The 54,939-nt window shown below is 40.2% G+C and overlaps 2 protein-coding genes across 4 annotated transcripts; one reads left to right on the top strand and one right to left on the bottom strand.

Annotated features, from left to right (window-relative positions):
• Window positions 1-8,632: 8,632 nt before the first annotated feature.
• Window positions 8,633-42,465, top strand: cnot1 (CCR4-NOT transcription complex, subunit 1). 3 transcript variants are annotated; one of them, XM_063000768.1, is made up of 49 exons: window positions 8,633-8,771; window positions 13,454-13,752; window positions 13,991-14,098; window positions 16,167-16,265; window positions 16,351-16,419; window positions 16,518-16,572; window positions 16,930-17,133; window positions 17,774-17,942; window positions 18,027-18,153; window positions 18,240-18,350; window positions 19,275-19,445; window positions 20,383-20,510; window positions 21,125-21,365; window positions 21,486-21,605; window positions 21,702-21,824; window positions 21,904-22,055; window positions 22,799-22,943; window positions 23,031-23,232; window positions 24,620-24,745; window positions 25,184-25,308; window positions 26,145-26,431; window positions 26,547-26,625; window positions 27,324-27,530; window positions 27,701-27,841; window positions 28,064-28,243; window positions 28,341-28,457; window positions 28,583-28,693; window positions 29,650-29,727; window positions 29,813-29,990; window positions 31,481-31,632; window positions 32,218-32,514; window positions 32,651-32,791; window positions 33,347-33,451; window positions 34,090-34,209; window positions 34,739-34,936; window positions 35,049-35,191; window positions 35,273-35,381; window positions 36,031-36,200; window positions 36,307-36,538; window positions 36,674-36,922; window positions 37,311-37,474; window positions 38,013-38,130; window positions 38,246-38,347; window positions 38,498-38,671; window positions 39,585-39,734; window positions 39,891-40,071; window positions 40,538-40,670; window positions 41,305-41,439; window positions 41,539-42,465. In XM_063000768.1, exons 2-49 carry the CDS (start codon window positions 13,651-13,653, stop codon window positions 41,615-41,617), a joined length of 7,107 nt encoding a protein of 2,368 aa, XP_062856838.1. In that variant the 5' UTR covers window positions 8,633-8,771; window positions 13,454-13,650; the 3' UTR covers window positions 41,618-42,465. The 3 variants fall into 3 exon arrangements, with proteins under 3 accessions (XP_062856838.1, XP_062856837.1, XP_062856839.1); XM_063000767.1 differs by having other exon boundaries at window positions 27,324-27,554; XM_063000769.1 differs by lacking the exons at window positions 36,674-36,922; window positions 37,311-37,474; window positions 38,013-38,130; ... (5 more) ...; window positions 41,305-41,439; window positions 41,539-42,465 and having other exon boundaries at window positions 27,324-27,554; window positions 36,317-36,362.
• A 3,642-nt stretch (window positions 42,466-46,107) lies between these two features.
• setd6 (SET domain containing 6, protein lysine methyltransferase) lies at window positions 46,108-54,531 on the bottom strand. Its single transcript, XM_063000100.1, has 9 exons — window positions 54,493-54,531; window positions 54,277-54,369; window positions 53,471-53,615; window positions 53,256-53,397; window positions 52,177-52,371; window positions 50,505-50,625; window positions 49,688-49,868; window positions 46,887-47,029; window positions 46,108-46,448 (listed from the first exon to the last, which is right to left on the bottom strand). Exons 1-9 carry the CDS (start codon window positions 54,517-54,519, stop codon window positions 46,113-46,115), a joined length of 1,383 nt encoding a protein of 460 aa, XP_062856170.1. The 5' UTR covers window positions 54,520-54,531; the 3' UTR covers window positions 46,108-46,112.
• Between the last annotated feature and the right edge of the window lie 408 nt (window positions 54,532-54,939).

Genomic DNA, 54,939 nt, shown 5'->3' with positions numbered 1-54,939 from the left:
TTCTCACTTTTTTCAAGACAATAAAGAAGTATTTTCTTACAATTTTCACACCCACGAACTGCAGTTTGTATCTCGAACCTCGCATTTTATTGATATCTCAGTAGAGCAAGGATGACGGTTTGTAACGCCCCCAAGTGGACAGATTTAGAATAACAGGAAAACCAGGAGATGAGTGGAAAGACTTTTTCCTCTTAATTTATTACAATTTGTATATATGGTGCTTTTCTTTTTTTACATTTTTTGTTAATAATGCTTGTTGTTAAATTGTGTATTTATTATTGCAAAGTGTGAATTGTAATTTGATTTTTATGTGATTATTTTAAAGACTTTGTTTAATTAGTTCTCATGTTATACACACTGTTTGTTTATTGTTTTTAATGTGCAGCATTTACAAATTGCGGCAACACAGCTAAAAAATGCAGGTTCATTCATTTCATTTATGTATAGCCAGCTTATTTTAACACTGCCTCTTATTTTTAGCCCAGATTATGCTTGAAGTGATAGTTTGGCCGAAAATGACACCCAAAAATCATTTCCATTTCCTATCATAATTTGTCAACCTCAAACTGACTGAGGACAGTGCTCCCTCCAACACGCTTTTTCTCTTGCCAGTTATGGGTTTTCTGCTTTCGGTTGCCTCAACCAGACAGAAGAGGTTAAGTTTTTTGCAGTTCCAATTAAACCCCTTGACCTCCGTCTCCCAGGTGCAGCCAACTGTGCCTGCCTATTGAGCGCCCATCTAGTTTGATAGTACCACTGATATTCAAATTTGAGAGCTCAGGCCCAGGTCTCGCAGCGCCATCTAGCGGGCATAATTGGCAGTGCCTGCAGCAGACACTAATTGGCCACCTTATCTGCAGGGTGGGTGCCGGACTATGTGTAGGTGGGTGGGTCTTCATACACTGTGTAAGGACAAGCAGGGGTGAGAAGAGGAGGGCTGTGCACATGTTGGATTAGGTGTGTACAGCGACATGCTCTCTTTGGGTGCAATCTGGTATCTCTCAGCAGCAGAAGACAAAAATTGAGTATGCTAAATCGGGAGGAAAATGCATTAAAAAAAATTTGAGAGCCCAAGCTTTTAAGATGCTGGGCATCAGCGCATTAATATGATAGTAATTAAGGCACCTGTTATAAAACGATACTAATTTTGTACTAGCATTTTACCAAAGCCCTGAACGAAAAGCTTAGTATGTGAAATTGTACCTGTTGTTTTACATTTTAGGTGGGATTTGCAGCAAATACATTATCCCAACATCCTAATGGTGCTTGTGCTTGGTGCTGGTGGGGGGTTACAGAGAAGAGTTTTATCCTTTCATGCTGTGTGACGACAGCATTCATGCTCTGATAAAACATCTATGTCAATTGCATGTCCAAACCAGCAACAGCAACTTTTTTTGTATTTTTTTTTTTTATTTTGGCTGAACTTTCACTTCAAGTTGGGACACAACAATCTACCTTAATGCTGCAAAAAATAGTCAACCTTACTTTATAAGCATGTATTAGTAAGTCAATGAATCTGGCATTTCAGGCTAATATGGCCTGTATGGTTTCATTATATTCACATTTTGTCTGTCAAAAGCTTCAGATTGAAATATTGGGTGTTTTTTGGTTGCAACATTGGTGCTTAGTTGCCACTGTTATATTTTATTACATTTGTGTCTTAAGTATCTAATTACCATGATGTTATTTTCTCCATCAAACCAGAATAGGATTTACTGCCTCATTAAGCTCAAACGTTTTGAAACACTGTCTGAATTGGTGCTAAGGATTGTAAAATACTTCATATCGATTGGTATAGTAATGCGGGTTGAATTTTGATGTTTTTGTGATGATTTGAATCGGGCTACTTCTAATCTTTTTACAAAGAATTTAAAGAGTATTTATTTTTCTAAGATGTCTTAATTCATGTGGGGGGGGGGGGAATGAAAAAAAATGCATCTGAAACCATCAATATTTGTGGGTCTTTGTATTATGGCTGTAGGTTGGGTGTTTGTGTGTTTGTTGATATTTTGCTCTGGTTCTGTTTAGTCTGAACAAGCTCAGGTAACTAAGGTCAGAGCTCAAGGTTTTGGTTCGTTTTGACTGGAATGCCAAATACAGTTTTGTGTTTTTATTTAAACTCCATTTGCTTTATTCTCTGTAGTCTTTTCTGAAAATGTGACAGGAACATAAACCAGTGTGTCTTTATTCCGAGGTCAGTCGATACAGTCTTCCCGTTTACATCAGCTCAGTATTGCATCTCATTTTGTTCAGAGAAATGGTTTCTATTCAGGAAACCGACATATTTCTGGCAATAAGACACTCTTCAGGCTTCCAGACATTCCAATTTAAATGTTATATAGTGACACTAACTCAATAAGGTCCAATGAAAAACCCTCAGGTTTCTTTTGTCTGTTTTAACACATGGTTTTGGTATTTGTTGTGTATGTACAGGTTTGGGTACAATGGGATTCATTGCCGAACACACTGTCCAAAAAGAATTCAATTAGTTTAATTTATTTTTCCTTAAAATACACCAATGAGGCATAACATTATGACCTTGTTTCTACACTGTGTCCATTTTATCAGCTCCACTTACCATATAGAAGCACTTTGTAGTTCTACAATTACTGACTGTAGTCCATCTATTTCTTTACATACCTTTTTAGCCTGCTTTCACCCTGTTCTTCAATGGTCAGGACCCCCACAGAACCACCACAGAGCAGGTATTATTTAGGTGGTGGATGATTCTCAGCACTGCAGTGACAATGACATGGTGGTGGTGTGTTAGTGTGTGTTGTGCTGGCATGAGTGGATCAGACACAGCAGCGCTGCTGGAGACGATCGCTCATCTGTTGGTGCTGTTTGAGTTGGTCATCTTCTAGACCTTCATCAGTGGTCACAGGACGCTGCCCACAGGGTGCTGTTGGCTGGATATTTTTGGTTGGTGGACTATTCTCAGTCCAGCAGTGACAGTGAGATGTTTTAAAAACTCCATCAGCGCTGCTGTGTCTGATCCACTCATACCAGCACAACACACACTAACACACAACCACCATGTCAGTGTCACTGTAGTGCTGAAAATGACCCACCACCTAAATAATACCTACTCTGTAGTGGTCCTGTGGGGGTCCTGACCATTGTAGAACAGGGTGAAAGCAGCCTTTAAAAGTATGTAGAGAAATAAATGGACTACAGTCAGTAACTGTAGAACTACAAAGTGCTTCTATATGTTAAGTGGAGCTGATAAAATGGACAGTGAGTGTAGAAACAAGGTGGTGGTTTTAATGTTATGCTCGATCGGTGTATATAAAAAGAGTAAAGTTTAGAACATAATAAGGAAATACAGAAACACCAATCATAAGAAATGGCTCAACAGAATTAAACAAGACAAATTACACAATTGTCATAATTATTCTTTCAGTCCGGTTTTTAAGTGGTCTCATATTATGGATTATTAAAAATAGCTATGAGAGGGGCGCTCCGGTGGCGTTACTAGGGTTGTCGGCTGGTTGAGCATCTACACAGACATGATTGGATATGTCTGAGGGCAGGGATTGCTGAACAGCCTAGCCTTTAGGAGATGCACTTTTCAGTGCGGTCTTAGTGCCAATCCCATGCCTGGATAAAATAGAATACACCCCTGATACATTCATAATCATAGTGCTCAGAATAAACTAGAGCAGTGTGAGTGGAACCTAAAAACTGGGTTATAATCTTTTTTTTTCTTTTTTTTTTTTTTTAACTGACCAATATCTTCCCAAACCCACAAAAAGTACTTAACCAAAAACTTTTTGTTGCTAACTTGCTCCTTCCAAATCATTTGGCTTTCAGGTATAGTGTCTAATTCCAACATGCTGTCGTCATCTTTAAATCTTAAATCGTAATCTATAAAAAAAAATTCCCCTTCTGACCATCCTCTTTGTTGTGTGGGTTTCCTCCGGTAGCTCCGGTTTCCTCCCACAGTCCAAAGACATGCAAGTGAGGTGAATTGGAGATACAAAATTGTCCATGACTGTGTTTGATATAACCCTGTGAATTGATGAACCTTGTGTAATGAGTAACTACCGTTCCTGTCATGAATATAACCGAAGTGTAAAACATGACGTTAATAAACAAACAACCATTTCCCCCCAATTTTCTCCCCTAATCTAGTCAAGTCCAATTAACCTGATTGCATCCTCCACTGATTCAACCCTCCACCGCTGACTGAGGACGCTTCTCAACCGACACACGCCCCCTCCGACACGTGCTCAGTACAGACTGCATTTTTCACCTGCACGAGTCGAGTTCATATATACCGATCAGCACTGTGCACGGAGAGCCACACCTTGATCAGCATTATTCCTCAGCCCTGTGCAGATGCCATCAATCAGCCAGCAGGGGTCGTAATTGCACCAGTTATGAGGACCCATGATCCGACTTGCCCCTAACCCTATGAACAACAGCCAATCATTGTTCATGCAGCTGCCCAGCCCAGCCGGGTGGCAGAGCTGAGATTTGATACGATGTATTTGAAAACCTAGCTCTGGTGTGCTTGTGTATTTTACCGCTGCGCCACCTGAGCGGCCAACTATGAGTACTTTGACACATTTAGCTCTTTTAATAACCATTGTTTGATTTATAAAGACATTGAACCTCCATTTTTATTTCATTTGTGTTTTCTCGAATCTTCCCCATGTTGATCAGTGAATAAGTGAATCTTACCTGTGTGTCACTTCATTTGTCACATATAGTGTAGTGAAATAGGAAGACATGAATGACTGTTTAAGTATTCCTAAACACTCAGTTGAACTTGAAATGATTGTTACTTTCATTTGTTTAAAACTATTGTTCAGGAATAGAGCCTAGACTTATATTATATCTATAGACTTTATTATTTGTCAGATTAGGCTAATTAGCCACATTTATTTTATCTTGACCCAGTGTGCCAATAATTCTCCACCTGATTCTAATGTGTATAAAATATTCAACCTCAACACATGCAAGACCAGCTCAGAATATCCCAATTCAACAGTAAAACATTGTACCTGGTCACACCTTTTAAAGTGCTGTAGGGAAAAGAGTCTCTTGAATTTACCACCATTTTTTTATTTACATCTACCTGCTGTGATGTGGTCATGGTCACGGTGGATCAGAGTGGAGTGCCAAACCCTTTTCAAGGCATCACACTCACCCTCAAGGGGCAACTTCACATTCTGGTCATTTTGAGAGACCAGACCACCCAAAGGAATCCCCACACAGACATCAGGAGGATATGCAAACCCACTCGTTGACTGTGATTGTAGTCGAATGCTGAACAGAGGTCCTCGAGGCCCAGCCTATGTTACCAAGTGGTTCTTGCTCTACCAGCTCCATTTCTATGCTGCCTATCATTCCATTAGTAGCTCATAAATCATCCAAAACAGTCATTCAGAACACTGGCTTTTTAAAAACACGTACAAATATTCTTGTATTTTATGTAATGTTAAGACTTTGTATTTTTTAACCAGCCAACCTGCTGGTTTCAGTCAAGTTACCTGTAATGTTTGGAAGGAATTACACTGTTTTTTTACTATTATACTGTATCTATGTGAGCTTATTAACAGACTTGTATTCACTATGGTGCAAATTTTTATGAAACAGCCAAAGTACGAATTTTATGGGTTGTTGGTGCACGTGACCTTTTTGGAAAAAAAAAAATACATTGCATTTTGTTTCATGCTTTGCAACTGTGTGCAGGTTATTTACCACAAAATTCTACAGTACCCAAACCCTACACAGCTGTTCCACACTACACTGTTCCACTGTGTGCTGTAAACCTCTTTACTTCCTGACACATCAGTAATGTTGCAGGCCTGCAGGCAGGGTTTGTTATCATTCAGTACTTGTGCGTGTACAGTATTTATTTGGCATTCTCTGTTTTGTACTCTCTGTCCGTTCTACTTGGTTTTACACATAATTGAGGTAGTGTTCGTTCTAGTCTGCACTTCCTTGTGTTTAATGCTCAACTCTTTCTCAAATTGTTTAATTTTTTTTTACTTTTTTTGTTTATTTAATTTGTCAAATGTTTGTCACACTGTAAGAAATTTGATGCAGTGTATAGAAATTTTCATTTGTACAATGTGGCCTGTACATTAAAAGATTTATGAGTGAGTAAGTTCTCTGTGGGGGTTTTTTCTGCTCGTTTGTGGAAAAAAAAGCCTTTTGTGGTGGTGCAGAGGTCAAGTACACCAGCCTGCCACCACTGAGATCCGGGTTCGAATCTCATCTATTCTGTTAGCTGGCTGAGCATCTACACAGACTTGTTATGTGTAATGGGGGGTGGTATTCATGTCCAGGGTATTCTTGCTTTGCTCCCAGTGATTACCATTTAAACCAAAACTGCTACAACCCTGAACAGGATGAAGCAGTTGATGAAAATGAAATGAAAATCTTCCATATACTTTATATATACTTCAAGGGCATATACAGCAATCAGGCATAATATTATGACTACCTTCCTAATATTGTGTTGGTCCCCCTTTTGCTGCTAGACCCCTGAAGGTGTGCTGTGGTATCTGGCACCAAGATGTAAGCAGCAGATTCTTTAACTCCTGTAAGATGCGAGGTGCAGCCTCCATGGATTGGACTTGTTTGTCCAGCTCATCCCACAGATGCTCGATTGGATTGAGATCTGGGGAATTTGGAGGCCAAGTCAACACCTCAAACTCATTGTTGTGCTCCTCAAACCATTCCTGAACCATTTTTTGCTGTGTGGGAGGGTGCATTATCCTGCTGAAAGAGGCCACAGCCATCAGGGAATACCGTTTCCATGAAAGGTTGTACATGGTCTGCAACAATGCTTAGGTAGGTGGTACGTGTCATAGTAACATCCTCATGGATGGCAGGACCCAAGGTTTCCCAGCAGAACATTGCCCAAAGCATCACATTGCCTTTGCCGGCTTGCCTTCTTCCCATAGTGCATCCTGGTGCCATGTGTTCCCCAGGTTAGTGACGCACACACACCCGGCCATCTACGTGATGTAAAAGAAAACATGATTCATCAGACCAAGCTACCTTTTTCCATTGCTCCATGGTCCAGTTTTGATGTTCATGTGATCGTTGTTGGTGCTTTTGGTGGTGGACAGGGGTCAGCATGGGCACCCTGAATGGTCTGCAGCCCCATACGCAACAAACTGTGATGCACTGTGTATTCTGACACCTTTCTATCAGAACCAGCATTAACTTCTTCAGCAATTTGAGCTACAGTAGCTCGTCTGTTTGATCGAACCACACGGGCCAGCCTTCGCTCCCCACGTACATCAATGAGCTTTGGTTGCCAATGACCCTGTCGCTGGTTTACCACTGTTCCCTCCTTGGACCACTTTTGATAGATACTGACCACTGCAGACCAGGAACACCCCACAAGTGCTGCAATTTTGGAGATGCTCTGACCCAATCGTCTAGCCATCACAATTTGGCCCCTGTCAAACAGGCTCAAATCCTTACACTCGCCCATTTTTCCTGCTTCTAACACATCAACTTTGAGGATAAATAAAATGTTCACTTGCTGTTTAATATATCCCACCTACTAACATGTGCCGTGATGAAGAGATAATCAGTGTTATTCACTTCACTTGTCAGTGGTCATAATGTTATGCCTGGTCGGTGTATATTCTTAATCTGGGAAATTCCTGCTTGTTCCAGCTCGACAATGTAAATTTCCAAATTCACACCAACCTTTGACTGGGAATACTGTTGTGTTTTTGTGAAATGTGGTATTTTCTTCCTATGTCTGTCTTTTTTCAACATTCAAGAAATATGTGAGTAGTGGGATTATCTTTTCTGTCCCTACATATGACGTTAAGGTGCTCCATGGTCCGGTCCTAGTCAAGTCAAGTCAAGTCAAATTTATTTATATAGCGCTTTTTACAATAGACATTGTCTCAAAGCAACTTTACAAAATCCAGGACCAACAGATACAAAAACCCCTGTTGAGCAAGCCGAGGGCGACTGTGGCAAGGAAAAACTCCCTTAAAATTACAGGAAGAAACCTTGAGAGGAACCAGACTCAGCAGGGCCCCATCCTTCTTGGGTGGTCGGGAGGATACTTTAAATGAATACGATTTACACAAATCATACAAACACAAAATTAAATTAAACTAAAAGTTATAACTAGCAATAATAAATAAATAAATAAATAATAATAGAGTTATTATTCAGTCCAGTCTGTAATAAAGTCTGTGGTGAGTTCTTGACAGTCTTGGTGCAAACACGCCAGGTTCCGTTTCATCCAGCAGGAGCAGCATTGTTGGCACGGCAGCTTCCTCAACCCTGGTCAGGATTATTGTTTTGTGTGTAGTTTGGTATGTTCTTTATGTTTTTGTGGGTTTCATACAAGCATGTCAGTAGCAGTATTGGCTACTCTGACTGTAAATATGAGTATAAGGTCCCCTTTGATGGACTGTTGTCCCCGGTTCAGCTCGACCCTGACCAGGATGAAGCGGTTAATGAAGAATAATGGTTGAATGAATGGATGGGTGCGTTTAGACGTTGTTTTGACTGGAATCCATATTCAGCCAGTTAACGGTTTTGAGCGTCACGAGCGGATCAGCGTGACATTTGATAGGCTGCTGGGTTTCGAGCTTCGGGCGTGCGCATAAGAACACTGCTGTTGTCGGGAGCGCGCGTCTGACACGGTCGCCATTTTATTAGAGAGAATTACACAGCGGTGCGGGGGGAGACGAGCAGCTTTTATATTCCTACACCAACATTACAGTCAAAAACAACTGCGGAACATGAGCAGCAGCACCTAGTTTTTATGAGCAGAGGTAATTCATCTCACTTGTTGGCTTAAGTCGTGTTCTGGTGCGTTTCCATGATTATTTGTTAACTCATGGCATTGCCAGTTAGCTTAGCAGCTAATGTTAAGTTAACCGTAACGTAGCGCTTAGCTTAGCGTAGGCAGCTTGCTAACATTAGGCTTCACTGACAAACAACCCGAGGTAGCATGTTTCTTTAAAAAATGTTTTTTGCTTAGAGAAGCTAGATATTGAATTACTAATGATTAGTTAATAAGTATTAAAACTATAAATAATAGAAATATTTGCTTTGGTCTTTGCCTATTTTTATAATGAAGTAACCTAGCTCGTTAGCAGCTTTCGTTAGCTCAGAGTTAGCTTAGCGTTAGCTTAGCTCATAAGTTCAGTGGGCCCAAACTCAAGCCTGTGGTCACTAACCTCGCAAGTAAACCATGGCTGCGTCTCAAATGTCCAGATTGCACTGTTATAATGCGCGCATATGGTAAAGACGCCTGTATTACCTGGCCACACTTTGGTAAATTAAGATTTATTTTCCCTTGTTAATTGGAGGGAATGGTAACTCCTGTATTTTTTATATTTATTGTTTTATTTAAATAACTTTATGGTTTTACTTAGCTTAGTAAAGTAATGTTTAATAAATGACAAAACATACATAACAAACATGCATTTAGCTAAATAACACAGTTCATACAATTATAAAAAACGTTTCTATCTATATTGATTTTATGAACCCAAGAAGGCATCACACGTTTACATGCACTTGTTAAGGACAAATGTCAGTCTTAGTGTATAAATCATTTTTTAACTGTTTTGTGTTTGGTATATACAATTTGATACAGAAATTGTACATACAGTAAACCTAATATTTGATTATTGCCCAACTCGGTTTGCCACTTTTAATAGCCACCAAGCTTCTGGCACTCCAGTTGTGTCTGGAAAATTCTAAAATTATTTAATCATCTGACATTTCAGTCCAGTTTAGGAGAGGAGAGGCATTTCCCAAGCCTCATTTTTACCTGATTTTGCCTTTCCAAAGCCAGGTTTGACCTATTTTGGTTTTTGTCCAATTTGCACTTGATGTTTAACCTTCTGGCTGAAGGTTTGAGGTTGTCCTGTTGAATTTAAAGATAAGCCACTTTCATTTGGTTTACTTTCTTCTATGCAGTAGGTCTATTAGCACAAAATCATCACAGAGCTTAATACGACCACCAGACTTGACAGTTGGTACTGTGTTGGGTGTCAAAAGCCTTACTGATCTATTCCAAAAATGCGTCTGGTCTGGTCGCTAAGGCCAACTTACTAAAACTTTGATTCGTCTGCTCACAAAATGTCTCCAGAGGGTTTTTTTCTTTGACCAAATTTCTATTCGGTGTAATTTTAAGAAGCCACTGTTTCATCTATTTATGGACAGATATGTGAAGATTATCTGGAGATCTGACATTGCTTAGAAATGGCTTTGGCTGGCATGCCTGACCGATAATCTACAGGCATTTGATGTGTGCAGTCAAAATTATTGATTTTTTAGTGTTTAAGAGTATCAGTTGTCGTCAGTTACAGTTACTAAAGGGGAATTAGGATGTGTCTTAAAGGTGAATTGTATAGCCCTTTCTTCCCCATACCAAAAATCTTAAGTTGCTGAATGTATATTTATTAGTGGGATTTTTTTTTTTTTTCGAGGACCTAATGAGTCTTTCAATTATTAAATCACAAGGAGAATTTGATTTTTATTATCCACTGTGCAGTCGGTTCTCCTGTAAAAAACACTACACACAAGGCAGGAATACCTTGAACAGGATATCAGGCTTTTCTTTCTTGTGCCCTTTGCTTTAGCAAACTGGTTTTTCTATGGGCTTTAGATTAGGGGACTAAGATGGCCATGGCAGAAGGGTGATTTTGTAAACCATTCTTTTGGTCTCTACATATTTTTATTACACACACACATATATATATATATATATATACAGTGTATCACAAAAGTGAGTACACCCCTCACATTTCTGCAGATATTTAAGTATATCTTTTCATGGGACAACACTGACAAAATGACACTTTGACACAATGAAAAGTAGTCTGTGTGCAGCTTATATAACAGTGTACATTTATTCTTCCCTCAAAATAACTCAATATACAGCCATTAATGTCTAAACCACCGGCAACAAAAGTGAGTACACCTCTAAGAGACTACACCCCTAAATGTCCAAATTGAGCACTGCTTGTAATTTTCCCTCCAAAATGTCATGTGATTTGTTAGTGTTACTAGGTCTCAGGTGTGCATAGGGAGCAGGTGTGTTCAATTTAGTAGTACAGCTCTCACACTCTCTCATACTGGTCACTGAAAGTTCCAACATGGCACCTCATGGCAAAGAACTCTCTGAGGATCTTAAAAGACGAATTGTTGCGCTACATGAAGATGGCCAAGGCTACAAGAAGATTGCCAACACCCTGAAACTGAGCTGCAGCACAGTGGCCAAGATCATCCAGCGTTTTAAAAGAGCAGGGTCCACTCAGAACAGACCTCGCGTTGGTCGTCCATAGAAACTGAGTGCACGTGCTCAGCGTCACATCCAACTGCTGTCTTTGAAAGATAGGCGCAGGAGTGCTGTCAGCATTGCTGCAGAGATTGAAAAGGTGGGGGGTCAGCCTGTCAGTGCTCAGACCATACGCCGCACACTACATCAAATTGGTCTGCATGGCTGTCACCCCAGAAGGAAGCCTCTTCTGAAGTCTCTACACAAGAAAGCCCGCAAACAGTTTGCTGAAGACATGTCAACAAAGGACATGGATTACTGGAACCATGTCCTATGGTCTGATGAGACCAAGATTAATTTGTTTGGTTCAGATGGTCTCAAGCATGTGTGGCGGCAATCAGGTGAGGAGTACAAAGATAAGTGTGTCATGCCTACAGTCAAGCATGGTGGTGGGAATGCCATGGTCTGGGGCTGCATGAGTGCAGCAGGTGTTGGGGAGTTACATTTCATTGAGGGACACATGAACTCCAATATGTACTGTGAAATACTGAAGCAGAGCATGATCCCCTCCCTCCGGAAACTGGGTCGCAGGGCAGTGTTCCAGCATGATAATGACCCCAAACACACCTCTAAGACGACCACTGCTTTATTGAAGAGGGTGAGGGTAAAGGTGATGGACTGGCCAAGCATGTCTCCAGACCTAAACCCAATAGAACATCTTTGGGGCATCCTCAAGCGGAAAGTGGAGGAGCACAAAGTCTCGAATATCCGCCAGCTCCGTGATGTCGTCATGGAGGAGTGGAAAAGCATTCCAGTGGCAACCTGTGAAGCTCTGGTAAACTCCATGCCCAGGAGAGTTAAGGCAGTTCTGGAAAATAATGGTGGCCACACAAAATATTGACACTTCAGGAACTTTCACTAAGGGGTGTACTCACTTTTGTTGCCGGTGGTTTAGACATTAATGGCTGTATATTGAGTTATTTTGAGGGAAGAATAAATTTACACTGTTATATAAGCTGCACACAGACTACTTTTCATTGTGTCAAAGAGTCATTTTGTCAGTGTTGTCCCATGAAAAGATATACTTAAATATCTGCAGAAATGTGAGGGGTGTACTCACTTTTGTGATACACTGTATATATATATATTACATACTATTGTCCTGCTGGAAGAACCAATGATAACCCATTTTTAGTTTCTTGGCAGAGGCAGACTGGGAATGTCCCAGAGTTGTCCATGATGCCATGTACCTTAACAATGTTTCCAGAGTGTTTGGAAAATAAACAGCTCCTCATCACAGACCCTCCACGACACTTAACAGTGGGAATGCAGGTTCTTTTCACACCGAACCCACTTAAGTGTTTGTTGATATAATACTCAAATTTCAGTTAATATGAACCTAGAACATGGTTCCAGTCAAAAATCTATAGTTTCACTCTGTTTTAAGCGTCTGCTGTTAAAAATGTATTTAAATCACCTTTTTAATCAACAACAATAATGGAACGATCACTTGTTTGTCGATTATCGGTTAACTTATTATCAAAATCCCTGGTTAAGTTCTTTTTGTCTAAAGCTTCAGTTTGTATTGCGTGCTGTCAAAACTTCTGGTGGTTTTGCTTTGTTGGTGTTAATAATATATGATGAGCAGCTGTTTACCTGCAGGATGTATCATTAAAAACCTCAGGTAATTTTGGACGGTTTGGAATTATACTGTTGGCTAACCAGTGTCTGCCTTTCTTGCTGCGACAGTAATTTTATATTACCTTGAATTTCTCTGATCAGACCTCTGTTAAAATGACACCCACAGAAAATATTGAGGTGCATTTTTGCTTGCTAATTACGATTATCGGTTTACAGCAGTTATATAAAAGTAGTCACGTAATTCAAAAATGCACTCATTTTAACAATACTGGTACAGAAAAGGCTAAACATTTGACCTTCACTGTAGGTACCAGTTTCAGGAGATGTTATTTAAAAATTGAGATAAATTTAGAAGGATTAGGATGGCAGCAGGGTCCTATACTATTCTAGGGTTCAATACTATCCAATACTATTTAGGCCTGAAATTCTGAATTTTATGTATTGTTTGATCTGATTTCCATCTGTTTGTTACGCTAAGACTGTTGGAACGTTAAGTGCTGACTGATCAATAGTCAAAACTTTATTTTGTTTTGATTTATGTTCTCAATACTTACACTTCTCTCCTCTTCTCCATTTGTCTAGATGTCACTCTTGAACCTGCACTGAAGGACTGCACACTGAATCACAACCCACCAAGTAGTAGCCTGTTGGAACACACAGACACTTCAACACCTGTGGGGGGGGAGGGGAGTAAAGGTAACTTTATCATCGAAGTGACTAAAGGGGAATAATGGTGATTTTGCGCCGGGCTCGGCCGCCTGCTTCCGCCCCAACCAGCAATGAATCTTGACTCGCTCTCGCTGGCTTTGTCTCAAATCAGCTACCTGGTGGACAATTTAACCAAGAAAAACTACAGAGCCAGCCAGCAAGAGATACAGCATGTGAGTTTGTGTTTTGATGCCCATGTTTTTAAGTGTTAGAATGGCTGCTTATTTAGTCAACATTTTATAGTATTGTCAAATCTGGAATGAATTGTCTGATCTCATGGACCTTGTCTTATTGCAATTTAGGTTCTATAGTGATTTTTTTTTTTTCAACCAGTCTTGAAAACTGATGCAGTTGGTGTTCATTTGTCATTGCGTCTTACGTGATCAAAATCGAACACACTCTTTCTTGTAGATTGTGAATCGTCACGGCCCTGAGGCAGACAGACATCTATTACGTTGTCTCTTTTCCCATGTGGATTTCAGTGGCGATGGTAAAAGCAGTGGCAAAGATTTCCACCAGGTAGTGTGTTCATGTGCTGTTTATATTTTCTTATTTTACTAGGGGAAGAAAAGCGTTATAGTTAATACTTCTGACTGTCTACATACGTTATGATGTTTTAGCCTGATGTATATGGTTAATTATCTCACACCGTAAATGTGAATGAATGCTATGCAGCTTGTGTGCCAAACAAAGTAGCTTGTATGCACAATTGACTAAATTGATTTATTGGACCTTATTTTGCTGATCATCATGTTTAAAAATGAATATTGTTAAAAGCGGTTACTGGAATTGGAAAACATAGACCTGAGCTAATACAGTGGCTTGCAAAAGTATTCATACCCCTTGAACTTTTCCATATTTTGTCACATTACAACCACAAACATAAATATATTTTACTGGAATTTAATGTGAAAGACCAACACAAAGTGGTATACAATTGTGAAGTGGAAGGAAAATTATACATGATTCAAAACATTTTTTACAAATAAAAAACTGAAAAGTGCGGTGTGCAAAATTATCCAGCCCCCTTTTCTCTGAGTGCAACCAATTGCATTCAGAAGTTGCCTGATGACTGCTAATGACTAAAAAGAGTCCACCTGTGTGTAATCTAATCTCAGTACAAATACAGCTGCTCCGTGACGGCCTCAGAGGTTGGTTAAGAGAATATTGGGGAGTAAACAGCATTATGAAGTCCAAAGAACACACCAGACAGGTCAGGAATAAGGTTGTGGAGAAGTTTAAAGCAGGCTTAGGCTATAAAAAGATTTCCCAAGCTTTGAACATCTCACGGAGCACTGTTCAATCCATTATCCGGAAATGGAAAGAATATGGCACAACTGTAAACCTACCAAGACAAGGCCGTCCACCTAAACTTACAGGCCGAACAAGGAGTGCACTGATCAGAGATGCAGCCAAGAGGCCCATGGTGACTCTGGAAGAAATGCAGAGATCCACAGCTCAGGTGGGGGAATCTGTCCACAGGACAACTATTAGTCATGCACTGCACAAATGTGGTCTTTATGGAAGAGTGGCAAGAAGAAAGCCATTGTTAAAAGAAAACCATAAAAAGTCCCATTTGCAGTTTGCCAGAAGCCATGTTGGGGACACAGCAAACATGTGGAACAAGGTGCTTTGGTCAGATGAGGCCAAAATTGAACTTTTTGGCCTAAATGCAAAACGCTATGTGTGGCGGAGAATTAACACTGCACATCACTCTGAACACACCATCCCCACTGTCAAATATGGTGGTGGCAGCATCATGCTCTGGGGCTGCTTCTCTTCAGCAGGGACAGGGAAGTTGGTCAAAGTTGATGGGAAGATGGATGGAGCCAAATACAGGGCAATCTTGGAAGAAAACCTGTTGGAGTCTGCAAAAGACTTGAGACTGGGGCGGAGGTTCACCTTCCAGCAGGACAACGACCCTAAACATAAAGCCAGGGCTACAATGGAATGGTTTAAAACGAAACATATTCATGTGTTAGAACGGCCCAGTCAAAGTCCAGACCTAAACCCAATCGAGAATTTGTGGCAAGATCTGAAAACTGCTGTTCACAAACGCTCTCCATCTAATCTGACTGAGCTTGAGCTGTTTTGCAAAGAAGAATGGGCAAAAATGTCAGTCACTAGATGTGCAAAGCTGGTGGAGACATACCCTAAAAGACTTGCAGCTGTAATTGCAGCAAAAGGTGGTTCCACAAAGTATTGACTCAGGGGGGGCTGGATACTTTTGCACACCGCACTTTTCAGTTTTTTATTTGTAAAAAATGTTTTGAATCATGTATAACTTTCGTTCCACTTCACAATTGTATACCACTTTGTGTTGGTCTTTCACATTAAATTCCAGTGAAATATATTTATGTTTGTGGTTGTAATGTGACAAAATATGGAAAAGTTCAAGGGGTATGAATACTTTTGCAAGCCACTGTATATGTAATTTGGCGGTTTTGTTTTAGTGATTGTTAATAGATTAGAACGCTACCTGATGTAAACATTTTCCTCTTACCTTTTTGATTGCAAACCATTAGGAAATGAGGTCAATAACTATGTTTCTAAAGCTTTGCCTCTTTGTTCCCTTGTTGCTCAAAAGACACAATTTCTGATTCAGGAGTGTGTGTCTCTCATCACAAAACCAAATTTCATTTCAACTCTCTGCTACGCTATTGACAATCCTCTGCACTATCAGAAGGTGGGTGAGCTATGGATGCTTTGAAAACAACCATAGTGATACTTTGTGGTGTGAATTACCAATATTTTCTGTTTCCATATACCAGAGTTTGAAGCCATCACAACATTTGTTTCCTCAACTAAGCAAAGTTCTAAAGCTAAGCAAGGTTCAGGAGGTATGTAAAAATACTGTCAAGGAGATGATGCTCTTTAGTGTATCTGAGAAGATTTCTAACCTTGAGTTTGTATTATACTTCTTCCTGTGTTGAACCAGGTTATCTTTGGCCTTGCTCTTTTAAACTCCGGTTACGCAGACCTTCGAGGGTTTGGTAGGTGTCCATGCTCTGTTACTTTTACCAAACTTTAATAAATACCTTTTCCAAATAATGGATTTTGGCTATTTCATCTACATGTGTTGCTAAGTTTTATCAGTATTATCAATAAGTAAACATTGAGTGTTCAGATCATTGGGCAAGTGGAATACCAGAACAGAGATTATGTGATCAAGCACTTGTCAAGCACTAATCCTGTGGCACTATGGCAGTCATTTTCTTCAATTGTTTTCCATAATTTAGTGACTGGCCATCTCAAATAAGTCTAGGCTGTTAAAACTTTATGGGTGGTCATTTGTCTTTGATGGTTTGGAACCAAAGCTGATCTCTAACCTATTTCCTGTACCCTGGCAGCTGCACAGTTTGTAAAGCAGAAGCTCCCAGATCTCCTGCGCTCATACGTGGACGCAGACCTTGGAGGGAGCCAAGAAGGTGGCTTTCAGGACATTGCCATAGAGGCTCTGCACTTGCTCCTCTCGCACCTACTGTTTGGGCAGAAGGGCTCCAGCGGAGTCGGGCAAGAACAGATCGACGCTTTCCTCAAAACACTGTGCAGAGGTACAGTGATTTTTGGTACTTGGAAGCTGATCACAAGCATGTGGGTCTGTTAAATAATAAAATTAGTTTTGTTGGATAAAGATTAATTTGCTGGTCATTTTACCAGGAGTGGCTGGCTTACAACTTTTGTTTTGGCAACAAGCTATCTCAGTCATGCAGTGAGAATATCGTTTGTTTAAAGTGATGGCAGCTGCTAAATTGTAATACACATTAATCACTTTGATTTAATGATTTGCCAACCTGGCAAGGCTAAACAGCTTATTTTCCCATTCCCCATTAAGTTTGAGGCTAGACTGTGTACATGGGCTATCAACAAACAGGATGTGCTTCAAATTGCCTAACGAAGAATGGGCTTCCTAAATCTCTTAGCTATGATGCGCATTTTAAAGGAAATGATCTACTTGTCTATTGTGTGTTTCAATTAGGCTGTCAAAATAAATTAGTTTAAATTAAATGTTTTAATAAAGAAAAGTTTATTTGTACTTGTGGTTTTGACCTCCATTTAATAAATGTTACTACTGGACTATTAAAAAAAAAAAAAGTACATGTAAGTCTTTGACCTTTTCTTGCTGTTTTGGGGTAGAAAATAATTTAGGCTCTTCTGTGCTTGAGTGATACTATTAACACTGGTATTGTGCAGATTTCCCGCAGGAGCGCTGTCCTGTGGTGCTTGCACCACTGCTTTACCCTGAGAAACGGGACATTCTTATGGACAGGATCCTGCCAGACTCTGGAGAGTTAGCCAAGACCATGATGGAGAGTTCTCTTGCAGACTTTATGCAAGAAGTTGGTTATGGCTTTTGTGCAAGGTGCTTTTTTAAATTTAAAAACATTAGTTTGTTTATATTAAACTGATGATGAACTTGGCTAAAGTTTACTGTTTGTGTGTCCAGCGTTGATGAATGTAGGAATATAATCCTGCAGTATGGGGTGCGTGAGGTGACAGCCAGCCAGGTGGCCAGAGTGTTGGGCATGATGGCTCGCACTCATTCTGGCCTTTCTGATGGAATCCCGCTACAGGTATAAGCTCTAACACTACATGTCCCTTCACTTTTCAGTGGGTTTTGTCACATTTCATTGTTACTAATATCTTTATTTTGCTTCAGTCCATCTCCGCTCCAGGCAGTGGCATCTGGAGTGATGGAAAGGACAAAAGCGATAGCTCCCAGCTCCACACCTGGAATGTAGAAGTTCTGATTGATGTTGTTAAGGAACTCGTAAGTACAACCTTTTGCATTGTGATTCCTAGTTATTATTACTAGGGATGCATCGATACCATTATTTTTTTATTTTTTTATTTTATTTTTTTTTTTTTTTTTTTTTTTAACAAAAACACACGTGAGAAGTGGCGAGAAGTTTAATGATACCACGTCCAAAAATGCACGTCAACAAGTAGCGAGTGATCAAAGTGTTTGTGCGCTGACGTGATGAAATCAAGGAGGAAAAATAAATGAATCTGAGTGGATTTGGCTCTGTAGTGAGTTGGAGGTTAATAAATATTTTTGCAATGTTGGTGTTTTGTTGTTATGTTTTGTAGAGAACGATCAGGTCAGAAATACTGTAAAACGTGTGTGTGCCGGTGTATTCTGATATAAACTATATTATCCCCCTGTCCCACCTGTTTACACTCCTCTCCTGCGTTTCCCCTCACACCGTATCCTGCGTTCTCATTGGCTGTTCGACAGGTCACTCATTCCCAGTCGCACATCTGAGATCAGATATCTGACGTGCTAGAAAACTCGAGCGCTCGGTGAGCCGGTCGGATCGAGTTGTTGGATAGTTCACACTTGGCGATCGAGAGCCGAGTTTTGATCGCCGAGCGAACGCCGAGTTGCTCCCGAGCCGGCAAATCTAGCGCCGACCAGTCGCCGAGCGAAAATCAGGGCAAAAATCGTGTAGTGTGAACTAGACATAACGCAGCAACGTGCACTAGGCACACGGTATCGGATGTTTAGTATCGGAGCCTCGTTTGCGAGTACGAGTTAATGAGCGCGGTATCGGGCAAATACCCGATACCAGTATCGGTACTCATGCATCTCTAATTATTACCATGCTATTGATGGTCAGTAGTTTAATCTGCTTTTTGTGTGTCAGCACTTTATTAATACATGTGTAATTGTGGATGCTTTACTTCCTATCAGAACCCCAATCTGAATTTTAAGGAGGTCACCTATGAGCTGGACCATTCAGGCTTTATGATCCGGGACAGTAAAGGACTGCAGATGGTGGTGTTTGGTATCCAGAGGGGGTTGGGTTTGGAGGTCTTCCCTGTGGATCTCATCTATAGACCATGGAAGCATGCTGAGGGCCAGGTAATAATTACATTTTGAGACTGAAGCCTTCAACTTCCATGTGTGTGTTAATGATGTAAACAAGAATACATAAAGTTCTTTGATTCCAGAGATGTAGTGTTCTTTTGAGTAAATATGTAAAGTCATCTGACTTATGCACTTATTATTTTTGGGGCATGGTATCGGCTGGTATTTTTTATCATGAATTGATTGAGGAAGTGCATGTGTGTAAACAGTAGATTGGTGCATTTAAAAGCATTTGAGCTAAAATGACTCTTTCCAAAAAAAATGTTATACTGTGCACTCATAACTCAGAAATCTGGCAACCTTTGGGTTATCACAGCAGAATTTCAAAATGCTGGTAGGACAGTAGATTTTTTGGTAACATGGCTGACATGTGTTGTGGGTTTGATTATTCAGCACCTACAACAGCAGGTAGGATAAAGTTCATAGTGGTTTTGGTACCATTGCTGCCACTCGGTAACACTTTGTATGAGCGGTTTCGGTTTCTGTTTGGGTGTGCCTACATGTAATTTGAGTTGTGGTGTTTCACACTTTTATATTCAGTGGGTTGAAAGTCCCCCACAAAACATCTCTGTACATGTCTAAATACAAAAGACAATTTTAACTGACAGCCTTATTCAAACAATATCTCTTACCAATTTTCTTTTACCTGTGTAATCATGAGCATTTTTTTTATTTCTGTTCCAGTAATTTTTCCCAGTGAATTTAGTGCATTTGAGCCTTAATTTTGTACCACACTTTTTAAAAATACATTTCACCAAATGTTTGTGTCCAGAATTTATATGTAACAGTTTAGTTTATGGCATCATAAACCAGCAAGTGTAAATAACATTTCTGAACATTGCCAGTTAGGAAATGCCAGTATTGTCCTTTTAAACTCTGGTATGGGCTGTTGGCTATTTCAATTCTTATCATTTCTTAATTTTTGTTTCAGCTCTCATTTATCCAGCAGTCCTTGATGAGTCCAGAGGTGTTCTGCTTTGCAGATTACCCCTGTCACACTGTTGCCATCGACATCCTTAAAGCTCCACCTGAGGATGACAACCGGGAGATAGCAACATGGTCTGTAATTCAGTTATAATCTCTACTTACACTATAAGGCTAGGAGTCATTAGATGCCACTCCAAATGTTGAAGTTCAGATGTTTTTGACACACTTGATGAAACAGTTGCAGCAAAACTCTGTGAAACGTCTTATAAACACTAAGTGCCTTAAAGACTTGCCAAGTTGAAAAAGATTGCAACGTCACTTGTGGGTCAGACATTGTCTCATTGTCTAACCCTGCAAATTCTCTTGACTAAATGGACACATTAGTAAAACCCTCTTAAAAACATTTTAAAGCCTTCCCAGAAGACCAGTAGAGGCTGTTATATGTGCAATGGGGGTAGACATGCTGTTAAAAAGCAAATAGCACCCATGGACTGACATTTGTATCTGGTTGGTCCAGGCATATTGTATGTGGATTAAACTATTTTAAGTACATACATGACACTTAAAGCCTAATGCAGCTTCACTTAATTAGATTTTAATCCGGTGCCTGCAATGCTCCTGTCTTTTTAGTTTTGTCAAAGTTCTGGTTTTAATATTTTCCTGTGGATAATGTCTATACAAAACTTGCAACTTTCACTGATAGCAAGCTGTCAGTCTGATCTCATGTGTTCTTTGGCATTTTGCAGGAAAAGCCTGGACCTTGTAGAGAGTCTTCTACGACTGTCTGAGGTGGGCCAGTACGAACAGGTCAAGCAGCTTTTCAGCTTCCCTATCAAGCACTGCCCGGATATGCTGGTGCTAGCCCTGCTACAAATCAGCACGTCCTGGCATACGCTGCGCCATGAGCTCATCTCCACATTAATGCCCATCTTTTTAGGCAACCACCCCAACTCTGCCATCATCCTGCACTATGCCTGGCATGGGCAGGTATGTGGGATGTTTTTTAATTTTATTTATTTTTTTAAGATTGTTATTACATGTTTATTGCATCTTGTATGTTTCTACAAAATACAACACACAATTAACACTCCTCTCTCTGGATTTTAGGGCCAGTCTCCATCTATTCGACAGCTCATCATGCACTCTATGGCAGAATGGTACATGAGAGGTGAACAGTATGACCAGGCCAAACTCTCGCGCATCCTGGATGTTGCTCAGGACTTGAAGGTTTGTGTAATTTTTCACAAAATCCTAGCAAGAGAGCTAATTATAATGTCAGTAATGACCTTTCTGTTTACACTGGTGTTGTTTTGTGTGTTTCAGTCTCTATCTATGCTGCTAAATGGTACTCCATTTGCCTTTGTTATTGATCTTGCTGCACTTGCCTCTCGCCGAGAATACCTCAAACTTGATAAATGGCTGACTGATAAAATCAGAGAACATGGGGTAAGTGTATGCGCATATGTCATGATTTGGTGATCGGTAATAAGACGGTGTCTAAATTTTTTTTTGGATTTTTTTTTAGGAGCCCTTTATCCAGGCGTGTGTGACTTTCCTGAAAAGACGCTGTCCCACCATCATGGGAGGCCTCGCTCCAGAAAAGGACCAGCCTAAAAGTGCACAACTGCCTCCAGAAACTCTTGCCACTATGCTGGCCTGCCTGCAGTCCTGTGCAGGGTGAGCATTACGTACTTGCTATGTATTAAAGGAAATGATTAATTGGTATTTTATTATAATTCTCATTGTGTTCTAATTCAACTCAAAATTAGAATTGTTTTTAAGCAAATGTATAAATACACATTTTCTTCAGCAGTAATAGTGTTGCAATCAGTGTTGCTATAGGGAAGTAAATGGGTAGAATAGGTTCGAATGTGCTTACCAGTCAAATGTTTCGTTAAGCTAGATTCACATGATGCGTGGCAAAACCGCTTCTGTGCTGCCTGTGCCTCCTATAGAGTGAGGTGGTCTCGCCTAGCTTGCCACTGCGCTACCTATGCTGTACCGCACCATGCAGATTTGTTGCTTTGGCATTCTGTTTAAACTTAGAACCGGTTTACTTACTGACCTTTTGAAAGTGTATTTATTGAGACAAAATGGCGTTGTGTGGGAACCCAACTCTGGTAGGTGATGATAAGCAGCCCTAGATTGGACACATGTTAGAGCGGACCTGTGGTAATCTGGCCTAGATAATCAGATTCACAATCAAGAATAGGAAATTACTAGATTAGGAGATAAAAGGGGTTTGATGCGTATCATGTAAACAGCCTTAATGCTGCTGTAAGTGGCAATATGTGCCCAGCCCCGTTGTGACCAGCTTATGTGGAATTCATCTTGGGCATTGTTTAACATTGCACAAAAATACGTTTTGATTAGGTTTTTTCAAGGTTGTGACCCATGTTCATCCTTGTTCATAAAAACAGGAGTGTTTCTCAAGAGCTGTCGGAAACCATTCTGACCATGGTGGCTAACTGTAGCAATGTAATGAACAAGGCACGCCAGCCGCCGCCAGGAGTTATGCCAAAGGGCCGTGCTCCCAGCACCAGCAGCCTGGATGCCATCTCCCCGGTAGGACCCATGCTTTTTAACATTGTAGGGCCATTTAAAAAAATGTTTGTTTGAATGACTAAATGACCTCTTGTTCCTCTTATTCAGGTGGACCCTCTTACTGCAATGGGCTCTCTAAGTCTGAGCAGCACAGCTACATCTCACACACAGAACATGCCAGGATTCCCTGCACCACTGAGTTCAGCATTTAGCAACCCTCAGTCCCCTGCCAAGGCCTTTCCCCCTCTGACCAATCCCAACCCCAGCACCGCCTTTGGTGGAATTAGCAGCCTATCTTCCCAGCTACCAGGTACCACTTAAAAGATTTTAATGGTTTAGTTTACATAACCAGCACTATGTTTAAACAGCATGTTTACATATAGCTGGCCAAACCTGCATGTTAATGAAAGTGTAGTTGTCAACTTTTGCAAGCCACTCATGATTGCTAGGAGTACATCCCATGCTTTACTTCAGCACAATCAGTCTAAATCTGTGGAATTCAAAATGGTACCAAAAAGTTTAGCATTCATGCATCAGTGAGTTCATCCTAGGATTTCAGGAACATACCTGTTTGGTATACAGTACCAGTCAAAAGTTTGGACACCTTCTCTTCAGTGGTTTTTCTTGATTATTTTTATTTTCTACATTGTAGATTAATACTGAAGACATCCAAACTATGAAGGAACACATATTGAATTATGTAGTGAACAAAAAAATGTTAAACAAACCAGAATATGTTTTATATTTTACCAACTCTACCGCTGCACAGCACAACTGATGGTCTCAAACACATTAAAAAAGCAAGAAATTCCAGAAATTAACTCTATACAAAGCACAAACATTAATTGAAAACCATTCTAGGTGGCTACCTCATGAAGCTGATTGAGAAAATGCCAAAAAGTGTGCAAAGCTGTCATCAAAGCAAAAGATGGCTACTTTAAAGAATATAAAATGTAAAACCTATTCTGGTTTGTTTAACACTTTTTTGCCTTCATTAGTCACCTTGTCTTCATTATTAATCTACAATGTTGAAAATTAAATAAAAAAATCAAGAAAAACCACAGGAATGAGTGTGTCCAAACTTTTGACTGGTACTGTAGATCCACAAATAATAGAGTTAATGTTTTCTTAAGGCTGTCAGTTCAGTGCCTGAGTTTTACATATTCTATTTGCCTGGGGGTTCCCTTCAGGTACTTAGTTTCCTTATGTTGTGTAAAAGGTAAATAAGCTCCTCTAAAATGCTTCTATGTGTAGATTGGGAATTTCGGTTGGATTGGCGTGGGTACAGGGTGTGCTTTTCGCCTTGTACTTGGTGTTGAACCCACTGCAAACCTGACTGGGATGAACTGGTCAGTTAAAATGAATAAACAAGTACGAAAGGAATTCCATCGGATGAAGACATTAACCAGTTTCTGAGACATTCAAGTATTTTTTTATTTCAAGTTTGGCACAGGCCCTTTAAGAAGTCCAAAAAAACAGACTGTGCAAAGGGTTCTTAAGTCTTGAAATGTAGTTAATTGAATTGGTTTAGGCCCTTGTAATTTATTATCTTGATCAAAAGAAGGGTGGCTTTTGATATGTACACAGTAATCGTGCAGCTGCTGATCAGCACATCTAAATGGAAATAATAATTTACAAGCTCTTGCTGTGTAGCCTGGTTGCTAAGTTTTAACACTGAAATAATTTTGTTTTGACAGGTCCGTTAACATCAGCCAGATTAAGTGGCATTGGTTCAGGAATAAGCATGCCAGCAGTGAGCAGTGATCCGTTTGGTCCGAGGAAGATGAGCTCATCAGGAATGAACCCACCCACCTTCCAGCATTGTAAGTCAAAGGTTTCTAAGTGGTGATAAGACTGAGAGCTGGGATCCTCAGCTTTTTTTCCCTCCTCCCTTAAATTTGACCTGCCTGTTCAAATCAGTCTTCTGTAAAATGCATTCACTGTTATGTGCATGGTTTAAGCTTCCAAATTACAGTTCTCTCCACTATAAGCATTTCAAATTTTGCTCCCCCTGACACACTTCAAACTGGACTTGTCTGAGGAAGAAACGTGATGTTTTACATAATTACGGCAATATTTAGCTTGGCTTAACTTCTACTGTGATCCAGCATTGAGTTTCATTTGTCTTAAATGTAACAAGCTGCTTGTCTGGAACAGTTTATTAATTTGCATGTTTTAATTTTTTGGCTTAATAAATAATATTTTAAAATAATAAATAATAATAAATTTAAATAAATTTTTTTTGCCTTGTTTTTTGCTAGCTGACCTGTCTCAGGTGTGGCCCGAGGCGAACCAGCACTTTAGTAAGGAGATCGACGATGAGGCCAACAGCTACTTTCAGCGAATCTACAACCACCCTCCTCACCCTACCATGTCTGTGGATGAGGTAAACCTGCACACAGCACCTGCAGTCAGTTGGAAAGATTTCTTGGAATATAATAGCAACAATGCTTAATAAGACCCTTGTTCTTCTCTAATCGTACATTGTGCTGTACTACAGACGTATCTAAAACCAAATGTTTTCATTTATGGTGATCCCAATTCTGAAAATATTGCAATGTTTTAGAGTGTAATGTGTGGCCCTTAGTGGGAACTTTTACCTTTTGCCAACTTGAACAGGCCTACTTGATGCCAGTTGTAGCTCACTGGATGAATCTACAGTGTTCTTGCAGCTGATTGGTTAAACTGAAATGCACTTAATTATAAATTGCAGAGTACCAATGGTGATTGCATAAAACTCAAACATATAGCCTACAAAATCTAGGAAATATCTGTCTGCCCATATAATGGGGGTTTGTATCTCCTTCTAATGATCTAATAGAGTTGAGGGGGAAAAATGGTAGCAAATTGTGTTTAATGTGCTAGATGATTACTCAGATGTTTGAGTGTTGAAGCCTTACTGTTGAACCCTAAATAGATATTTGCTGTGTTCTAAGTTTTTGAATAGATGTGTGTAACATTTTTATATGTACATTAAAAGTGCTAAAGTAAAGTGATGCCTGTAAAAGCTCAAGGTTAAAAGCATTCCTTTTTTCTGTTCAGATTGACTCGTCACTAGGTTTTGTGAGCCTGTGCATATAGAATAGCTGTTTGCCTTTAGGCTTGTTCACATGCATTATCTTCCATAAGCAACTGTTTACATGTATTTGAGGAAGTATATACGAATACCTCTTACAAATTGGTAGCTATTGTGCAATCAGTATTTTTTCCCTTCTGTTTAAGGTGCTGGAAATGCTACAGAGGTTTAAGGACTCGAACATAAAGCGGGAGCGGGAGGTTTTTAACTGCATGCTGAGGAACCTGTTTGAGGAGTACCGCTTCTTCCCTCAGTACCCGGATAAAGAGCTGCACATTACAGCCTGTCTGTTTGGAGGCATCATAGAGAAGGGCTTGGTCACCTACATGGCACTTGGGCTCGCCTTGCGATACGTCCTGGAGGCCTTGCGCAAGCCTTATGACACTAAAATGTATTACTTTGGTATTGCTGCACTGGATCGGTTTAAAAACAGGTAATATTTTGTTCTTTGATTAAAGCAACTGGACTCATCTTTCTCTGTGTAGGGAGGAATGAGATTCTCCTAAAGATTATAGTTATTAATGTACATCTAATTCCTTTCTTTGTAGATTGAAGGATTATCCGCAGTATTGTCAGCACTTGGCATCCATTGGCCATTTTCTGCAGTTTCCCCACCATCTGCAGGAGGTAAATTATTCGATTATTCTGAATTTACTCTTGCATTCATCTTTACTTAAACCAAAAAAGGACCATACATTGACTTACGGTACACAAAAAGAGGGTTTTGGTTGAATTTATAAGCTAAGGATTGTTTTTCATTAGATTTAAGTTTTAGAACTTGCTATGCTGAACCAGTTTTTTTTTTTATAATTTGAGGGCAGTGGTAGTTCAGTGGTTAAGGTACTGGACTTATTATCAGAGTTGTTCATTCAAGCTCAGTTGCCACTTTTGGGCAGCTGATCAAGGTCCTTAATCCACAATTATGACTGAATATAATTCAAGCAATTAAACGTCACCTTGGATAAAGTTGTCTGCTAAATGCCATAATTGTGAATGAAGGTTGTTCAAACCCCGCCGCCACCAAGTTGCTGCTGTTAGGCCCCTAAGGAAGGCGCTTAACCAAATCTGCCTGCATTGTTCTCAGTCACTATTGTATGTCTACTAAATGCCTTAAATGTAAACATTTCAACTTTAGTCATGGAGGCTGACTACCCTGCAGTGTTGTTTTTTTTTTTTTCTTTCCCAACACATCCACAATGACCTTGCAGGGCTGTGGGCCTTCAGGGCTAAAGCTAGACAGATAAACAAATGTGCAGTGTTGCAAAACAGTTTGGCTGTGTTAAAGTAAGCGCTGTTATTAATCATTTGATTTTTTATTTGCACAGTATATAGAGTACGGTCAGCAGTCTCGTGACCCTCCTGTAAAGATGCAGGGTTCCATCACCACACCAGGCAGTTTGGCTCTTGCTCAGGCTCAGGCTCAGTCTCAGCCCCCCAAAGTACCTCCTCCAGGCCAGGCCTGCACCTTGGTGACCACCACGACGACCACCACAACCGTTGCCAAAACCTCCACCATCACCCGGCCCACTGCAGTAGGTTTTAAGAAGGATGTGCCAGTGAGTATTAGAAAGTGTGCATGCCAGACTAAACTTATAGATTTGACTGTTGGCACCAATCTTTCTGGGACTTCCATGGTTTTAAGTCTTAGCCATGCTTTTGTTGTGACGACGTTGTGTAATGTGCTTCTGCTTTGTATCCACAGCCTTCAATTAACACCACAAACATCGACACGCTACTGGTGGCCACAGATCAAACCGAAAGAATTGTGGAGCCTCCAGAGAACGTGCAGGAGAAAATAGCCTTTATTTTCAACAACCTTTCCCAATCCAACATGTCTCAAAAGGTACCAAAGCAATATGATTTGTTTTTAGTAGTAGTGCATATTTTCAAAATGCAGCTGTTTTTTAGCGATCAGCTGAATGAGGTAACAGTTGACAGTCAGTAGTTGGTGCTTTACCATTAACACGTTGACTGAAAATGCAATAGTACACAAGAGAAATGTAGCATAGCTATTTTTAAGCTCAACAGAAATGGCCTAAACATCACTGATCTTTGTGTGTTCAAGGTTGAAGAGCTGAAAGAGACTGTGAAGGAAGAGTTTATGCCCTGGGTGTCTCAGTACCTTGTGATGAAACGTGTCAGCATCGAGCCAAACTTCCACAGTCTTTATTCCAACTTCCTGGACACACTGAAAAACCCAGAGTTTGTTAAAATGGTTCTAAACGAGACCTACAGGAACATTAAGGTAATGTGGAATTGTGAAGTGCTACATGTTCTGAGCAGTCGTTATATGAAGTTTCTTTTTTTCTTATTTTATTTTGTTAAACTTGCTCGTTCTTTAGGTTCTCCTTACCTCTGACAAGGCAGCTGCTAATTTCTCTGATCGATCCCTGCTAAAGAACTTGGGCCACTGGCTTGGCATGATCACTCTGGCAAAGAACAAACCCATCCTTTATACTGTGAGTATAAAGTGGTTTTTTATATGTGTAATATTGGCACGGCAGTAAAAGCTTACGTAATATAATGCTAGCATAACTAATTTTGGAAACAAGCTTGACCTTGATGGTAATGTTATGCTGTGCAGGATTTGGAGCTGAAGTCTCTGTTACTGGAGGCTTATGTAAAAGGCCAGCAAGAACTGCTTTATGTGGTCCCCTTCGTGGCTAAAGTTCTGGAGTCCAGCCTGCGTAGTGTGGTAAGTAATCTTTTCTACTTTTTAACATCTCCTTTAGTTGTGTGTGCACTCTGTTTAAAAAGTTTATACACAAGTTAACAAGATGCCTATTGAATATAAAAAGTGTTTCACTAAAGAACTGCTGAACGTGCGCTCAGATGCCGCAGCAGTCTCATGCACTAGCACACCACTGCTGAGTTTTTGAACCTGAGTTTGTTTTAATCTTAGCAGAGTCTCTGGCCTGGCTAGGTGTCCAAACACAATTGGCTGTGTTTGGTTATAAGATGTGGCCACAGATTAAGCACGTGTTTTGGAGGATGTGTGGTGATACGCTCTTCTTGATCAGATAGAGGGTTGTTCAAGTGGCAGTGGATTCACAATCTTATCCTAGATTAGGAGATAAAGGGGGGAAATAATAAAAAAAACTTGCTGAACTATTGGATCTCGCAGGACTTAATTAGTACTAATGGTGGGTATCATTAAAAGTTAATTAAGGCTGTAAAGGAAATGCACCCAGAAGGTTGTCGGCCAGTTCTTTTACTTCCACTTCTCATATCCAACAGTTATTGCCTACTCATTAATAGGCTAGATATACCGTTTTTCACTCGACCACTTGCGGCCAATAATTTGGTCAGATAATTTAAAAAACATGTACGTGTAACACATATAGCTATAATCTGTGCCAGCAAAATGGTGAATGCAAAACCATTGCTTTATAGTAGGCTTCTTAATTTGTTTCTTTAGCTGACTAATCTCATCTCTCAGACAAGTTTTCATCTAGAACTTTCAAGGCCAGCCCCCCTCAAAACAACAAAGCCAATCTTGTCTTTATGTAGACGCCCAAACGGTCGATAGCACCGCTGGGAATTCAAACCCAGTAGTGGGCTAACCCGAGCGTCCTTGTTTAAACTCAGTGTTGATGATTTTTAAAACTTTTACAGAGTAGTTTAAGTAAGCTAAATTTTTTTTTTTTTTAGGTTTTCAGACCACAGAACCCTTGGACTATGGCTATCATGAATGTATTAGCAGAGCTACACCAAGAGCATGATCTGAAGGTTGGTGAATTTTCAGACTTTAAGCACAGTTCTGTAAATTCTGTTCATGTAGCTAAAAGCTGATATTCCTGCTTTGACTTTACAGCTAAACCTGAAGTTTGAGATTGAGGTGCTTTGTAAAAACCTGTCTCTGGACATTAATGATCTGAAGCCAGGTAACCTGCTGAAAGACAAAGATAAACTGAAGAATCTCGAAGAGCAGCTGTCTGCACCGAAAAAAGAAACCAAACCACCTGAAGAAATGCTGCCAGTAGTTACCACAGGTATATAGCACAGTTGTCTTGCATAATGGCTTTGTTGTTTATTCTGCTCTTAGAGCACATTCACATGAGAAGGGGCAAAACCTTTTTTTTTTTTTCATGGAGTGTGGTGGTGCTGCTTCTCTTGCCATGGCGCTCAAAGTTTACCTGATTGAAAAGGTCAGTGACAAACTGGGTCAAGTTCAAAGCGCCTCCAATTAAACTGACTGTTTAATATGACATGGTAAAAGTAACGCAGGCAGTAGGAACAGCGCTTAACGTGAACAAAGCTTAATGTGACTTATTGTACTAAAACGACGACCGAGGAATTCAATTAGTGGAGAGAACTTAATGAGCATTAATAATTGAGAGGTTTAGTGTTCCTAGGTCATTCATTTAATACATTAAACCTCATTTAAGCTTTTTTAACGTTGTGTTTTAGACTCTTGGAAAAGCTGATTTTCACAATTTCTCAGCACCCTGAGCTATAACACATTTAAAAGTGAAACGTTGAGGAAAATAAAGCATCCACATACATCTCTGTTTAGCTGTAAGAGTGGATTTGACGGTTATTCCACACAAATGCATATTCGCACTAATTATTTTTTTTACCTTCTCATGTGAATGCGCCCTTAAGTGTGTGACCTTGTGTTTAGTACATTTTTGTATCATGTAAACTGAAGAATGCATGTATAAACTACATTTAGTATAAAAAGTGCACAAGAGCATGCATCCTCTTTTCATTGGTGAGGTTGGTATTTTGAACACACTGTATAGTAAATAAGAGGTGGTTTAAGACTCAGGGTGGAATACTAAAGCTGCATATTTTCTCTGCTCCATGTGCAGCCTAATACTGTGTGTGATTGTTTTTATATATAGCCTTTTCTTTTTTTAATCAAAAACACACTTTATTGGGCTCTCGGGTGGGGAAGCAGTAAAAAACTGGCCTATCGCTGCTGAGATCTTAAGCGCTAGAGTTTGAATATCATGTGGAGCAGAGGAAAGACGCATAGGGTGTTTTATTACAAAAAAATTGAAATTATTTATATATTATGTATAGCAGTCCTTGTACATTTAGTATTTGCTTTTGATTATTTTGTAGACATTCATGTATTGATTTTATACATTGTCAAATAATTTGTAGTTATGTGACTCACTACAGACATCGGTATGTTAGTTACATGCAGCTGGTAAGATGCAAAAAATTCATATTTATTAATTCAGCTTAAGTTTGTGAACAGTAGGTCTGTGAGTTTGTACATATGAGCTACATCGTATAATGCCTTTCATTCTTCATGCTAAAACAGCGGTGTGTAGATGATTTATGTGGCTGTCACAGTTTATCTACACCTTGCCACAACTGATCATTGACAAGTATAACCTGTATGCTCTGTACTCATGCCCATTCTTCCTCAACATGTATTCTCTACTGCTATTTTTCTGCTGACGCCTGTATGTTTAATTAGCTTTTCCCTCGGTAAGTTTTTAACCCCTTTAGTGTTTTTGATCAACAGGGGACTTCTCTGCCTTTTCAGCCGCCCCCTCCACTCCAGCTGCTACAGCAACCGCCACCACCACAGGGCCACCAACTCCACAGTTCAGCTACCATGACATCAATGTTTATGCACTGGCGGGCTTGGCCCCTCACATTAACATCAACAGCAATGTAAGTAAACTTGTGTAACATTCTCACCTTGTTACTTTTCATCTAAAAAGTCTAACCTGTTTGTACTTCACTCAAGAGATGATTAGTTATCAACCTGCAGTCAGTGAGGTGGAATGGATTTATTGAGGATATCTGGTCTGTTTGCTGTTTTTTCTGCAAGCTCAAACAAAGATGTTGTCTGTAGTTAGTTTGCTCTTTTCTCTGGTGTCTGTTTTACATTAAAAAAAAAGGTTAATTTCTTAAATGTAATCTTGATGTAACAAACCTACCAAATTACAAATAACAAAACTACCTAATCAAACTTTCTGTTTGTAGCCATTGTTGTTAGATGCTTTTTGTTGGAACACTGTTGCTTTCTACAACCAAAATATGATTGGCTATGAGCTTTTAATCAAATCTACATGAGCTGTACTACTTATTGTTCATTGCTCTTTGTAACTGCATTGTAGTTATTGGACATTTACTGTGAAGGTGATGAGACTTAATCTTTGTAATCAAAGCTCTGTAATCAAGTCATGAATGTTGATAATTTGGTGTTTGAATTAATTGTCCATCTCCCCCACCCGTTTTTTCTTGTCTGAGCAGATCCCCCTGCTGCAGGCACATCCTCAGCTGAAGCAGTGTGTAAGGACTGCCATCGAACGTGCTGTACAAGAGCTCGTTCATCCTGTGGTTGACCGCTCCATCAAGATAGCCATGACCACATGTGAGCAGATTGTTCGAAAGGACTTTGCTCTGGACTCTGAGGAATCGCACATGCGTGTCGCAGCTCACCACATGATGCGCAACCTAACTGCTGGTATGGCCATGATCACCTGCAGAGAGCCGCTAGTGATGAGCATTGCCACCAACCTGAAGAATGCTTTTGCTGCTGCTCTCAGGGTATGTTGTCCTGTTATCTTTGGAAAACCATCTGCAAATGAGATTAGTACATGTTTAGTTTGAGGGTTATTGTGGTTTTTTTGTTGTTGTTTCTTTTGTTTCTTTTGTGTGTTTTAATGCTGGTTATGTTACACAGGCTCCTACACCTCAGCAAAGGGATATGATGGAGGAAGCTGCTGCTCGCGTTGCTCAAGACAACTGTGAGCTGGCCTGCTGCTTTATCCAGAAGACAGCTGTGGAGAAAGCTGGACCCGAGATGGACAAGAGATTGGCCACTGTAAGAACTGCCTGCTTGGACAGACTACTTTTCTATTCGAAGTTGCTTATAATTCTTTTTTTATACTTTCATTTACTCTGTGTGGGAACTCAACACTGGCAGATGGGTGGTGCAGATTGGTGATCTGCTCTTCTTGATCAGATTGGGGATTGTGCAAGCAGCAGCAGATTCACAATCAGGAACTGGAAATGAGTAGACTGAGAAACAAAGGGGGGGGGTATAGGATTTTAAAAAAAAGAACAATAGCCAGGGGTTTAGTACAAAATGAGAGGTTTGCGTGGATGTTACAATTATTCGGACTATGCTAAATGTTGGCTTAAAATAAATATCCAACAGCAGTTATGTTTAAAACATTTTGTCAGATAAATGTTAATGATTAAAAATCATGCATAAGCTTTCCCGGCCACAAGCAAGCTGATTTAGTACATTAGGACCAATGGTTGGAAAGAACATTAGAACAGATCTGCCTAATACCTGGTTAGTGCTGAATATTTAATGCCTACAAAAGCATAAAGTATTTAACCCGTGGCTCTGCTTGTGTTCTCTCTGCTGTAGGAGTTTGAACTGAGGAAACATGCTCGTCAGGAAGGCAGACGTTACTGTGACCCCATGGTGCTCACTTATCAAGCAGAGCGTATGCCAGAGCAAATCCGGCTCAAGGTAAGTCTTTACCTGCTTTTAAGTGCTCTCTGAAATATTTATTGCTTTTGTAACATTTACCACTGGCAGACAGGCAGGGAAGTGCATTTACAGACAAACCACAGTTCAATTACTGCTAATCACATGTCAACTCTCCAGCTGTTGGGTTCACAAACTTCTGTAATCCAATTATGGGAAACCTCAGTTTACGTCAGCTGTTTAGTACTCCGCTTATAATGTCAATTGAATGACGACCGCAAGGCAGCCACTGACTAACCAGAAATAAACGATAGAAGTGGTCAAACATCTGCTGTGTCTCATGTGGCATTGCATAAGTAAGAAATGTGTTAGATGTCACTACATTTGGCCAAATTATAAAGACGACCTCAAGTAGAGTGAACCAGTTCTGTTGGACCTGGCATTCTTTTTTTTTTATGTCTGTTTCTCAAAAACCTGCATGTGCTGGATGTGCATTCAGAGTAATGTCCTTTTATATATAAACCAAACCAGTATCAGTATAGTCAGTAGCTTGGGTATTACAGATCAATCGAAAAAGTTTGGATGTCCAGATGTATTTGAGAAGGGTTTTATCTTAACAACCAAAAAACTAAATCTGTAAGTAGTTTCTTGTCATTTGTAAACTTCTTCCTGTTCTGTAGGTGGGTGGTGTGGACCCTAAACAGCTGGCTGTTTATGAGGAGTTTGCTCGCAATGTGCCAGGATTTCTGCCAAGCAATGATCTTTCTCAACCCACTGGATTCCTTGCCCAGCCTATGAAGGTATGCTTAAAAATAGTACTTAAACTTGTTTTACATTGTTTTCAGGGTTAAAATTACATGTACAAGTAACATTTTGTGCAATAAAATAATTGGAACTAAATTTGTTAATGCTTTTTTTTTTTTTTTTGTTACCAACAAAATATCCATTGTGCAATAACCAGGTGAACTGGTAACAGTTGAGGGTATTGTGATTGAGTCTTGGTGGATCCTCCTTTTATACCCAGTCTTTTATACATTTCTCAAAGCAAGAATGCAAATAATTTAGGTCTTTTAGTATCTACTGTACAGAGTGTGAAAAAGATTCAGGAAATCTGGAGAAATCTTTGTTAATGTGTGGTAAGGCTGGAAACATGGTAATGTGACTTCAGCCCTTAGTCAGTATTGCACGAGGAACGGTCATGCTAGTGTGATAGACATTTCTGCATTGAAGTGGTGGACTTTTGGGTGACAACAGTTTTCTGAAGCCTATTTAGAGTTCTCTTATTTTAAATGGCTTTAGTTGAATCCTGAAACCTTTCTTCTGCTTTAGCAACAGCAGGCTTGGCCCACAGATGACATGGCTCACATCTATGATAAGTGCATCTCTGATTTGGAGCAGCACCTGCATGCCATCCCACCAGCACTGGCCATGAATCCACAAGCCCAGGCCCTCCGCAGCCTGCTTGAGGCTGTTGTGATGGCACGTAACTCTCGTGATGGCATCACTGCCCTGGGTCTGCTCCAGAAGGTACGTTAAAACACACAAATTAAGGTGTAATGAACACTTCTTATTCACTGATTTTATTTATGCACTGGGTTACTGCACATGTTCGAAATATTGACCTTTTTTCCCTTTTCAGTCTGTTGAGGGCCTGTTGGATGCCACCAGTGGTGCTGATGCAGAGTTGCTGCTAAGCTACAGAGAGTGCCATCTGCTGGTGCTGAAGGCATTGCAGGACAGCCGTGCCTACGGACCACAGTGGTGTAACAAACAGATCACTAGGTAAGTACCAGCTTGCCATTTTTTTTGCTGCCTTTATATGAAATATTTGGTCTAATTTAATATCTCCTGTAAATGGTTCAGGTGCCTAATTGAATGTCGGGATGAGTACAAGTACAACGTCGAGGCAGTGGAGCTCCTGATCAGAAATCACTTGGTCAACATGCAGCAATACGACCTTCACCTTGCCCAGGTATAGTCATTTATTGAGTTATTAATTTTGTTCATCATTATTTGTCCTCATCAGTTTTCTTTTTTAACCTTGTTTCACGTGTTTTTCTTCTGTTGGTGTTTTTGCTCTTGTGGGTTTTTGTGTACTTGGTGCAGCATTGCAACAGGGTTTCTTGGGTCCAAGTTTAAAACTCACCTCTGGTTAAAGAAGTGAAATAAACTTTATTTGGATTTCTCTTGGTACATTCTTTGATATGCAAAACGTACATTGAATAAATTTCTTTAAGTGTAAACTGGTGAATTGGAGCCGTTGGTGCCAGACCCACTGTGACCCTGATCTGCAAAAAGTGGTTATTAACAATGTTATCCTGTCAGAGTCTGGTTTCACTAAGAAACACTTGGTGCAAGGCAGAATAACCCTCGATGGGGTGGCAATCCATTGCAGGGCTTCTGCCGGCCAATAGCAGCACTGAGATTCAAATCCAGAGACTGCACCATTTGAGGACTATAAAGTTGTTATTGAACATAAATATTCTGTTTCTTTATCCTTTTTGCATCTTTCATGCTTGCTTGTCCTATTTTTAAAACATGTCTGTGTATTATTATTATTATTGTTAGTTATTGCATTTTTTTTGCTATATTAAAATGTTCCTGCTTATTTTCCTTCCCAGTCGATGGAGAACGGCCTGCACTACATGGCGGTGGCGTTTGCTATGCAGCTGGTTAAGCTGCTGCTTGTGGATGAACGGAGTGTGAGCCACATTACAGAGGCAGATCTGTTCCACACCATCGAGACCCTCATGAGGACCTGTGCACACTCCAGAGCCAATGCACCTGAAGGGTAAGCACACACTTTTTGATTTGCTCTGCAGGTTAAGACATCATTATTAATATTAAAGCATGATATCCCGACCAGTGTCCATAACAAAGGTACACATGCTTTTCAGCCTGCCACAGCTGATGGATGTTGTCCGCTCTAACTACGAAGCCATGATTGACCGGCACCATGGAGGACCCAATTTTATGATGCATTCTGGGATTTCACAAGCTTCTGAATATGATGACCCTCCAGGCCTTCGTGAAAAAGCAGAGTATCTGCTAAGAGAGTGGGTCACTTTGTACCACTCTGCAGCTGCTGGCAGAGACAGTACCAAAGCCTTCTCTGCCTTTGTTGGCCAGGTTAGATAACATCACTGTTTGACCAGTCCACACTTTTATACTATACGTTTATTATTACACACCATTATTTTCTAACATTTGTATGTGGGTGGTTAAACTTTGCACTCGTTCTCTCATGCTTGTCTCAATACGCAGATGCATCAGCAAGGCATTCTGAAGACTGATGACCTCATCACTCGTTTCTTCCGCTTGTGCACAGAAATGTGCGTAGAGATCAGTTACCGTGCTCAGGCCGAACAGCAGCACAACCCAGCCGCCAGCGCATCGATTATCCGCTCCAAATGCTACCAAAACCTGGATGCTTTTGTGCGCCTCATTGCCCTGCTTGTCAAACATTCCGGAGAGGCCACGAACACAGTCACCAAGATCAACCTCCTAAATAAGGTCAGTGGAAAAGAATATCAGGTGACCTTTGCTTAGTGCGGTACATTACCCATAATACAAGGTCTATTTTTTTTTATTGTGTAGACTTGCCTCATTTGTTGGTTGGCTTTTTTTTTTAAAGCACCATAAGGCTGAATTCACAAAAGCGTTGTGTTAGTTAAAGCGTGTTGGGTTGACATGACGACCTGCAGCCAAATAGACCCATGTGCTTTGTGTAACATTGCATACCAGTAACACTATGTAACTCATGATCTAATTTGTAGCTTGTTAGTGGCAAACGTGTAATTCATTTTTGTGCTGTTTGTTTTGAAAAACAAAAATCCTACAAAATCAATCAGCCATGTGTTTATGGCTTGCCTTAAATGTCTTTTGGTGTGTGTGTGTGTAGGTCTTGGGCATTGTAGTGGGCGTGCTGATCCAGGATCATGATGTGCGGCAGACGGATTTCCAACAGTTGCCATACCACCGCATCTTCATTATGCTGCTGCTTGAACTCAACGCTCCAGAGCATGTACTGGAGACCATCAACTTCCAGACCCTCACAGCCTTCTGGTAACGCAAGCCTGATTCTAGAGTTAGAACTCGGTTTAACTAGTCTGGTGTTACACGTGTTCTGATTTTTGCGCCTTAGTCCAGACTCCCCACCCAACCCACCCATCCCCTCCTTGATGTCACGCAACAGTTAGGCTTTAGTCCTGACAAGCTCCTCAGTTCATATCAGCTAATACTTAAGTGGATTCCTGTGGATACTTGCTATAAAAAGAAAGTCCCCTCAAAAACCCCACTGTGTTCTACATGGTTTACTTTCAGATTACACTGCACAGAATTGAATACACTTCAATTCTCCTGATGCTTAGGGTTGACATTTAGGATGCATATGATTTGTTACACCAACATGGGGAAACGTTTCAGTGAACTGTTTGCAGTTATAGCGTCAGCAATCTTGTGTATCATTATCCTGTGTGCTTGTTGCCAGTAGTGCTGAAATCCGTCAGTAAAGCTAGAAATATTTTACAATTATTCTTTTTTAACACACTGTGGACGTAAAGCTAATTATTCTTTTTTTTTTTCTCTTTTTATTTAAATAAAGCAACACCTTTCACATCCTGAGGCCTACTAAAGCACCTGGTTTTGTATATGCCTGGCTGGAGCTCATCTCACACAGAATCTTTATTGCCAGAATGCTGGCACACACCCCACAGCAAAAGGTAGGCATTTGTTGAATATGCAAATTAACAGAATTATGAACTTTGCCAATTGTTTGAGCCTTGTTTCAATGATTGCATATTTATTTTTTTTGTTTTTTTTAATCGGTCTTTGCAGGGATGGCCCATGTATGCACAGCTGCTGATTGATCTGTTTAAGTATCTGGCCCCCTTCTTGAGAAATGTGGAGCTCAACAAACCTATGCAAATCCTCTATAAGGTATAATCTAAAGTTCCTCATACAACTTTTTTTGTCATGAAGCCTGTGGGTTCTCCCCCCAAGCCCAGTCCCACCCTGCCGAAATTGCTTTGATTTTTCTTTTATAGTCGTACTGTTTTGGCAATGCACATTCGGTCTGCTTTCCTTTAGGGCACCTTGCGAGTTCTTTTGGTCCTGCTGCACGATTTCCCAGAGTTCCTGTGCGACTATCACTATGGTTTCTGTGATGTGATCCCACCCAACTGCATTCAGCTGAGGAACCTGATCCTGAGTGCCTTTCCCCGCAACATGAGGCTTCCAGACCCCTTTACACCCAACCTTAAGGTACGAATGACTCCTTTCTTTAAAGACATGTTTGCACTAAACTCTGTGATAAACAAAGTGTTCATTTGCTTCAAACCTTTCACACCTAATCATGTTTGCAATTTTCACATTTTTAAATTGGAAGCAAATAGCTGATGATTAATCGAACAGTGATGTTTTTGTTATATATTGGTTAACCGGTTAATGTTCAGTTAAAAATGAAATTTCAGTTTATTTTTGACTGCTGAAGGAAGTAGAGCTTGTAAGTTTAGACTGTTGATTTGAGACTCTCTCACCCTTGGTGCACACGAGCCAGCTAGGTGTTTAAACACATTTAGAGATTAAGCGCTTGCCCCTTTAATCCATTTTTTATGCATTTATATTACTCAACCATTAACAGTGGAACTGTTGAACATTAGCACAAAGTAAAGCTGTTTTGTGTCAGTTTGGAGTCTGACTGCGTGTTAAACTCTGCACATGTGACTGTGTGTAAAACTGTGCTCATAACTATACCTTAATGAATAAAAAATTGGTGCATGTTGGACTATTATGAATCTAACTTAATGATATGAAAATTATGCCTCTGTTAAAAATGAGACATTGCAGTATGCATAATGATTTACATGTGCAACCTTGTATTAAAATACAGTTCATGAGAAATAAGTTCATTTTATATAAATCATAGCGTGGCGTCTTCTGTGGAGTAAATATCATGCATGGGGCAGTAAATAAATGCTGCATGGGGCAGAAGCAGGCCCAGCAGGTGATGGAGGGCACAGGTGCCAGTTAAGCTGCAGGAGCAATCCCTCCTTGCTCAGCAAGAAGGAAAAGCACCTCCTGTCTTCCTGTACCAGCTAAAACTTTATATGGTTACTTATTTCATGTTGGATATTCACTGTGCAATTCTATAAATGCTGTGTGTGTTTGCCCCCAGGTGGACATGCTTAGTGAGATAAACATTGCTCCCCGTATTCTTACCAACTTTACTGGTGAGATGCCCTCTCCGTTCAAGAAGGATCTGGACTCGTACCTAAAGACCCGCTCCCCAGTAACGTTCCTCTCAGAGTTGCGCAGCAATCTGCAGGTACTGAACCTCACTCCTGTTTCAGGGATTTTTGTATTTATTTTTTTTACTTCAACTGTAAGTGGTGGTGTTTTTAATGTTCGTTTAGTATTTAAACTTTTGTATTTACAATATAGTATAAGTAATGGGCGATTTGTTTTTGTCATGTTGCATCAGGTGTCCAATGAGCCAGGCAACCGTTACAACATCCAGTTGATCAATGCCCTGGTCCTGTATGTAGGCACACAGGCCATCGCCCACATTCACAACAAGGGCAGCACACCCTCCATGAGCACCATCACCCACTCAGCACACATGGACATCTTCCAGAATCTTGCTGTGGACCTGGACACTGAAGGTGAGGGACATGCATTATCGTGGTTTGATGTGCATATAACAGACGGCAGTAATTGTATCCTGATTTAAGGGTACAGACAGTAATCAGCATTTCTTTATTTAACATCACACATTTATACAAATTTGTATATTTGATATTTAAATTACCTAATCTGGTCGCATATTTATTTAATCAGAACGACAGCAGAATTGTTAATGAGGACTTTATGGCTTTGAGGCACTGCCTACTGTCGAAACGTTTTAACAGTGACCAATGAACTATGTTGCATTGTCATTCATGGTTAAAAAAGCACTCTGGGAAATACTGTATAAAACAGGTAGGGGAGCTCCACCCCTGACATTGGTCCAATTTTTTAATGACTTTTTCTTTAACAATTCATTGCTGAAAAAAGTAATAACCTCCTAACCACTTTTCCTCTAACAGAATTTAAGATTCCTTAAATTTTTCTCGTGTTTTTCCTCCTCAGGTCGCTATCTGTTCTTGAATGCAATAGCCAATCAGCTGCGCTATCCAAACAGCCACACGCACTACTTTAGCTGCACTATGCTCTACCTGTTTGCTGAGGCCAATGCAGAGGCGATTCAGGAGCAGATAACACGGTATGAGATGTGTACATTAAGCATGCCTGTTTGATATCTTAGACTTGGGTTTTTTTTCATGTCTGTCTAGACTTTGAGTTTCAGTAGATTCCATATGATTCTAATAGGACCAAGGTCCAGCTTAATTTTAGCCTGATTAATGCATGTTAGAAGTTTTGGAATAGCTCCTTGTGTAGTCTGGGCCTTTGAAAAATAAAGTTTTGGCTTTGCAGAAAGTGGATAAGATATATCATCAATTTACCAGCACAATTTCAAAATATCAGCCAGGATGGCTGAACCATCTAGTTGTGTCCAAGTTGTATTTAAAATTAGTATGCAATAATTTATTTAAGTTCTTTCTATGTAAGCAGATTTTTGTGGCATCATTTATTTTAAAACTTAGTTTGACATGGTCACGGTGGGCATGAGGCAGAAAAACTCTGCATAGGATACCAGTCCATTGCAAAGCGTTGGCCATTCCTTGTATTTCTGACATTACTGTTGATAAGTTGTAAACCTATGCAGTGGTTGGTGTGAACTAAACATGCCAGGCTTTTAAATAATATTTATTCAGTGATTTAAGTTCATCGTTTTTGGTGTCTCTAAGCACTCATGTACTTGTGCCCTAGTTCTAATTGCCTGTTGTTTGTTGCAGGGTTCTGCTGGAGAGGCTGATTGTGAACAGGCCGCACCCCTGGGGACTTCTCATCACTTTCATTGAGCTCATTAAGAACCCTGCCTTTAAGTTCTGGAGTCATGACTTTGTACACTGTGCGCCAGAGATTGAGAAGTGAGTAATTCCTTTTTCCTGTTTAACAGCATGATCCTAAAACCTGTTTATTTACGTGATCTGATTTCAAGAGTTGACCTCTATGGTTTTTTGTTACAGGCTGTTTCAGTCTGTGGCTCAGTGCTGCATGGGGCAGAAGCAGGCCCAGCAGGTGATGGAGGGCACAGGTGCCAGTTAAGCTGCAGGAGCAATCCCTCCTTGCGAGAAGGAAAAGCACCTCCTGTCTTCCTGTAGCCCTCCACCGAGGCCCTGCGCCCATCCAATTTGATCATCTTGACCAGCACTGGACCACCTTTTACCGGAACCTGGCCACACTAAAGAATATAGGGACATTATGATTTACGAGGGGGGCTGTTGCTGTTAAACGGTGTAAAAATGAACTTCAGTGTAAATATTCAGATAAGGGATGAGCATATTCTGCATTACTCCCCCCCTTGCTAGCCAAAGCTCAAATCTGACACATGAGCATGAACTCATGCTTTAAACATTTCTTTGTGTGGTACACACGGTCATGCTTTTTCTTGCTCTCCTGCTCATTTGAAATCCCTCTTCCACCACCCTGAATTTGAGATTTTATTTTATTTTTCTTGCCTTTAAGACTGATCTTTTTGGTTTGGAAGCTTTATGCTAGTGGCGTACTTCAGATTTTGTTTTAAAAGGAGAGCTGTGGGTGTGGAGAGGTGAGTGGCCAGACAGCTTCTGTTCTCGAGTGCAGTGGTGCTTTGGAGTCGCTAATTTGCACCGTTTTAAGACAATGGGTAGGAGGTTCTCCCTGGCACTTGTAAAATTGTGAAAATATTCAAAAAATTTGATGGTAATTTGAATCTTTCAAGTTTGTATAAAGATCCAAATTGCAGAACACAAAGGAGGACCAATACAGGCCATTTTGTAAGGATTTTGAATGTTTTGTAAATGTATTGGTCCGTGTGTTGAATTTTCTAGTACTTTCTAGTTGCCTTTAGTTCTTGCTACTTATTTCCTGTATGTATGCATTCTGTAGTTGCCGCATTAAAAACTTGAACAGCAGAGTGGTGCGTCTTTATTGATTGTTACAGCCGGAGTTGGTGATGCTGTTGTATCGTGGTGTTTTAGCTGTATTGTGGTTGCTAGTATAGTGCCAGCAATAGCTGTGACAAAAAAAGATTACATCAATGTGATATCCAGTTTTGGTAACGGGTTCAGATCAGCCATAGTAGCTGGATCTAATATTATAGAGAGGAAAAGGGTTCTGATACTGTGACACGTCTGTCTTAAAATCTCACCTCAAGGTGTAGAATTAGAGGCACTAAGCTGAAGCAGCAAGCGTCACTGACTTTGTGCGTTGGTTTCCTCCCACAATCCAAAGGTGAATTGGAGATATAAAATTGCCTACTAATGGTTGCATTCATGACAGGATGGGTTACTAAAGGTTACATGATTCATCAGTTCAAGTTTAATGTCAAACACAAAGTGTAAATGATGTTAAAATCTTAATCATTTACATGCTTTATTTAAAAAAAGCGTGTTAAATATTATTAAAGAGCTACAAAGCCACAGCAAGTGAATCCAGGTTTGGTACATGCATGACTGCTATTTATAATGCAACCCGGTCTCCCCGTTTCACAGCTCTGTAGTCACTAGCTGTGGTTTCCCCACAATGCTGAATGCGTGTTAAACGGTGAGAATCAGTTTCTGTCCAGCATTGTCTGTGCTTCTCTTGTAATTGTCATATAACTTCAACCAAGTGTTACAAATTATTACAAACTTCAGGTCTTTAAACTATTTAGTCTATATTCTCAACAAATTGGGGGTCCAATGTACAAAGAAATATGCAATAACTGGCCACAGACTGTGTAATAAAACATAATAGGCCTCTATCAACCACAAGTCCTTTTTAGCCTCGTTTAGCATCGGAGTAATTTTGTGTAAATGACATTACACTCAGTTATTACAGCAACTAATTTCTTAAAAATATATACTTTCCTCTGAAATTTGTAAAAACATAAATTCATTTCCAGAATTTCTTTTTTTTTTTAACCTTTGGGACAATTTACATAATTTCTGAACTACCTCACAAAAAGTTTCTTAAACGCTTATAGGCGGTAAATGGTTTGGTTTATTTTGAATCTCTCTGTCTAACCTCTTTGCCTCAGACTCCTCACAATGCATGTGAGGAGTGCCAGTTTAAATCGGCAGACTAGTCTAGTTAGACATTTGTTAATGTGGTTTATGTTTGAACACTGGACCTACTGTCATTATATATATCCATATTGAGATTTGTGGTTTAAACTGCGATCACAAGATACTTTGAAGCCACTTCCTGTGGTTTCGTTACACCGAGCTTTAACTAAAAAGTGAATAAAAGGTCAGAAACTGGTGACATTTACTTGAAGGAGCTGATAAAAATAGAGTTGCTTCTGAAATATCTTTGATATTTTTTTTACATAATTCATTTCATTTTTATATTACACCACTGTTTTATCTTGGTCAAGGTTGCAGTTTCCTGAAATGACTGGGCACAATGCATTAAAATACTGGAAAGACAGAACCCCAAACCATCACAGGGCTTTTCTCCCTGTTCACAGGTCAAGCTTTGTTACTTGCTACATCAGTTCACACCTTGGCCTTTGATGCAAAGCAGTTTCCAAATGACAATAATGCCTTAAATTCTAGCGTTGTAAAGTTCTCAGGTTGTTCTCTTAACCACTTCCACTTGTGACGATTGTTGCTCTTCTTTGGGCTGTTTGTCCTTGTATGACGTCTTTATAGACTTTGCTTTGTGCATGAGACAGTCATCTGGAACAAGGAAGGGCCTTCCTTAAACCGTTGCTGCAAAGTTTGCAAGCAGACAATTTCCTTAATATAATTGATTTATCACACCTGTCAGTAATTGTTGTGGCTAAGAAACACAAATTAAATAATTAGAATGGTTGTACCAATACTTTTGTCCATATACAGGGTGGGCCATTTATATGGATACACCTAAATAAAATGGGAATGGTTGGTGATATTAACTTCTTGTTTGTGGCACATTAGTATATGGGAGGGGGAAAACTTTTCAAGATGGGTGGTGACCATGGTGGCCATTTTGAAGTCTGCCATTTTGGATCCAACTTTAGTTTTTTCAATGGGAAGAGGGTCATGTGACACATCAAACTTATTGAGAATTTCACAAGAAAAACAATGGTGTGCTTTATTCTTTAACTTTATTCTTTCATGAGTTATTTACAAGTTTCTGACCACTTATAAAATGTGTTCAAAGTGCTGCCCATTGTGTTGGATTGTCAATGCAACCCTCTTCTCCCACTCTTCACACACTGCTAGCACAGGCTTCCAGTATCCGTATTTTCAGGTGCTGCACATCTCGTATCTTCACAGCATAGACAATTGCCTTCAGATGACCCCAAAGATAAAAGTCTAAGGGGGTCAGATCGGGAGACCTTGGGGGCCATTCAACTGGCCCACGACGACCAATCCACTTTCCAGGAAACTGTTCATCTAGGAATGCTCGGACCTGACACCCATAATGTGGTAGTGCACCATCTTGCTGGAAAAACTCAGGGAACGTGCCAGCTTCAGTGCATAAAGAGGGAAACACATCATCATGTAGCAATCTCAAATATCCAGTGGCCTTGAGGTTTCCATTGATGAAGAATGGCCCCACTATCTTTGTACCCCATATACCACACCATACCATCAATTTTTGTGTTCCAACAGTCTTGGAGGGATCTATCCAATGTGGGTTAGTGTCAGACCAATAGCGGTGGTTTTGTTTGTTAACTTCACCATTCACATAAAAGTTTGCCTCATCACTGAACAAAATGTTCTGTGTAAACTGAGGGTCCTGTTCCAATTTTTGTTTTGCCCATTCTGCAAATTCAGTGCGCCGATCTGGGTCATCCTCGTTGAGATGCTGCAGCAGCTGGAGTTTGTAAGGGTGCCATTTGTGAGTAGCTAATATCCGCCGAAGGGATGTTCGACTGATGCCACTCTCCAGTGACATGCGGCGAGTGCTACGCTGTGGGCTCTTGCTGAATGAAGCTAGGACAGCCACTGATGTTTCTTCATTAGTGACAGTTTTCATGCGTCCACATTTTGGCAAATCCAACACTGAACCAGTTTCACGAAACTTAACAAGCAGTTTGCTAACTGTAGCATGGGAGATGGGTGGTCTCGTAGGGTGTCTTGCATTGAAATCTGCTGCAATGACCCGGGTACTGCGTTCACCAGACATCAACACAATTTCTATCTGCTCCTCACGTGTTAACCTCTGCGACATGTCAATGGCTGTAAACAAAGAGAAGCTTGTAAATAACTCATGAAAGAATAAAGTTACTTCAAAATGGCCGCCATGGTCACCACCCATCTTGAAAAGTTTTCCCCCTCCCATATACTAATGTGCCACAAACAGGAAGTTAATATCACCAACCATTCCCATTTTATTTAGGTGTATTCATATAAATGGCCCACCCTGTGGTTTCTCACTCCTCTAATCCCCAGAACCCTACAGCTGTGAGGAATCATGCTTGATTACTTTACTTGTTGGTCACATTTACTTTTTATCACCGGTAATTAACTTCAGTCATGGTGATTGAAGTATGATCACTTACATGTAGGGTAAATTCAGGTTTTTTTTTGCAGAACCATTACTTTCAGTCCAGAGAAAACATTAAATTAAATAAGTTAGCTTATTGCTAAGCTGTACTGATGTGTGTGAGCTGCTGAAGGTGATGAATGATGCTCTTCTGGCCGAGTCGGACGTGCAGTGCTCTTCTCTCTCGGTCACTGAGTTTGGACAAAAGTTGTTGATTCTCGACCATCCTGAGATCAGATTTTATGTCCTCAGCGTACTGATTTAGCACGAGACCTGCAGCAGTGTTTAGCAGCTGCTTCCACTTTGGAGCCAGATATGGAATTCCCTCAAAACTCAGAGCCTGGGCCGCTTTAGATTCATCGTCCTCACCCTCGTCTTCCTCCCAGCCTTCATTCTCCTGGTACTCTTTAAATTCTTTTTCACTCATGCATAAGACCTGCAATAAAGAAGAATTGCCACCTCTAGTAAAACTGCATGTCTGGGTGACACTTGACTGAATTATACACTTGCACAAGAGTTTATGGACGCCCATAAATGTCAATCCTGTTTGCAAAAGGAGGTTATATGCAATAATACTGATAATACTTTACTGGTGCACCACTTTGAGCCCAGAACCTTGATTTTTAATATCTGGTCATTGTACACTATTTAAAATCACTTGAGAAGGTGTATTTACAGTTCAGCTGTTGCTGGCCAAAAACCACATAGGGTAAAAAAAAAAACACATGATCTATTGGTAATTATGTTAATTAATAATAAATGCTACTAAGTCTGGAGGAAAATGAAACCTGGGTCAGGATCTGGACCATGGTCTGCTCTTTGTTGGCCTCTGTACTAGAGCTTTATTTCCAGCCATGTGTTATTAGTGTAGTACCTTGAGCGTTATGTACAGCTCTGTATCTGTAAGTGAACCGTTCTTGCCAAAAACAAAGACGCCTTTCTCTGTCACCACCTCCATATCATGTAAAATCTTCCATTTCTTCTCTTGGAGGCGCTTCTCTGCCTCGCTCTGTGCACCTGTGGGAAACAGGACGGAAACAAAATCGAATACACAATGGCACAACGCTGTTAACTCAATATAAATGTATGTTTTAAATAATAAAGATGCACCTATTACATTTATTAGCCCTTTAAATTCTGTGGTTAAGGTATTAGACTAGTAATCAGAAGGTTGCTGGTTCAAGCCCCTGAAGCAGTGCCCTTAACCTTAAACATCTGCTTGGATTGTATTTGGTCACAACTTTAAGTCACTTTGGACAAAAGCATCTGCTAAATGCAGTAAATGTAAATATCTTTCCCATTATATATGCAAACTGGAAAAAACTTTCATATCCTTCTGTAGGCAGTTGTAGCCTAGCAGATAAGGTACTGGATTAGTAATCAAAAGGTCACTGGTTCAAGCCCTACCACTGCAAGGTTGCCACTGTTAGGCCCTTAAGCAAGGCCATTAACCTTCAATTGCTTAGACAATATATACGGTCACAGTACTGTAAGTCACTTTGGGTAAAAGCATCTGCAAAATGCTGAAAATGTAAATAAATTAGGGCTGTCGAAGTTAACGCGATAATAACGCATTAACGCGATTTCAATTTAACGCGATTAAAAATAATAGTGCCGTTAACGCAAATTCTAGTTAATGTTGAGACTTGACTGGTAGAACTACAACGCTCGGTTACATTATGTTAACATTATGTTAAAACAAACGTTTTAATGTCGGACTTGCCACCGTTTTTCATTTGCGGTTTGTTAGCATAATGTAACCGAGCGTTGTAGTGATGCACTTATAAAGAAATAAATACACGCTATATTCACAAGTTGTCGGGAGCAGAACACTTTTATTAACTTATTCTGTTAAGGTACCAAATACCGGAAAGCTGAGTCAAGCACGTTAGTCCATGCACTATGGAAGCCCCAAAGGGTCAAAACACACTCACTTCGTGTAGAAACGGCCATCAAACCATTGTCACAATACAACCACAGAAAAGTCTGTTACAATAACTACGCCTTATCCCACCTAAAGCACCGCTGATCTACAATGTTTGCTGATGGAGAAATTCTAAACTACAATCTGACATTTACTGCCTAGTATGTGAGTGAATAAAACTCCCTTACAGTTTTCTCTTGTCCCAGCAGTTTTTAACATCAGTACATTTAGCATAAAATGTGTTCACCATTTTAATTGTAACATTTCACATAAAAATCCTTGTTTTCTATAACATTTACACAGATTTTTTTTAATGCGATTAACTATATGAAATTCTGAGATTAATCGCGATTAAAAATTTTAATCGTTTGACAGCCCTAAAATAAATGTAAATCTCATAATAACAAGTCAGTCCTACTGCTGGAAACCACACAGCATCCAGCACTGTGGCTGTGTGCCTGCTGTCTAAACCTCACCAGTTTTTTTCACTGTGTTTTTAATAGTCAATCAGTGATTTACTTAATCGTATCTAAACGTTTTAGAATATACCATAATAACCACAGTTTTATGTCAACAACACTGAAGTTATTAGACATGAGTAAGTAAAAAAACTAGGGGATATTTTAGTCTCAGAGTTTCAATTTACATTATCAATCAGCCACTTATTTCCTCCAGAAAGCAAACATACACACAACATAATAACTGATTTCATTAAGATTATTTCAGCACAAAGCTAACAGGCTGTGTAGAAAATTAAAACCGCACCCCTAAAGTCTGTATTAGGCAGGTGGAAATTAGGAAGCAGGTGGTTAAAAAGTGCTAAGCTACTATCTACATTGCTCACAGGCAGAGAAGTCATTAGACCCAATTTACTATAAATGTGGCTTTGCCCCGCTAAAATCACGGCAGTAAAAAGCCAAAAAGAGTCATTAAAGCTTCCTGTTTCATCCTGGATTGCTGAGCAGAACTACAGCAGTCAAGGTTTTGAAAACTCATAATCATAGCTACATGTTTTAACTAGTCGCTTACATAAGGACAGTGGTAGCCTAGTAGGTAGAGCTTTGGGCTATCAATCGAAAGGTTAAGAGTTCGAATGCACTCTGACCCCAGCTCCCAAACAAGCTGGGATATGAAGAAAAAGCATTTCATTTTAATGTATTTATGACAAATAAAGGCATTTATTTAAGAAATGCATTCTTCTTATATGACACAATGTCATTTTTTAGGAACTGCTGAAGGTAGCTAAACACCATTGTTTTCATTTTCAGTGTCCAATCTTTATTTAAGAAAGAGCACAATAACATTTCTTCAGTGATACATAGTTTATTTTTCACCCATGGCAGAGTAACACAGGCTTTTGACCTGATACCCCTTACACTGATTGGCAAGCAGAGAGGTTCAGCTATGTCTTTGTTCACATCAGTTAATTATTGATCATTATTGTACAAGTCTACGCCTGCTTTGTACAGAGGTGAAAAACTGAGACTTTGTCTGTATAATATAAAACTTCTGCACTGTGCTGAATCATCCGACTGGAATTGCTTTGTAATCAGTATCAGCATCTACAAGGTTCATCCATTTAGTTTATTACTAAGAAAAAACTTTTATCCCAAACAAGAAATCAGGCCACATTTTAATTGATGCTGCATTTCTACTGTTTGTTTTTACATTCAGTCTTATATGCCATAGCTTTGTTTTTTTCTTGTATTTGCTTTTGTGCTCCAGTTGATTGTGCTGGTGTGAAACGGTACCTTGAACAGCTGCTTTGTACACAATGTCCATGTTCATATCTGCCGTATCGTTGGAGTTGGTGGGAAAAGGTTCAGTGAAACCGTACATGTGTAGTAGCTGCCAGTTAGCCATCTGACCGTACGTGTTAAAGATCTCCTCACCCTTCCTGATGGGCCGCACTGCCACCATTTTTAGACGCTCCTGCAGCAGAGAGGGAGAACGGAAAACAGCATTCTAAGCATTTTGCATAAATTAACTCTCAAAACTGTTTTGTAACGAAATTTCTAACCAAAATTGTATTTTCTACTTCAATAATAGGAGTAACAGTAGTAATACAAATTATTTTCAGATGCTCACTAGCGCGCTTCATATTAAATTTATTTCCTCAACCGACAGCTCGGTTGCATATAATTAGGTTAATTCATTGTGTGTGGCCGTCACTTCACACTCCACAAACTGGCTGGCTGGTTGGCTTCAGTAAGTTCAAACCAGAGACCAATTCTCTTACAAGGCAGTCCAACTAAAACAAAACTCACTCAAGTGGTGAACAAAACGGTTTCTGCTATGTTGAACTCAAATTCCATTAGAACCCCAATTTTAGGGCCTGATTGGGAAAATCTTTATCCAATAGAACTAACAATTTTGACTGAGCCTGCCTTAGGGGCCCAACAGTGGCGACTTGGCAGTGGTAGGGCTTGAACCAGCCTGGATCTGATCATTAGTCCAGTCACCACTGCCCGTAAGCAAGTATTGGTGGACGAATCAGATAATTTGGGTCACTGTATTGGCGGGTTTCAGGAAGTTTTAGTAGAAAATACTGGTGTTCATCAGGCTTACTGGTGTGTATTCTAAATTGGCGTTGTGGTTGGACACATGGTTGAGCATGTCTGCCATTGGCACCATCATAGGAGGGTTCGGCTCTTCATCCTCTTCCTCATCCTCCACTGGCTCCTGAAAGCTAAAACCAATAAATATATAAATTATTATTAATATTAATAATACATCTCACATATCAAAATGTTTTTGGTCAAGAAAGCCTCAGTTGATGTTCCAGTTCATTCCAAAGCTGTTCAGTGGGGCACAAGAGCTTTTCTTCATGTCATAATAGAGCTTGCTTTGTGCACAGGGGTCACAGTCATGCTGAAACAGGAAAGGGCATTTCCTAAACTCACTGGAAGCATATAAAGTTGGAAGCATTTAATTTCCCTTATATATTTAACCTATCAGCAACTGCTGTCTCATCTATGCTTACTGTATAATGAAGTCAGCTACCTAACTTATCAATATTATTTTCCTTCCAAGATAACACGGGCAGACACAACGATGACAATGCCAGCAATCAGGCTGAATTTGTGAAAAAGTGGTTAAGGGAGCATGAAGAACCACTTTCACACATGAATTGGTCACCTTATGAGTCCTGACCTTAACCCCAGTAAAACTATTTGGAATGCACTGAAGAAGACTTTGCCAGTACAAGATCTATAACAATAAATTAATCCAACTCTGGATGGAAATAAATGTTGTGAAATTTTATAAGATTGCTAAAACAATTCCACACTCAGCAATTAATAATAATAATAATAATAATAATAAGTTATACTTATATAGCGCCTTTAACCATGCTCAAGGACGCTCTACAACAACAACAGAAACAAACAAAAACCTATGAAAAATGCTCAGTGAAGAGATGTGTTTTAAGCAAAGATTTGAAAAGAGCGGAGAGTAGGAGGGAGGGAATTCCAGAGGTGAGGGGTGGCACAGCTGAATGAACGGCCACCCATAGTAGCCCGCTTGAACCTGGGTACAGCCAATAGATTGGAGCCAGAGGACCTAAGATTGCGGGAGGAAGAGTGGTAAGTGAGTAAGTCGGCTAAGTATACCGGGGCCAGGCCATGTACTGCTTTAAAAGTGAGTAGGAGTATTTTATATTTAATCCTCACGGAGGTGGGTAACCAGAGCAGTTTAGCCAAGACAGGTGTAATATGGTCAAATTTTTTGGAAAAGGTCAGGATCTGAGCAGCATCATTTTGGATGCGTTGAAGGGGACGGAGGGTTTTGGCAGGTAGCCCATATAAAATTGAATTGCAGTAGTCAAGCCGCAAGGTGACTAGAGCATGAATCAGAGTCTCAGCAGAGTCTTGCGAAAGCAAAGGACGTAGGCGAGAGATATTGCGTAAGTGAAAATATGCGGATTTGGAAATATGCGGATTTGGTAGATGGTGAAGAGGAGGGGTCCAAGGACTGATCCCTGTGGAACACCTTGTAGAACCTGAACGGTAGCAGATGAGTGGTGACCAATACGAACAAATTGACACCTGCCGGTGAGATATGACTTAAACCAGGAGAGAGCTGAATCCATGAGACCAATCTCAGACAGACGTGCCAATAGAATGCACAATTACCAATTAAAACTAAAGACCGTAAACAAAATATTAGCATGTGTGATTTTGTTATTTGGGTGTGACAATATACATATACTTTAACAAGCAGCTTTGGAGCCCTGGCTGACCTGTAGGCCATGATGAAAGCTACAAGACTCTGGTAGAGCTGTAGCGAGTGACGTTCTGGGTCCCACAAGTCAGGGTGTGAGCGCATGAAGGGCAAAACTATATTGTTATATTCCTTCTGAATGTTGGCCAGGTCTGTTTCCACTGCTTCAGGAATAGATGTTCCCTTCAACAGCTTCTCTCGCTCCTCCTTGGACCTACACAATAGATTAATCAGACAACTTTCAGTCACAGTGTAAGTGCCACTATCAAACATTAATGTAGTTATAAACAAAACAGTATGTAGTTTAAGTATGAACATAATTCATTTACTCATGTAATTTTCCCACCACTTTATCCTGGTCAGGGTTGCTATGCATCCAACTTCCTTTGAATTACTGGGCGCCAATGCATCACATGGCCTCGTCACCCTCCCCTTCCCCAGACACAGCCAATCATGTCTGTATATAGACACCGAACTGACCGAAAGCACCGCTGTCAAAGCCTCAACATGAACGTATGTTTTTTTTTTTCTATTTTATTTATGCATTTATTCCCATTTTCTCCCAATTTAGCGTAGTCAGTTTGTCTTCCGCTGCTGGGGGATCCCTGACTGAGGTGGGTACATTGCTGCTCACACCTCCTCTGACCCGCTTGCAGCCCTTAGCATTCTATCTGCCAATTAGGGTCCTTACACAGCGTTTGAAGACCCCACCCACATAGTCCGGTCACCCCACCCACATAGTCCGGTCATCCCGCCCTAGCTGCAGGCACTGCCAACTATGCTCGCTAGATGACACCCAGCCGACCGGTGGCCCAGCCGAGTTCAGAATCTCAGCGCTGGTGCGCTAGCGGAATATCCCGCTGCACCACCTGGGCGCCTCGCATGAACATATGTTTAAAAAAACTAAACTGACCACTGGAAACCCAACTTAAAAGTGCATATGTGTCAAAATGGCATTTAAATAAATGAGTTCTAAATAATGCTACAAATAAACAAGAAAAAACAGTTATGCAAATTGCACCTGGTTAAAGTACTCAAATCTTACATGTTCTGCTAATAAATTCGAGTTAATTGCTGTATTTGAATTTAAGCATTTACCAGAACATGGGGTGGTCTAATTCCCTAAAATCAGGCCAGAGGGAAAGATAAGGCTTCCACTGCGACTCTGGAGAAGTGTACTCATACATCAGCGCTAGAAGGAGAGGAACCCAGCCAGACGTGCTCTCCAAAGAGCTCTTTCCTAAAAACAAGGCAGCTTAAGAACCCACGTCTATTAATTTAAACATGACAAAACATAATGTCCACATATCTACCTTCTACAAGGACTTTTTTGATTTTGGAAGTTTCTGGATGCAGAAGAGCGGATCTGGGTATGGAGAATAGGACGTGACCCTCTTCTATGTCCTCTTTAGCGAGCATGCCATAGTCTGCAACTGTGTCCTTTTTACTTAAGTACACCTGAACCAACAGATCAAGATTCATTTTATGTAACAACTTTTCATGTAATCCAGTACTAATTGTAAATGTTGCTGTGTCCCACCCACTTTATCAGCTACACTACAATACCAACCCCGCAACACTCATATATTCTTTTACTTCATCTTTAGGAATTACTTAATCTGGATCAGGGTCCCAGAGGGTCCAGACCCTGCTCAGAACTACTGGGTGCAGGGCATCATTTATCATAGTGCATCACACTCTCTCATGCACAAACTGGAATACCTGGAAGAATTTATGGTTAGATTCATGACAGAACAGGTAGTTACTGGTTACACAAGATTCATCAGTTCAAGTCTTAAGTGTCAAACACAGTCATGGACAATTTTGTATCTCCAGTTAACCTGACTGCATGTCTTTGGACTGTGGGAGGAAACCGGAGCTCCCGGACGAAACCGACACAGACACGGGGAGAACATGCAAACTCTACACAGAAGGGACCTGGACCTCCACCTGGGAATCGAACCCAAAAGCTTCTTGCTGTGAGGTAACAGTGCTACCCACCATGCTGCCCACCTGGACGAAAACCCACGTGGACATGGAAGGAACATGCCAAACTCCACAAACAGTATATCATTCTCCAAGCCAGTCTTTTAGTCAGTGAAAGTGCTGAATGACTTGCCTTGTTGGAGAGAATCAGATTCACTTGGTCACACCAGAGTAAGAAGTTCTGGAGAGGTTCATCCACACTGCTGTCTGATCCTGCATCTTCTATCTGTAATCATACATCTGTTTTAACACAGAGCACTTAAACAGCACTACCACCAGGTTTAGTACATAAACATCTTTAGTTCTTTTAGTTCTAGTACTGATCACTAGCAGTTTAGTGTGGGTTTACCTTTGCTTTCTTCGCTTCTGTAGCCATGTAAATATTAATAATGACTAAATGTTCCGGACTGTAGATAATAATGATTATATTTATTATATTTAAACAGTACAATTAACTAAAGCAGGTACTGAGAGACAACAGCACATTTGCTTCGCCATGTGTTCCATGGGTCACGTGGCTTAAAGCCACGCCCATTTTACTAATGTCAAAATAAAAGTCAAGATTCCGCCTTCTGAAACTGAGTGGTTGGCGACACACTGCACTTATCTATAGATGGATGGATGGATGGATGGATAAATGTATGTATGGATGGGTGTATGGATGGATAGATAAATGTATGTATGTATGTATGGATAGATAGATAAATGTACAGTGTATCACAAAAGTGAGTACACCCCTCACATTTCTGCAGATATTTAAGTATATCTTTTCATGGGACAACACTGACAAAATGAC

The sequence above is a fragment of the Trichomycterus rosablanca genome, chromosome 8, assembly GCF_030014385.1.
Source record: "Trichomycterus rosablanca isolate fTriRos1 chromosome 8, fTriRos1.hap1, whole genome shotgun sequence".
Classification (NCBI taxonomy): domain Eukaryota; kingdom Metazoa; phylum Chordata; class Actinopteri; order Siluriformes; family Trichomycteridae; genus Trichomycterus; species Trichomycterus rosablanca.
Note: the sequence above shows the minus strand (reverse complement) of the source record. Positions and strands in the feature narration are given on the sequence as shown.

Coding starts and splice junctions, on each gene's coding strand:
- cnot1 (XM_063000767.1), top strand. CDS start 13,651: ATGAATCTTGACTCGCTCTCGCTGGCTTTGTCTCAAATCAGCTACCTG. Junction 22,056..22,798: donor TGCCTGCAGTCCTGTGCAGG/GTGAGCATTACG, acceptor TCATAAAAACAG/GAGTGTTTCTCAAGAGCTGT. Junction 28,244..28,340: donor AGACCTACAGGAACATTAAG/GTAATGTGGAAT, acceptor CTCGTTCTTTAG/GTTCTCCTTACCTCTGACAA.
- setd6 (XM_063000100.1), bottom strand. CDS start 54,519: ATGGCTACAGAAGCGAAGAAAGCAAAG. Junction 52,372..53,255: donor TTAGACCACCCCATGTTCTG/GTAAATGCTTAA, acceptor TCTATTGTGTAG/GTCCAAGGAGGAGCGAGAGA. Junction 49,869..50,504: donor CCAATTTAGAATACACACCA/GTAAGCCTGATG, acceptor TCTCTGCTGCAG/GAGCGTCTAAAAATGGTGGC.